General features: G+C 38.0%; 1 protein-coding gene and 1 long non-coding RNA gene across 2 annotated transcripts; one reads left to right on the plus strand and one right to left on the minus strand.

Annotated features, from left to right (window-relative positions):
* Positions 1-7,544: 7,544 nt before the first annotated feature.
* LOC124123794 (polyunsaturated fatty acid 5-lipoxygenase-like) lies at positions 7,545-35,971 on the minus strand. Its single transcript, XM_046486974.2, has 16 exons — positions 35,901-35,971; positions 24,951-25,586; positions 23,216-23,260; positions 22,767-22,895; positions 22,359-22,456; positions 21,999-22,134; positions 21,694-21,789; positions 20,056-20,152; positions 19,797-19,914; positions 19,307-19,399; positions 18,916-18,976; positions 14,989-15,094; positions 14,531-14,622; positions 12,405-12,578; positions 11,535-11,698; positions 7,545-8,041 (listed from the first exon to the last, which is right to left on the minus strand). Exons 2-16 carry the CDS (start codon positions 25,422-25,424, stop codon positions 7,927-7,929), a joined length of 1,998 nt encoding a protein of 665 aa, XP_046342930.1. The 5' UTR covers positions 25,425-25,586; positions 35,901-35,971; the 3' UTR covers positions 7,545-7,926.
* Positions 35,972-56,951: 20,980 nt separating this feature from the next.
* Positions 56,952-58,505, plus strand: LOC124123800. The gene is made up of 3 exons (XR_006859360.2): positions 56,952-57,089; positions 57,580-57,685; positions 58,221-58,505. It is a non-coding gene; the product is annotated as an uncharacterized LOC124123800 (long non-coding RNA).
* The last annotated feature ends 9,829 nt before the right edge of the window (positions 58,506-68,334 follow it).

Genomic DNA, 68,334 nt, shown 5'->3' on the forward strand with positions numbered 1-68,334 from the left:
TATTCCCGGGAGTGTAACATACATATTAAATATACAATGATACTATATCATAACTTAAATATGAAATCGAGACAGATTACTAATCTTTCGATTATGGTAAATTCCTATGGTACTGATTTCTTCGTTAAATTCCCTGATATCTTTGAAAAGAACACGGTCACGGCAACTAGCGATAAAATGATCCACGATTGGTTTCACAATCCGATGCAATTTTGGCAGAATCAGTTAAACTTTGCCGTATGGTGTGCCACAACGGGATGTGGCGTATCTGTTAATGCCCCAGGATATATGCTAAATAAGTCTGTTTTATTATTTCACGTGTATTATCAGATTAGACGTATACTTAAAGAAATTAGTGCTCCATTACCGCAGGATCGAGTGTGGAATTCCACAAATAATAATTATGATAGGTCCGCGTATGAGCGTATTTGTCAGGAATTTAATGTTTCTACGAGTAAAGATTGGCGTATTCAAGGAGCAAACCATGGTCTAGGAGTTCCTTACACAGAGGAAAATATATCCATCAAAGAAGAAAGCGATTATGTATATAGAGAACTTAATAAACCTCATGTTCATTTTGGTAAGTTGCGGAAGGACAGCAAATTTTACTCAAGAATGTATGATAATCGGTATAAAACCGGTCATTGGTATATAGGCTGGGAACTTTATAGTAACGATTGGAGAGGGGATATTATGAGTTTTAAGAGTGGTTTAATTTATATTGTTAAAAAATTTGTACAACTGAACGATGACGCTTGGAATGAATTTCTTAATGATAAAACGGAAAATAATTTTACTAACCCAGGATTTGTAAGATTTAATGAATCAATAAGAACTTATGTATGGGCAATTCTCGGAGCACAATCGCAAACACGAACGGGAATCATCGGTACTGGGACGGCGTTCGATGCGCAAAAACAGTTTGTCGCAAACGTGGAGGACGCCATTAATTCACCAGTTGACATACAATCGTCTATAAAGCGTTTTCAAGATGTATTACAGTACGCTCAATCTAAAGTGGACTACGTTTATGCGCCGGGACTATACATGTCTCCGAGTAATATGGAACTTAAGATCGGTCAAGTGATAGGTTATAATAATAAAATTGTTATCGCTACCGATCAACAAAAACCAGGTATAAATTCAGATATTAACGTCGAATTAATAACGCAAACAATCATGGGCGAAAAGGGAATTGTCAAGCCACAAACACCACATGTTTCACAACCATCTACTAATGCACAAACACAAGTGCCACCGCATATTGCGGCTAAAAATCAACAACATATTGATGAAAAAACAGCGCTTGTATTAGGTGGAGTCGCGGCTGGTTTACTCATGATTTGGTTAGCGAACTGATTTGGTTAAAATAGTTCTTAGCGGATACATACAACAGCCCTGCAATTGCTACGATCAACCCCCACAAGTTTTGACTAAGCCAAGTGGTGGTCTTAGCTAATAAATTCAATAGCCAGGAAACAACACTCCCTATTATACCAGGAAGTGCAGCCGCGGCTTTCTCAGCGAGCTTTCCCAGTGCTGAACCTAATGCTTTTAAATGCTTTTTTATCCACTCTTTTATACCGTTTTTATCACTAGGCGGTGTGGGCGGTGATCCACCTGTACCGCCACCTGTGCCACCGGTTAACGAGAGAGTCAAAGTCGATATAATAAATCCCAACGTGGTTAAAATACTGGCAATTGTTATTCCCTGTTCTCTGAACAATGTTTTAATTTTATTGGCCGGTGTAGTGTCATCGTTGAGGACTTGATCGATAGTTTCTCGAATTCGACTGATTTGCGAACGAAGTGCCTTTCTGTTACTGGAAGCTGCTTCGAGGCGGGCCGATCTTTCGTCTTCTAAGTTACGCAATCTTTCCGCTACGCGGCGTCTACTGAACTCATCCCCCGCCTGTTCAAGTTTTGTTTTCTCATAAGCTATATGCTTGTCGATTTCGGATATCTTGGCCGTATTATTCATGAGTTCTCCCCGCATTGTTCGCATTGCCTTGTCAAGACCTCATAATTCCCTAATACTGAACTCCGAATATGGTACCTGTACCGTGGAATTATCGTAGTAGGTACCTAAGATTTCTTCGAGTCCGTCCGAGGCCACCTTAGAGGAAGCTTCCAAATTATCTGTGTTACTGAGTTCTTCCCGCACAGTCCTAAGAACCTTAGTAGTCTTCGCGGAAAGTCGTGAGTAGTTGCGAATAATGTTGATACCACCACCACGACTGACTATCGTAGACAAGGCTAGGGGCTTACGAGTACGAGAATGCATAAGATCAATATCCGGAGTGCCACACAGTCGCAATATTCGTTTACTATCTATCTCAAACTTTGAATAGTCACAACCTATTGGGGTAACATAATTTTTATCATCTTTTAAGGCATCGTAATAATCATTGACGGACGATTGTAAAAGTTCATCGTTAAGATTCGTAAAGCTGGTTTCATCAGTACCCTCTTCGTTTGGATTATCAAAGTCATCAAAGGTACTTAGATCTAAGTCATTATGTTCAAAATTAGCCATTTTTATATTAAAAATAGGGTACATGTTTTCAGCTAATTGGTTGTTTTCATATATCTAAATACGTATTCTCCCCAACCTATTCCTCTCATTGATGTAATCTCTCTTCCTAGCATAAATAATCTGGTTCCTGACCCTATCAGCACCTTACATAAACAATAACGACCTTTGACCCCTATCCTGCATACAGAACACGTATAGTTTATGTTTCCGCGCCTGATGTAATAATTGTGTATACCGCAGTAAATTTCAACACAGCGTCGATTACATAGAGTCGTTTTACCCATGAGTGTAAATATGCAATTATTCATGGTTATAAATCTATCATATCATTTGTCTAAATGCAAATCACATCTACACTGGTGAGATATTGATTAGGCAGTCAGCCAACGCTATTTATAGATCGCTCTAAACTAGGTCATGGTTTATGCATAGCCACAGCTGTCACTCTGACTTATGCATAATTGTATAGCTGAAAATCAATACAGAAGTGAATCCCATAATCACAAATGTGACCTCGCGATTTTTCTGAGCCTCTGACGGTGTATAAAACTGACTCATTGTTGGTCTCGGTATTGGGTCGAGTTTTTTCCCATAAACGAGGTAGTATTCGTGCATGGCAGATTCGACATCCTTAAACGTTTGAGTAGAATGTCCTTCCTTAAGCAGTTTTTCATGAATAAAGTCTAATCTCTTCATTCTCTGCCGCGTATATTGTGACTGGGCTGCTTGGAGTTGTTCCATTTCTTCGTTATGTCGTTTACGTTCCTCTTCAACTTCTTTAGCGTTTGATTCCCTCATACTAGAAAATAAAAAATTACTCCCCGAAAAAGCTAGAGCATTAACAATAGCTCCACCGACCATCATCGCAATTGTTGCGATGTTTATATGAATATAATATATTCAAATGTTTAATTACTTCATTATGTCTTCCGGGATAAGCCCTTGTTTGATGAGCATATCCTTCGTTGCCATTGCTAATCCAATATCAAGAATGGCCATACCAATATCATAACTATTAAAATCTAGCTTGGGAGGTGTGGCTTTAGTAATCATTTTAGCCATACGGGCATAGCCAATGGCCAAGCCGGTGACCACCACTGAATGATACGTCGCGTTTACCAACATTTTACCGTCTGTAACTGGAGTAGTCATGCTTATTATAGCATTATATGGGGGCTAACCTCTAATTGAACTTGTTGTTGCGGCAGGGGTTACGTTTTCTCTTCTCCGGTCTTATAAAAGAACCATACAGCCGCTATACCAGCAACTCCTACTAGTGCCCATGTTTTAATCGGATTAATATTTGAATTATTTATTAATTTCGCTTTGCGCGCCAGTCATCCCTTTCTTCCTGCAGCTATTTTTTGGGGGTTCTTAGTAACTCTGGGTTGTTTTTGTGTTTGTGGTTACTCATTCACTCGTTGTTCCTCATTCACTTGTTATTGCGTTTCCACAATCTGTTGTTCCTCGTTCACAATCTGTGGTGTTGACTGTTGAGTCTCCATTATTATTAAGTGGGAACGTATGTTTAAATTGACAATACCTAGCCGTTATTAAAGCTGTGGTGAATGGAGCTAAGAACATTCCGAATCTATGATAAAACTCACAGCTCACTGAGCTTATAGCGTGTTCGATGAATGGGTCTTTCTCGAGAGATTCGCATAAATACATGCGATGTTCTGCCGGGATAGGGAGAAACGTACTAGCTACGACTGTGTATAGTTGTAATATAGACAACCCTATCGTTTTAGTCATGGTAGCTCCCAGTCTAGACTTGTAACGCGCGTACAGTTTTTTAATCTCTTCGTCGGTCATGTTATCAATTTTTTCGATGGTATAATTTTCGCCCAAATATTGGGAACATTTTCCACCAGCTATCAAAGCCGCGAGTCTTTCTCTATGTTTATCTAAAGATTTATCTAAAGATTTTTCTACATGTTGATCAGGCTCAGATTCTTTGAGCATTTGTTCAATGAGTTCATTGCATTCCATAATGTAATACCTAAGGAGATATTTAAGTCTAACATAATATAATATGGCATTTCCAAAACAACCCATAATAATGAACTGTTGCGAAAGAATGATGATTTCGAACCACATTTTATGTCATATTAACCGTTAATGTTCAATTTGCTACATTTTGCTATAATTTTGCTATAATTTTGCTATAATTTTGCTATAATTTTGCTATATTTGCTATAATTTTGCTACATTTTGCTAAGCAATTGCATAAGCAGCTGGTTGATCGGGTTTTAATACGAGTTTACAGTGCTTCGTTGCTGCTAACAGTTTTCTAACTTTATCTCGTTCGGGCTTGGTATAAATGACATCATTTTCACGTAGACATTCCTCGAATGAATCTCTGTCTTTGCAATGAAACAGGGCTACCCATTTGGTCTGCTCTCTGAGATCTCTCAGGACAGAGTTGTATTTTTGAGTAAGTACCCAAACGCTATGTTGAGTATGCCTACCGGAGAATGCTAAATATGAAAGCATATCTTTCTTTTTTGTTAGTTCTTAACTCGCGCTGCAGTCGTCTATTACAAAAAGGGTTGATTCTCCTCGGTATTTTTCGTGACATACTCGGAGGCAGTCTTGTAAACGATCGCCCGGATCGATTCTGTGTACCCCATTGTCATTCATGACCCAATCTCTCGATAAGTATGTTTTATTAACGCTTATAGTCGGGCACAGAATAATAATATGATCGAAAACGTCCCGGTAATGACTTTCTAAAATATCTAGAATAAAAGCTGATTTTCCGCAGCCCGTTTGCCCGCATATGATAGCGCAGTGCGGATCTTTAGGTAAAATATTATTAATAGATTGCTTGCACGAATCGTCCATTCTGTATATTAAGTTGCGCATCCATAATCACGTACAAATATATGTTTAATTTACCAGCCGTTTCCCGGAGCTTCCTTATCTGTATGGTGACACCCTCGCTAGCATTTTCTATTCTCCTCCCACTGCCGTGTAGTTGGTCAACGTCCGTTGTTCGCATGTCGAGCCATAGCGCGTACTTCGTGGTGAGGTATTCACCCATCAATACACTCCCGAGAGACAGATCTTTCACGACCGCGATAACTTCCGGGGATCATTTTATATATAGAAGGAAGTTTTTTTAATCTCATCCCACTGGTGATACGCTAGCATTCCTTGGCTATATAGTTGATTAGGAACGCCTTCGATAGTCAATTCTACTTTTGAAATCTTGGGATTGTAGAACTTCTCGGTATTTCTTTTAAACGCATCGGAGGGGTCCTCGAACAACATTAAAATACGCTTTAACGACCTCGTGGGGACGTTTAGATTAATATTCCACATCTTATCTTTTTTGTCCCTCGTGATCTTTCGATGTCGCATCACGCGATCGTACAAAATGGCTAAACTTCCGGTATAATGGTTATGAATTTGTCTGGCTAATTCGGGATCCGTTATCATATCGTACTCCAGCGAGATATTGTCAATGAAATATCTAGCATCTTCATTAGCAGATCTGATTTCTCTGCCGTAGTCATTAAAAGTGAGTTCGTATTCTAACCTATCGCCTAGGGATGTGGGAATCTAGTAATTCAAAGTCTAGGGGAATATAGAATCGGTTACCTAATGCGTCGGCAACGGCCTTATCTTTTTCGTTGGTATCAACACCATTTTCAGCACCTACGCGCAGTCTCAATGTGTTCTTATTACAAATACCTTGGTACTGTAAGTTTTCCCGCTCTTTATCCGTTCTCCAGAGATCCATGTAGCAATAGTATACATCACTATCGTCGATACTCAAAACCTCATTACCGCTAATTTTAATCGCGATTTTCTTAACGATAGCACGACCTATGTTCTGAAAGGGCTCCCTGTTAACGTCGGTAGAAGTCAAACCAAACGTAAATGCTCATCTAAAGCAATGATTGGCCCCAGGTATTGGTGAGCTAGAGCCAATTTAACTTAATCTTATGACTATCATTGAATCGCATAATCATTTACGCATAAAAAATGCCACCTGTAGTAGCAGTATAGGTATATGAATCCGGCTCCAGTGGAGTTGCGGCAGAACCCCTATTACCTATACTACTTCTGTATATTGTGTAGGTATGGACTTGATAATCCTTGTCCTTCCTTTAGTCTTCTGTATATCGTGTAGGTATGGACTTGATAATCCTTGTCCTTCCTTCAGTCTTCTGTACATTGTGTAGGTCTTCTGTACATTGTGTAGGTATGGACTTGATAAACCTTGTCCTTCCTTCAGTCTTCTGTACATTGTGTAGGTCTTCTGTACATTGTGTTGGTATGGACTTGATAATCCTTGTCCTTCCTTCAGTCTTCTGTACATTGTGTAGGTCTTCTGTACATTGTGTAGGTATGGACTTGATAATCCTTATCCTTCCTTTAGTCTTCTGTATATTGTGTAGGTATGGACTTCATAATCCTTGTCCTTCCTTTAGTCTTCTGTACATTGTGTAGGTATGGACTTGATAATCCCCATCCTTTCTTCAGTCTTCTGTACATTGTGTAGGAATGGACTTGATAATCCCCATCCTTCCTTCAGTCTCCTATACATTGTGTAGGTATGGACTTGATAATCCTTGTCCTTCTTTCAGTCTCCTGTACATTGTGTTTGTATGGACTTGATAATCTTTGTCATTCCTTCAGTTTTCTGTACATTGTGTAGGTATGGACTTGATAATCCTCGTCCTTCCTTCAGTCTTCTGTACATTGTGTAGGAATGGACTTGATAATCCTTGTTCTACCTCCAGTCCTAGTCTTCTGTACATTGTGTAGGAATACGTATAATGTACACTGTCTTATTATTTTATGTTTCTCATATTATATGAAACAAACAATTAGACTTATTTTAAAAATTTGACAATCATTTGAAGGTGTGGTGTTATCTTATTTTAGCTATGGATGTGGTGTGTGTAACACATATTGACCCGGGGAGTATGCGTACACTTAGGCTCGGGGTTAGAGAGGAAGACAGTGCGGTCAGTTGATGATTAAAAGTCTTACGCTATTTGAAAGAAGTTTATTCAAGAAAAACATGAAACATTCAGAATAAAACAAAACCCATAACCCACAAAGTGCACATTAACAGATGAATAAAGCATGACATTTACAAAATAAATCATATATACAAAATATGAGAGTTTGCCACAAGAAGCATTTTTATCTACTATCAGGGTAAACCACCACACAGATTTACCCTTGTGCTTGCTTTGTGCTGTAAGGTTAACTACAATACTTCTTCAGGTTTAATGGTTATAGTTCAAACTAGTCATACGTATGTCTTTGATTAATGCTGAGGCGTCCATATGAATAACATTTCACATAATATATTTCTGTTGTGGATCTACCCTTCATCAACAAAATAGTGAACAGGAACACCCAGGCATCTAGATACTGATAGAATTGGGGATGGCGTCGGGATGAAGATAATCATAGGGAGGATTCCTTGTTTCATTTCTCTTCTCAATCTCCCTACCGACCTCTTTCAGATCTCTCCGGAATCTGTAACAGAATCATCAATAAGCTGACACAGACCTGACATGACTCAGTGATACGTGAAATCTGTAAGTAAAGGATGAATTATTGGACTGGGGTAACACATCAGTGAATTGTGGTTTGCATGTAGAACAGAACATTGTTTAAAACCATGAGCATAAATAGAATCAGGACTTTTCTAGCATGCACCCGAATACATTACATACAACTACACATTTCCAGAGTTATACCATTACCTTCAGTTTGCCCTCTATATGACATAATGAGAAATATAGATGCATTTGCACTTCTAGGGTATTACTTTAAATCTAATTACATGCTTGAATATTTCTGGTTGAAAACATGGACGATAGATCTTGCAAGAATGTCATACACACATAAAATTGTTGGTTTAGTCTACAAAGAAGTCTTCACGAATGAGGATTGCGCAAAACCTTAACAATGTCCCACCTTCAGGAAACTGACATGAAGGGTTCTTGAGGTTATAAGAACATTTGAAATTTGAAATTATCACCTTGAAAACGAATGTACTTCAGGAACATTCCAAACAAATATTCAGTTTCCAGCATATATATATATATATATATATATATATATATATATATATATATATATATATATTAAAGTTGTCATTTAAATATCTGGGTAATTTTTGTAAAAGTTTCTAAAATTTAACATTAAAAATTAAAAATGAAATTTGATGATAAAAAAACAAAGCAGATGACAATAAAACCGATCGCCAAAACGTCAACGGCCATGGTAACCCGATGCACGTGAGTTCCGTGCAAATTGAAATGCACATGCGTTCCCCCATTTCTTGCCCAATAAAATACCCCCAGATCGGATAACATTCATTCGTTATTGAATTGCTACCACATGCCAAGATTGACAAGAAATCAGAGACACCAAGCCCTTGGACGATTGCAAGCTGGACAAACCGCCCGGTTACTAGCCAATGCATTTTAAGTCCACGTAAGGACCATATACAGGCTCCAACAACGGTACCAGACCACCAACACTACAGAAGACCGACCACGTGGTGGAAGACCAATGGTCATCACCCGACGTCAGGATCGTCAGATTGTTCGACATCATCTTCAAGTTCGCTTTGTTACTGCTGCGGAAACTGTTCGACAGACCATGGGGACACACCAGCGACACATAAGTGCGGACACCGTGCGTCGACGATTGGCGAGCAGACACCTCCACTGTCACAGGCCACACCGATGACCCATTCTGACATCACGCCATCGCCAGGACCGTCTTCAGTGGGCAACACAGAACCAGCATATGCGCCGCCAGCAGTGGAGAAGAGTCCTCTTCTCAGACGAGAGTCGTTACTGTATCTCAACAGCAGATGACAGAGAGAGAGTCTGGCGACGCCGTGGGAAACGTTATTCGGACGCTTGTGTTGTTGAGAGAGACTCGTGGGGTGGTCCGAGCATCATGGTGTGGTGTGGAATTGGTCTTGCACAGAGGGTCGGCCCTGTGGTCTTCCAGAACATCGGTCCAGGGAGAGGCAATGATGTCACAGCAGCTCGGTACATTGATCAAGTCTTGAGACCTCACGCCATACCTCATTTGGCACGTCTCCGCAACCACGAGTTTCAGCATGATAACGCCCGTGCCCACACTGCGAGAGCAACAAGAGACTTCCTCCAGCAGAACGGCATCAGAACCATGCAGTGACCTGCCCTCAGTCCCGATTTAAATCCCACTGAGCACCTGTGGGACGAGATTCAAAGACGGCTGAATGATGTCCGACCAAGGCAGACAACTGCAGCTGAACTGCGTCAGGCGTTCCTCAGAGTGTGGTCTCATGTGCCTATGGCCTTCATCAACCGCCTCATCCATTCCATGTATCGACGTTGCACGGCAGTCATCAATGCACATGGCGGACACACGAGATATTGACTTGTGATGCCATTTTCTCAGAGACTACTAGTGTTGTGTTTCACTTTAAGAATATTTGACATATTAATTCCAACATTGATGATCAGTTTTCCCAATTTCATCTCTTTAATATATCTCAAAGTATGTTTACAGTGTTTGGAGAAATAAGGTTTCTCATATATCTGTTCATGGTGACGTTTCTTTTGCGGTTCAGTATATATCAAGCATGATGTCCCTATGTGACATTCAACGTAACAATAGAAATAGAAATGTTAAAAATCGATGGTCACAGTGACCTTCAAATGATATCATGACATTGTTATTATTAAAATATATCTGCAGATGCATTAACCATATGAAATGTTTCAACAATCAATCTGGATTTCAGACTCACTGCATACGGTCAACCGCGTGCTGTAGTGATTAGATCATACAATATCCAGTAAATATGTCTTGTTCCTTACATTGAGAAACTTCAAGCAGCCTATATCTTATTTTCGAACTAAACTGGTTCCCCATAACACCGCAAGTGACAGAGTCCCCCGTCAATATCCCGTTTCATAGGTATTTCAAGAACAAACCCAAATGGCTATCCAACATATAAACCAAATATGAGGTAATTAGGTGAAATTCAACGTAACAATTTTAGAAATAGGATATGCTACTGGTGGAAAGAAGGTTAAAGTGACCTAACACTGTTGGTCATTGTTGAGACATATGCTTAGGGGGAAAAGAAAATATTTTACAAATGACCTTAACTGTGGTCCTGACCTTATTTGTAACTAACCATTATTCGTGATCTGGGCCCCGCCTAAAGGATGACATGTACTACGTTTATTCGACCTACAGTAAATCCTTCTCGAATGATAGCAAGCATAACACAACTGTGACCTTTTGACCTGTGAAATTTGACCTTTAAAAACACTGAAAAGTCTTTCAAGTTATTCCCTTGGTAGAAAACAACGTGACAACAAATTAGCATACTGCTAATCACTGAAATTTATCACATTGGTCTGTTAATGACATCATAAAAATGGCATCACTTATGATTAAACGTAATCAAATGATAATGTAACTTAATCAAATCATATAACCAGTACATGCAGAATATATGAAGAAAAGGACAGTCTTGCGAAAGAACTACAGAGTGACCTTGATCTTCTAAATATGCCATTAACTCACATGTACCAACCTCGCGAGCCAACGCGAAGTGGGAACTTCAAAGGAAAATGAAACAAGACACGCACTGTTTTGTTCGAAACCGCACATACCTATAACGCCGCACATTGTAACGCAGAAAATGTGACGTTTCTGTAAATGTACACATAGTCATTCAAAAATACCTGGCAATAACCACCAATAACTAATAACTACTTTTCTTTAAATAATAGCTTCCACGGTGATGTGGTTGGCAATTCGACTGTTTCTATTATATAACCTATATCAGGTACCACGTAGTGATTGGTGGAATATGTAACAATATGATGTTGAAACGGGCACAGGTATTACTTCACCGATGGGTGGAATGTGATGGGCACTTTCAGGAGCACGTGCTTGAGTTACCTTGAAGAACAATGACATTCGTCTCATGATCAACCATACTTACTCCTCTTGAACAACAGTTGCCTTAGGGTCAAACACATATTGAACCTCGTAGTCCCCCAAACTCTTGACTCCTTTGCTGCTGAGCATTTTGGTGACAACCATAATATCAAAGGTCACATTTCTGTCTGGCAGAGTGTGCAGAATATCAACCATCTTCAGAGGGGACTGAAAGAAAAATTTGAATCTTTAACTGTAGCCCAAACAGTAAATTTACACATGAGCAAAAGTTAATCAACAAACGAATTCAAGATATGAATATACGGATTTATTCATATATGTGATCATGATATTCGTTGTCGTACCACCATGTCAATTGGTGTATATTCGAAAGAGAAAATAAGTGTAGTCAAGTGACCAAGCAGTGACGTCCTATGTTAGTAACGTCAAAGTCCATGATCCTCAGATGTGTGCATTGCCACGAACAGACCTGTCCGAAGAGGAGGGTGGCATGCAATACGTAATTACACGTCCTGCAAATAACTGTTTTTGTGATTAATCATGTTTACATATTGTAAATGTCAAAATGCGTCAAAGTTATATGAGCCTAACGTTTCGCAATCCGCACAGCAAGGCATTTGGTCTTAGGTATGAAAAGACACGTTGGTTTTAAGAATTTGAGAATTCTGTGTTTGTGTTTGTGTTAGCGTCGGACAGATGTGGGCGAAAACTGTACAGTAGCGTGAAGCGTGGTGTAACAACCTCATGGTTGCCTGGAGTCGCCAATACAATAAAACGAGTGAAAACGAGTTAAACGGTATCTAACGGAGACTCATTTACTATTCCATATGTATACTTTAGGTAGTTAAACCACTGCAACAGCAGGGTATCCATCACAATATACGATGGAGTATCAGAGGGACAGTAAACCTACCTTATCAGATGGTGGTGAACCATTCAGAGTTGCTGGGTAGGCTGGTGGGAAGCCGTAGTAGTCGTACTGGGGGAAGTTGACGGCGGCGTGCTGGACGCTGCACGTGAAGATGAACGACGTCAGTGTCTGGATGAAGTCTTTTAGGTAACGAAACTCACCATTGCCCGGAACACCCTGTGCCGAAAGACGTCTCTGTACAGGTACATTGTGAAGAAGGTGTATTGAACTGTGTTTGTTGTTTGACGCCACACTCAGCAATATTCCAGCTATGTGACGGCGGTCTCTAAATAATCGAATCTGGACCAGACAAAAAAGTGATTGACGTAATAGTGAGTGAGTGAGTATGGTTTTACGCCGCTTTTAGCAATATTCCAGCAATATCACGGCGGGGGACACCAGAAATGGGCTTCACACATTGTACCCATGTCGGGAATCGAACCCGGGTCTTCGGCGTGACGAGCGAACGCTTTAACCACTTGGCTCCCCGACCGCCCCGATTGACGTAATAAGCACCGATCTACGCAATTGGGATACGATGAGATGGATCCCGCTTGTCGCTTCTTATGACAAGCATGGTCGCCTTTTACGGCAAGACGGATTGCTGAAGATGTATTCTAACCCGGATCTTCACGGGTTCCTTAAACTGTAAAATAAAAATGCCAAAGACTATACGATACAATTGTTTGAACTTTTTGTCATATTTCGCGCACGTTTGACAATACTTGCACAATTAGCGTGTATTTGTTTTTATTAGTTACGGCACCTACTTGATTGTTATTAAGCCGGCAAACAGTCTGTCATTCTAGCTATAGTAGGGGCGTGTCTTAATTAAAATAATATAATAATCATATATCATTTATGGTGATACTTCACTTACAAACAGTTGCATGTGCAGTATAATTGTTATGTGATACTTCACTTAGAAACAGTTGCATGTGCAGTATAATTGTTATGTGATACTTCACTAAGAAACAGTTGCATATATACATTATGTTTGTTATGGTGATACTTCATTTACCAACAGTTGTATATACATTATGTTTGTTATGGTGATACTTCACTTACAAACAGTTGTTTATGCATTATGTTTGTTACGTGATACTTCACTTACAAACAATTTATTATGCATTATGTTTGTTATGGTGATACTTCACTTACAAACAGTTTATTATGCATTTTGTTTGTTATGGTGATTCTTCACTTCCAAACAATTTTTTTATGCATTATGTTTGTTATGGTGATTTTTAACTTACAAACACTTGTATATTAGTTGTTTCGAATGGTGATCCTTGGCTTACAAACACTTGTACATTAGTTGTTTCGAATGGTGATCCTTGGCTTACAAACACTTGTACATTAGTTGTTTCGAATGGTGATCCTTGGCTTACAAACACTTGTACATTGGTTGTTTCGAATGGTGATCCTTGGCTTACAAACACTTGTACATTGGTTGTTTCGAATGGTAATCCTTGGCTTACAAACACTTGTACATTACTTGTTTCGAATGGTGATCCTTGGCTTACAGACAGTTGTATATGTAGTAAAACAAATAACCACAATGTCCTCGTTTACGCAGATGTTACTCATCATGTTTTTCGTGCGTTAGTCAAGCGTTCGGCATCCATTAATTGCCGTTAGACAATCATGATGTGTCACATCTTTACTCATGCATAAAATATACAATTAATATGTCGGTACCTAATTCTATCGCAATTTGCTTGCAGATTTGCCCCATCCACTCAGATATTTCCGCACAAAATTCTTCTAAGGTACAATCGATAACCAAGGACACACACCCCTACCCTGCGAGTTCCCACCCGACACACACCATGAAGGTTAAAATCCACCATGTGACATCCTCCCCTCCACAACCCATACACTGACCAAGCATTACATGCTGCTGGTCTACTTGAATAAGACCTTCGCATTTTCGCGTATAGTAACTGTGCGCGGTAATATAATAAGCAATAATATGACAGTCATGTTTAACTACGTAGACATGTACACTTAATTCATATTGCTTGTTTAAAAGTGTGGAAGTCAAATATGTATGATAACAAAGGGACCCGGAAGTATCGCTAGGCTGGTACGACCGCGACGCTATTGCCACGCCCAGTTCCACTCACCCTCATCCCAATGCCCCCATCTTCCCTCAGTGCTACCAGCTCCTTGGCAAAGGCCTGGACTTCCCAGTCAGCAAGCAGAACAGCGTTCGACTCTGAAGTATACGTTGTACATGTTGTCACAAAGTAGATGCCAAATGAAAGTTCTTTGTGCTTCCCACATATTCTGGATTCAGAACATGTTGAGTTTGGCATGAGGGGTTTAACGTTTATCGGTTCGCATTGACAGGTATATTTTCGTAATTGATGACGTTGACGTGATTGGAAGCCGAAGGAGGCAGTGTGGTGTTTAAAATTAATCAAAACGAGGATGACATTGAACACTAGTTAAGCTAATTAGAGATTAAAAAAAACCCAGAAGGTATCTGACTGCACAATCAGAAGCGAAATAAAATATTCTCCAACTTAATAGTATAACTAGTACGTATGTTTGTAACAATTACACTTTCAGTATGACTTACCGTAATACAAGTTGACATACTTGGTGACGTACGTGTTGATGGCGTTATATAAGAGTAACCCGTCATCACGGTAGTGGAAGTTAGGCAATACCTCCTTGTCGTACACCTGCAATAACAGAGTTCCTGGAGCTACACAAACGAACTTCCAATCAGAGGCTTAATAACAAAGATTACATGTGTTTGTAAATTATCCATAACGAGAGTATGAAGAGTTGTTGGATATAAAAACGTTCAAGGATAATTCGTATGCCTTTCTTGTAATCATCTCATAGTAGAGTGTTGTATCCAGGAATCAGCTTAATCTTTACTCGTCTGATCAGTCACCGTCCTGTAAATACCCGTAAGTCAGCTACCTGGTCTCTATGGACAGAGATCGCAGGCGGCTGCAAGTGTCTGAAAACTGCGGCAGACAAGATCGACAATGGCGTCAAAATTCTTTAATCTTTAACTTTAATCATGAATAAGGTAGTAGCCTAACTAATCCAAATGTCAGGTTTCAAAAATAGATCAAGTACAGAAATCCCAGAAATTGCGGAAGGCTTGAATGATAACCAATTATTTGGTGTTGAAGTCGGGAAAATGACACCTTGCCACAATCACTGAGAGATACAATCTAGAATTTAAATTACATCTATTTCGTAAATATTCTGAGGACAATGCAATTAGGATAATTATGTTGAATCACAATATATTGGAATGGTCATAATATATTGTAGGGGCGATATCGGGGTTATCAAACACTCTTCAGCAAAAGGTAGCACAGTAGAGAAAATGTCTTCCTTATTTACACGAGTGTTTATTTGCAAAGGTTCCCTGAAAATCACCAAAATTCGATTAGGTATATACATTCTATTCAGTGGGCAGCACAGAAATACAATGGAAGGGGTTGGAGATCATACGATCAGTATTTGTAAATAGACAGGCACGCAATCCAAGAAATTCATAGGTTATTGGTCCAGGCAGATCCAATCCAACTCAAACAAGCCAACACTTTTCAAGTATCACCCGATAATACCACTGTATTGAAAAGTTTAGTTGAAGTATTTACACAGGGTTATAAGTTTGAGTTATGTTGGTCCTCATAAAGGTTAAAATCTCCTCACCAAAAATCGGCAGGAAAAAAAGAGCGGGAAGAATGTTGGGTCCATTTTCGATATCTACCTACACCTAATCTCAGGATATCACCGATCGGCATTGTACCTAAAAACAGGTCAATTTCGATTACAATATACTAATTTTGACATTACAGTGAAGGTGGTTCTAACTTAGGTACAGACTGCCGTTTAGCAAAGTCGTATAGAAGAGGCGCTATTTGACTTTGTTCTGTTAATCATTCAGGATTTAACGTGAAAGGAATAACATTAAAGTAAGAGTATAATGTGGACATGTGCCCATCCAAGGGGAGCAATGTAAGTTGTGCTCTCGTTGAAACGTTTGCAACATGTCATCAATGGGGTGTACAACAATCAGTTCAAGCTGGAGAACATTACCTGGATAACGTACTTTTTGGAGGTGAGGTGAAAACAAATATATGCAGCATATCACCAGTAAAGTTTATGAATTTTTGTGAAGAGTTGAGGATCAAATATTAACAATTCAACCATGCACAAAGTCTCAGCTTTTTGGATGTTAATCTAATAGTAAACTCAACACAATAGCAGATTCATTATCTCTTTCCGAATTTTAGAGGTTTCTTCAGTTGCCACTGACGCGGAACGGAGACGACACAAATACCAACTTCGATAAGGAATCGCTGGTGGCTGAAGCTGAAAGGCTATCAGAGCATTTGATCGCAGAGAAAACACCGGAAGCATACAATCTCCAGCCGATCAATTCGAGATGTTCAGATTACTAGTAGATCACGTGATCAGCTCACTTGTAGCATTTAGTTGGGTATTTGGGTTACCAGTCGGTGCGACGGGCGTCGCCAGACAAGCGGCACAACATGTGCCATGATTCTGCAGAAAACATACATTACGTATAGGGGAATGTCCGAGTAACTCTCCATTCCTTAAAAAAATATAGGAGCAGAGGCCCCGCAGGGGCCGAGGCCCATTATTTTTAAGGAATGGAGAGTTACTTTTACACTTTGACAAAATATTCTGTAGTTGAAAATATTTGAAAATTTCAAATGCTGCTTCAAGATAATGTACAGTTGACAAGCAACTCACCATTCCTGAAAAATAATGGAGCGTTCAAACAATAGAATGAAGTCACAGATGTGTTTTAATTGGCCTTCCTGATCCAACTGTGTCTTTCTATTACGAATAATTCTGAAATGGATGATCAATGGACCCCATTTACCCTTTGTTTGCTTGATTAACTGATGCAGCGTATCTGATCATCATGCCATAAGCGACTTTGTTGAAGGCCATGATCTCATTTATAAGAGAGGTGACACCAGCTGGATCAAAACATGAAGGCAGATTGCTGTTTGGAGGTGTCAAGATCCAAGAAAATGATGTTACTGATCTGAATGGTCATAGCTCAACAATGCAAATATCCAAATGTATTTGACATCCTCAGCTCTTCACTACATAGCCAGTAACACAGTTTCAAATCAGGGATGTGCTATATGGCAGTGTAATTTATTGAGTAGAAGTTCATGGCATTGTGTTGAGTTTTGACAGTGGTTAGTTGTCAAGAATATAGTACTATATAATGTAGGCAGTGGTGTAGAAGTTACTATGATTAAATGCTTTTGGGGGAAGTGTAATCTTGAATCTTTCAGAACATTTAGATTGATCTAGCATGTTACCAAGCATGATAGAAGGGATTTAGACTATGTTTAGGGACAATATCATGCCTCTCTCATCTCACATTACATCAAGACCAGCGGTTGTGTGAAGATCATATTTTCACCCTGGAATTCCAGCCAAGGCCAGGATTTGAAGTTTGACAACTGTTGCTACTTGATGAATACTCTTATCACTGTCTTTATTGCTATCACAACTGCTACTGTATTTTATACTGCCATTGTATTTGTACTGCCGTTGGAGTTTGTATTACTACTTTATTGTATACTGGAATTGTAATTACTTTGCAGTAATTTGTATTGATTTGTAAACCTAGTTTATTTCACAATTCAATTGTTAATTGCATGATATGTCTTTGTTGTTAGTTGGTTTCACACTGAATTTAAAGTTTGGAAGTGGACACGTAGCAGCTGTACTTGTAATTGCTAAAACTCTTAGATTTATTGGCTGCAGTACATCATCAGACGAATCACATTCCTATCACATTGGTACAGCAGCGAAAGCAGCGAGTCAAAACGTCCCGGTTAAAACAATCAAGAAATGAGGCCTGTGGCCGTGAAATCCTTTACGTTGTATATAATAATCCACTTGGCTAAAATCAGAACTTTGTATAGTCGGCTCGTCGATTGTACCCTGGGGTCGCAGAAGAGCATCTGTGGTTGAAGGAACTTGGAGGAGGGGTAACTTGGCTTGCGAAAAGAGGGTTGATGTGGTTCCGACTAATCTCATATCTACGACTAAAGTTCCAGAGGTCACCACCACACAAGACACTAGTTGCCATGTAGTTGGGGTCCAATCAGGTATTATAGGATATTGAAGCAAATGGCAAATGCTTTTTTGCTGGGGGTTATTACAATGAGCTGGTTTCGCCAGACTTATAGCAGGCTACGAGATACTCTCCCTGTAACTACTCTCAGTATCGCCAGTCAACTTGATTCTCCTGTTGATAATTCTTTTGATTTGCATTGGAATACACTGCTTATGTACTAGGTTTTTCCTGCTTTGGGGGTCCTAAGGATGTGAATTTTGATATTCTCGTTGGTGTGTGGCGACTCTGCTTAGCTTGGATTGCCCAGGTACCTTCGAGTAGGCACCCACTATAGGTCTTGGGTCCCAAGGCTCCCAACTACTATACAACTTGTAACAAAATGACGTTCAACCGTTCACTTACCCCTCTCCTCTTGAGGTCTTCCGGGAGTGTTCCGTCCACATCGAGGCGCCACTGTGATACGCTGAACCAGAGAGATCAGATGTAAGTCATGATGGCATACAACTTGAAAATAGAGAAACCTGGGTTCATTCCGTGTCAATATAAAGGCACACAGTCAAGGGGAGGGGTGGGGAGGTGAACATTGGTCCACGATCAGCGTATTTCCGTATAATTCAGTTTGCTTGGTATGATTGCAATTCAAGTAATCATCACGAGTAATACGAAAGTCATTATGTCATAACAAATAACAGATACCATGAATTATGTTTACTGCTCTGTTCAGTTTACTGGTGTTATCTTTCAACACCCACACCAAATTTTTTGTTGTATATGAAACCATACAGATTGTTACCCGAGCTTCACAAGGTTGATAACTCCATTTCTGCCAACAGTCATAGTATTTTGAATCCACCCGTCCTGAGCCAACAACTTCTCCACAGCACGACTGGAAGAAAGCAATGAAATGATTTCAGATACAGTTTGCTGAGTGAAATGCAGGAGGTGATTTAATGGACCGGGTGGTTTGATTCAGTGTCATCGTACCCGACGGCCTGGGTCATTGCTCAAGATACCAATCTCTGGATTGTCTGGTCAACAATCAATTACTTACATATAGTCGTTACATATTTGGAATATTGCTGAGTGCAGCGTTGAACAGGAAATCGAGAAGAGATAATCCTGTATTACAAATTGTATTCCATTTAATGTTGTATTTAAAATTACCATAAACAAGTAAGATACATCCACATTTTATGTATTCGTACATCTTCAGTTGTGAGGTTAAATGTATGTGCAATGATTATTATTTTAAAATGGAAAAATTCTTTGCATCACTGAATTACCTGTTAATTGCAATGATGTAGAGCAGGTGCGGCGACAGGAGTTTGTAGATTGGGTGGGAGATGGCCAGATTCCTGTTGACACCCAGACTCACCCCCTCCATCAACAGGTGCGTGAACCCTGTCATAATGACAGCGGCTTTGTTCATATATTTGAGAATCAATTAATACTGATTTGATACAATAGTACAACATGCGTTGTAGGGTGCAACGTGTGAAAATGATGTATGGATGTGAAACATTGTTTGTGGTATGAACCTACCAAGGTGAGCTAAGGACTGGTGGTATGACGTCTCTGCGTGGTTGTACCACATTTTAGCCATCAGCCACACGTACTGGTCATCTGACGGCAGGAACACCTGGTGACAAGAAACAACTGTAACGTAAATTGTATTTCACGGTAAATATAAATAAACAATAGAAGAAAATAACCAATCCAAATTTTCCACCCAAACAGATTACATCTGGCGCACTTGGCAAAATAGCTCTAAAAACAATACAACGAACCATGCAACATCAGTGATAGCAGTGATCAGGTATTTGCGCAAAGGGTAAGCATCTCCTGTCCGACTGGTAGCATCCGCCATTTACACAAAATTTGCATTAAAAAAGTAAATATTTATTGCCTGACGCCGCACAGCAGAAAGTCGTTGTGGACGTGGTGCGACCTTACATATGTGTCCTTGTGATCGTGGTGCGCCCTTAGATATGGTATGTTTTCTTGTGGTCGTGGAGCGCCCTTAGATATGGTATGTTTTCTTGTGATCGTGGTGCGCCCTTAGATATGGTATGTTTTCTTGTGGTCGTGGAGCGCCCTTAGATATGTGGCCTTGTGGTGGTGCGCCTTAAGATGTGTCCTTGTGGTCGTGGTGCGCTATAGATACGTGTCCTTGTGGTGGTGCGCCCTTAGATATGTGGCCTTGTGGTCGGGTGCGCCCTTATCAGATATATGTCCCTGTGGTCGTGGTGCGACCTTAGATATGGTGTGTCCTCAAACATATACAACTGACATTTCATAATCGTTTACTGAAAGTCAATGAACAAATATGTGGCTCTTGATGTAATTATCCTCAAGATAATAATATTAACATTCTCGTAGGAACCGGTGAGGTAGATGTTTTACAAACGTTGAGTAACAAATTTACAAACCTAGTAGGGTTTTTAATGTGAACGTTTTTGGACGCCTTCCAGTGCCTTCCTAAGTGTTAGGTGTTTAGGTTTTTGGTCATTACAATCTTATTATAACACAGTAGACGACCTTTCCAAAATACCACGTGGAAAGTTAGACGTAACTGCTGTGGAAATGCCATGAAGGTTCACTTCTGATTACCGCTCGCGAGACTTCCACGTACCACTCATACATGATGGCCCTGCATGCGAAACATAGCCACGTCCTACACATTACACTGCTCCAGGTTAGACAGTAATTCATCTTAATGATGCTCAACAGTCATTACACACCACTGATAAAATAAGTCGAAGTCGGAAACAGTGTATTAATATGTATGAATTTATTAATATTTAAAAAAACGCCGTGTTTATCAGCTCCACCCGTGCCACCAAACCCACACACAATTGACCTGATAGTTTCAAGTTAATCGTGGTGCAATTTAGACACACTTATTTACTGATTCTTTGTCTTTCTAAACTGTGCTAATATTAGACAAAACGACAGTAATTACTAACATTGGCATGCAATATATACGTCGACTGCTTGACTAATTGTTGGCGAATTCAGAAATAGTAGGAAATGATTGTATTAAAGCGCCTACGTTCCTTTGAGCTTGTACATATTCTGTTACACTACTGCGTCAAGTTGTAATTGCATAATCATGTAGATTTCTATAAATAATACATTCGTCCGTGTGTGGTGACATCTGGATGACAGTGATCACATTACCGGGTTGTCTGGTCCTGGTTCCTGGAACAGCTGGATGGCGACTGGAAGCAGCTGACCGCTGTTGGTTCTGTACAGCAACAAGATCGGGGCGCATATCTGCAAGAAAAGTGTAAAATGATGACACTATATATCGTACTAGATTGTCTAGATTAAAGGCATATTGTCATTCATCTGAATATCGTTAAATGTGTCATGAATAGGATAAGCAAGCCACTCCCCTTCATTGACAAACTTACTTCCCTACACGTCCTGTAAAACGAGCCATGATATCATGCAAACCATGCATTGGTAACCTAGTTACAAACCACGTGTTCTTTGTCTTTTGGGGGGAATTGGTGTAAAATGTTAAGGTCACAGCAGAACAGCCTTTTGTTGGTAAGAACGTCTCCAATAGTCTGTCCCTCGAGAAAAGGCAGCAGGTCTCCGTCACCAATACCTAATCTGACAATAACAAGAATTACAAATCTGTGGCAAACGATTGTTACTTTTATAGTCGACATTATGACTTAATGAGATGCAACAGACGGCGTGTCTACACTGCTTTTATTGCCTCATCGGACATACTGTGGTCTGTAATATTGATAAATTCAACAATAATAGTCTTTCTTTTGCAAGATGAGCGAGTTGGGGAGAGCAATCTTACGTTTCTGGTTCGTGGAACTTACTTTTCCGGTAAGCGTGTACAGAGACGAATCAGGGCTGGGCAAAGTCCAGCAGTCCTCTGTTGGCCGAAGAAAGAGTCATCTTGCCAAACCTTACTGCTCTATAGATGATATGCAAGAATAATGCATTTTATTTATTTGTTATAAATGTGTTGCTTTAGACTAGGACTCACATGGAATCGAAGTTACGTATCGGTGTTACCCAGTCCATTCAGTATGTACGCTGGAGTAATATAGTATTGTGGATTACTATTAATCTTGCATTTTGGTAAAATAGTATATTACAGTGGAATTACCGAATCAGCGGAGAGGTAGTATATATAGTATCATAGCTGTAGATGTTGAAGCGGGAAAAAAACTGAACTGTAGAAGTAATTAGGCTATGACTTTGACTCGACCACTTCACGTTACCTTTGGTTCGTTGAAGATGTGCATTACGTAAACGTTTCTTATGTCATCCAGAGTTTTCCATTTTCCTGCTGTAACCATGGTTATTTTGCTCTGAATTATCAGGCTCAGTTTAAGTTTCTGCAAGTCCCACTAGAACAGTAGAGCATGATTGAAGGCGTGCATGGGACAGGATGACGCGTCATCAGTCGACGATTTGTACATGTTCTATACGCAATAGTTTATATAAATGAATCAATAATCAACACAATCTTTACAAGTTGTATGTGAACACCCAATCCACTGTGCAATATCCTTCACATATACTTTAGTCACTGGAAGAATCTCAGTTCATGAATAGTCCGCAACATCACCAAATCATGCCTATAATCAATAAGTTACCGCTATTAACATGATATTATTACGAAATGCAGTACTAAGGGTACATTCACAAAATGTTTTGACACACATACACGATACTGGCCTGAAAACATTTCATCCACAGGCAGGGTCTCAGTCTGAAATAAAACGGGACAGAGTAGCTTAATCAAGACATATCTTAAAATAATACACAATTGACACGCTAGCCAATCGTGGTTGATCGAGTAGGTCGTTTATTTATTTAATTTATATACACTAATATCCTACTCTCTGGGACCACGTTGGTAATCTTGAATCTGGCCGCGCCTATGTGGGGGCTTTGGCAATGAGCTGGGGTCGAAACATCTGGCATTCGTTTTACCTTATATTACAAATACGTTTACCCTCAACTAACTAAAATAGGGGCGGTCGGGTAGCCTAGTGGTCACGCCGAAGACCCGGGTTCGATTCCCGACATGGGTACAATGTGTGAAGCCCATTTCTGGTGTCCCCCGCCGTGATATTGCTGGAATATTGCTTAAAGCGGCGTAAAAGCCATACTCACTCACTCAACTAACTGACAGATGTTACTTAGGCTAAAATTGTGCACTTTGGGTTAAAAGCACCAAACCTGGCACACTTATGCATTGAACCATTCTGAACATTTTTGGAAATGGATCCACCTCAGCAGAGCCCCCTGGTGGTAGAAAATCCAAGATGGCCGCTAGCATGGCTGAACTCTTTATTAATATCAATATATACTCAATATATCATACTTGTCTGATCCATTTATATATATATATATATATATCCATAGTAATGCATGTAGAATAAATTGCAGCAGAGCACGTTTATACACACTACATTTGCTGCCTAAATCTGCTGAATGTATACGTTTATTGACATACGTGTTTGTATTAATTCACATTTCTTTGCCTTCACATAAGACTCGTTACACTCAACCATTTAGGTTCATATATGTCCTCCATATTACTATACAGATGAGCCTACCCTACATAAGAGTGTTAACGAGTGACGAAAAAGACAGTTGGGTATTGTGTTGACGTCTTAAGCGAGTGCCAAAACGAGGGCTACAAGGAAAGTGAGGGAGTGAAAGCTGTTTTACGTCGCAGTCAGCAATGCACCAACAATATCCTGGAGGTCTGCTGATAACTGCGTCGGGGTCAGACAATCCATAAGCAACGACCCAAGCCGTCGAGGCACGATGATCCTCCAGGTCACAAATCATTACATCCTGATCTAGTCGACTCATATGTTTACAACTTCTGAGTCATGGAGACCTATTCTAACCCTGAATAACCATGGTGGACGGATTAATGTGGATCAGAGATATAACGATGCTGACTTCTATAGATTTACACATATACTGCCTAGGGAGGAACATCGACAATGGAAGTGCGTCCGCTCGGCATGCTCTCGGCTGTCACTTGACAAAGTTTATTTTCCCTGCCACAATGCATTGACTTCATCCCTGACATAAATCTCCAGTAGTCGAGGTGCCTATTGTGACAACACAAGAGTAGGCTTCTATTTGCAACACTGCGTTAATGTACATCAGTCTGTCATCCGGAAGAAAATAGATAAAGGCATGGCCAGTTATATTCAAAACACTTTCTTATAGGGAATGCTTGGCTGTCCTTGAGGCTGACATCATAAAGTTTGCTGTCATGTGTGTGTGTGTGTGTGTGTGCGTGCGTGCGTGCGTGCGTGCGTGCGTGCGTGCGTATGTGCGATGCGAAAACTGTGAAACATCAGATATTTTATTCATGTTTTATATATGCACCTACATACAAGTTTTTGTTTGCAGCATATGATTATAGTACATACCGATGCTGGCAGCTTCAAGTCGACGGTTTTAATCTTGTACAGTTTGCGTTTGTCCTCCAAGTCCAGCCTCCTCTGCTCCTGTTGGGCATCATCCTGTGGAAGGAAGGTGTCATTTTCCCGGAACACGTAGTGGTAGTGAGGTCGCAGCCACCTGAACACGGGAAAGGTGTACACGTCTCCGTTAGACTTGTTCTCCACTGTGATCCTTTCAACGTACCAGGAACTTCCAAAGCCAGAGTCGTCACGGAATATTTCAAGCTTGTCAAGCTTGCAAAGCCTTTCTGTTTGCGTCCGCTGTAGCTCGAATTTGTCGGTATTTCCCCTCTCAAAATCATCCCTGAAGAAGTGGTTGAGATTGATTTTGGGAGAAGTCGTGCCATGATTATCATGGAGAATTATAGAAACATTGGCGTTGGTCCCAGCACCCTGTAAATCTCCTGTACGGACAGAGACAACTAGCGGGCCGTCAGTCATGTTGAATTGCTGTATGTGAACTGACTGCCTCACCGATCAGCAACACTCACGTGACCTCGTTTTACTTATGTGCCTCGACTCGCTTGACCTGCCACACATTATCCGACATTGTGCATGGAGTCAGGGATACGTCAAGTCGTGGGCCTGATGTGGGATCTGAAACTATTTCAAGGGAGTTTACAAGATTTTGCTAGAATATTACCAAAAGGACATATATGTTATAATGTACTATTTGAAGATATGCTAACATAGTTAAAGGCTCAATAATGACCTCGTGAGTGTGTTCCCCATTTCAAATTACCCTCCTTATACCCTTGAGCGTTGCGATGTTTTATGTTCCCGTCAACACAGACACTGGATTATCACATTTTATTTTGTTGATATATTGATGGTCGTAAGATGCGACCAAAAAGATCGGTCGGTCAGACTCGGTTATTTGCTTGATACAGATATCCACTCCTCATTTCAGTTTCATTACTGAATTAACTTACGAATGTTGAATTAACTCCGATAATAGTTCGATAGTCTAACAGCACTTTTTATATCACATCATATCAATCTTTTATTTTGTAAAATTCGTGTTTTTAAAATGCATTAGCATGGTGGGTTTTGTGTATGTGCCATGTTATAAAATTAAGTGAAACGTTAATGTTGAAATTTGTGCAGAAGTTGTCCCTTCAAAAGTTGTGACAAGAAACGCTTTTTACCCACTTAATATACCCTGTAATGTTTCTTCTCTTGCAGCATGTGGACTAGTCATTATGTCTGGTGCATGGTACATAATGTTTGTGTGTTGCAGTATGTGGACTAGTCATTATGTCTGGTGCATGGTACATAATGTTTGTGTATGGCAGTATGTGGACTAGTCATTATGTCTGGTGCATGGTACATAATGTTTGTGTGTTGCAGTATGTATGCTGATCGTTATGTCTGGTGCATGGTACATAATGTTTGTGTGTTGCAGTATGTGGACTAGTCATTATGTCTGGTGCATGGTACATAATGTTTGTGTGTTGCAGTATGTATGCCGATCATTATGTCTGGTGCATGGTACATAATGTTTGTGTGTTGCAGTATGTGGACTAGTCATTATGTCTGGTGCATGGTACATAATGTTTGTGTGTTGCAGTATGTATGCTGATCATTATGTCTGGTGCATGGTACATAATGTTTGTGTGTTGCAGTATGTGGACTAGTCATTATGTCTGGTGCATGGTACATAATGTTTGTGTGTTGCAGTATGTATGCTGATCATTATGTCTGGTGCATGGTACATAATGTTTGTGTGTTGCAGTATGTGGACTAGTCATTATGTCTGGTGCATGGTACATAATGTTTGTGTGTTGCAGTATGTATGCTGATCGTTATGTCTGATGCATGGTACATAATGTTTGTGTGTTGCAGTATGTATGCTGATCGTTATGTCTGATGCATGGTACATAATGTTTGTGTGTTGCAGTATGTATGCTGATCGTTATGTCTGGTGCATGGTACATAATGTTTGTGTGTTGCAGTATGTATGCTGATCGTTATGTCTGATGCATGGTACATAATGTTTGTGTGTTGCAGTATGTATGCTGATCATTATGTCTGGTGCATGGTACATAATGTTTGTGTGTTGCAGTATGTATGCTGATCATTATGTCTGGTGCATGGTACATAATGTTTGTGTATGGCAGTATGTATGCTGATCGTTATGTCTGATGCATGGTACATAATGTTTCTGTATGGCAGTATGTGGACTAGTCATTATGTCTGGTGCATGGTACATAATGTTTGTGTGTTGCAGTATGTATGCTGATCATTATGTCTGGTGCATGGTACATAATGTTTGTGTGTTGCAGTATGTGGACTAGTCATTATGTCTGGTGCATGGTACATAATGTTTGTGTGTTGCAGTATGTATGCTGATCATTATGTCTGATGCATGGTACATAATGTTTGTGTGTTGCAGTATGTGGACTAGTCATTATGTCTGGTGCATGGTACATAATGTTTGTGTGTTGCAGTATGTATGCTGATCATTATGTCTGGTGCATGGTACATAATGTTTGTGTGTTGCAGTATGTGGACTAGTCATTATGTCTGGTGCATGGTACATAATGTTTGTGTGTTGCAGTATGTATGCTGATCATTATGTCTGGTGCATGGTACATAATGTTTGTGTGTTGCAGTATGTATGCTGATCATTATGTCTGGTGCATGGTACATAATGTTTGTGTGTTGCAGTATGTATGCTGATCATTATGTCTGGTGCATGGTACATAATGTTTGTGTGTTGCAGTATGTATGCTGATCGTTATGTCTGATGCATGGTACATAATGTTTGTGTGTTGCAGTATGTATGCTGATCGTTATGTCTGATGCATGGTACATAATGTTTGTGTGTTGCAGTATGTATGCTGATCGTTATGTCTGGTGCATGGTACATAATGTTTGTGTGTTGCAGTATGTATGCTGATCGTTATGTCTGATGCATGGTACATAATGTTTGTGTGTTGCAGTATGTATGCTGATCATTATGTCTGGTGCATGGTACATAATGTTTGTGTGTTGCAGTATGTATGCTGATCATTATGTCTGGTGCATGGTACATAATGTTTGTGTATGGCAGTATGTATGCTGATCGTTATGTCTGATGCATGGTACATAATGTTTCTGTATGGCAGTATGTATGCTGATCGTTATGTCTGATGCATGGTACATAATGTTTGTGTGTTGCAGTATGTATGCTGATCGTTATGTCTGATGCATGGTACATAATGTTTGTGTATGGCAGTATGTATGCTGATCGTTATGTCTGATGCATGGTACATAATATTTATTAATGTTTGTGTGTTGCAGTATGTATGCTTATTTTTCGTTATGTCTGATGCATGGTACATAATGTTTCTGTATGGCAGTATGTAAGCTGATCGTTATGTCTGATGCATGGTACATAATGTTTGTGTGTTGCAGTATGTATGCTGATCGTTATGTCTGATGCATGGTACATAATGTTTGTGTGTTGCAGTATGTATGCTGATCGTTATGTCTGATGCATGGTACATAATGTTTGTGTATGCCAGTATGTATGCTGATCGTTATGTCTGATGCATGGTACATAATATTTATTAATGTTTGTGTGTTGCAGTATGTATGCTTATTTTTCGTTATGTCTGGTGCATGGTACATAATGTTTGTGTGTTGCAGTATGTATGCTTATCTTTCGTTATGTCTGATGCATGGTACATAATGTTTGTGTGTTGCAGTATGTATGCTTATTTTTCGTTATGTCTGATGCATGGTACATAATGTTTGTGTGTTGCAGTATGTATGCTTATTTTTCGTTATGTCCGGTGCATGGTACATAATGTTTATGTATGGCAGTATGTGGACAGACAGAAGATCTGGGCTAAACTGCTTGAAGTGCACATAAAAGGTAAAATGTTTAACTCTATTACATCACTGTACAAGAACGTGCAATGTTCTGTCAGGCTCAACGGAAGATCAACACCATGGTTTGGAGTAAAATGTAGACTAAAGCAGGTATGCATGTTATCACCCCTATGTTTTAACCTTTTCATAAATGACCTTATCGCTACCATAAACCAAACGTCCATAGGAGTTGTTATCGATGAGATGACTGTTGGTATACTTGCATACGCCGATGATATTGTGCTACTTGCGGAGTCGGAATCCGAGTTAAATCTACTATTGGACTGCTTGAGTATATGGTGTCAGACCAACTCGATGGCTGTGAATATTGACAAGTCCAAAGTCGTACACTACAGGAGCTCCTCAACTACGAAGACTAATTGTATTTTCAAGTGCGGGGTCAGATCTTGGAGATCGTCGACTGCTATAACTATCTGGGCATTCTCTTGACAGAACATCTCGACTATAATCGTATGGCCAGAGCAGCAGCCAGTTCAGCCAGTAGATCCCTGGGTCTCCTCATATCTAAATATAAAGCTCTTGGAGGTATGCAGTACAAGACTTTTACTAAGTTATTTGACTCCATGGTATGGTCAGTAATAGAGTACGGTGCAGGAATATGGGGGACGTACAACATGTCACGCATTGAAGCCGTCGGTGGAGACATGGGGTGGACTACCCCAGTCGTGCGGCAGTGGGGATCTGTATCACCCTTTACATGAGATTACGCACCATGTATCCTGGACGTCTAGCACATCAAGTTCTCAATTGGACCAATCGGTTGGCGGCGCGACGTAAACGGAATCAAGTTTTTAGAATACACCTGAAGTTTGATGCACTTGGACCATCTCATTTTAACAACTTTAATTACACGTATGACAAATGTTACGTCACAGAAAATTGGATGAAGCTGATCAATCAAAAGAATAGCGTACATGGAACAGGTGGAAATACGCTGAGAACCTTCGCCACTTTTAAAGTCGAATATAGAGTCGAGTCTATGTGTTGGGTGAGCTTCAGCGGTCACACAGAGGCGCCCTTTCAAGATTCCGGTGCGGAGTTGCGCCGCTTCACATATAAACTGGACGTTACAACAGTACCCCTATTGAAGAAAGAACTTGTTATGTATGCAGAGATACAATTGAGGATGAAAAATATGTTTGATAACACTGCCCACAGTACCAGTCTTACAGATGCCACCTCCTTTCAAAGTGCAATTCAATCTGTCCTGATTCTAACGATTTTAGTGATAACCAGAAGCTTTTATACTTTCCAGCCCAGAAATGATTTTTACATCTGCCAAAACCTGCAACAGAATTTTATTAGAAAGAACACGGGCTTTATACAACTGATTTTTACGATGAGTTTTATTACGGTTTTTAGGATCTTTTTTATGTATTTATATGTCATACGCTTTTACCCAATAATTTTAGTCTCTCATAACTCTGCTTAGAGTGGCTCGTGCTACACCTTCATATTGTTATACCTTGTAAATATTTTAGTATTTGTAGCAAACGAGGTGAGACTTTAATAAATTATCTGTCTGTCTGTTAATCCAGCTTATCTTTACTTGGTTCATCCTTCACTCTCATGGATTAATTAGTCTTTGGGACTGTCCCATTATAAGTAGGTGAAATCCCTTTGTTGTTTTGACCAAGTGTAGGGGTACTGGGCTGTAGGTGTTTAGGGAGATAACCTGTTATATCATGGAAGATACCAGAGAGGGAGAGGGTTCTACTTAATACCATACCACAGGAAGAGACCTGTAGACGTGAGCGCGGGGTTGTATATAAGATGGCCGTTGCATAATGGCCGACAGGAGAGGTAAACATTGAGTTATATCAGTGTTGTTTTCACGGGTTTGTTGAATAAATTCCCAGCGCTACTGTCAATATATCTTCTACTTGATCCAAGATACATCATTTTGCCATTTACAATATATATTTTTTCAACGTACATTAATTGCTTACTAGTCATATGTTTTACAGTATTTGTCAATTGTGTTGAGCTTACAAGAATAATTGTAATTTGTGGTGACATGTAAATATAACACGTCTCATGTACAACATGAAGTAAGTACGACAGTAAATATAAATAGCATTAAAATAGAAAAATAACAAGATACATATGTAATCCTAAAGCCTGTGTTCCACATTCAGAGCCAAGGGAAAACTGATTAAAGAAAGGGAAGAAGCATGCCCTTACATATATGTAGAGACAACATTTGAATATGACTATACATGTAAATGTTACGTTACTGTAGCTATCTACACGAACTATTAAAAATGAGCACAAGGTTCACGGAGACGAAGGCTATAGACACTATACCATATATTAGAATTTTTAGATGATAAAGTACATTAACTAATATAATAAATTCAATAATTTATATCTAAAAATCGGTTTGCGATATCAATAAATAGTTCATGATACAATCAAATCAAATTGATGATGTAAATCCATTCTTTGGTTATTGAATTATTGATATCAAATAAATGTAGCAGGGCAGTGAATGAGTGATAGGCAAACACACGCTACGGGTGAGAGACGTTTATTCCGCCAATGGATTTGTCATATATTTATCTATCTAGTATCTACACCCTGAAACATATTAAAGGAATGATAAGTAATATTAACAATATACATAATGCAGTCATCGACATCACAGTATAACAAACCGTTTTACATTACAAACACATCTTATTCATATATTAGTTGTTAAACTGTACAATAATCTGCTAACTGATGTAAGAAGCAAATAGAATAATTATCCATAAATTATCTAAGTGTAAAGCGATTACAAATGTCTTTCGAAATACACATGTTGTGAAAGCCTAGTGATGTGGAAAAGGGTGCTTTCCTTACAGCGTAAGTGTGATGATGGGGAGATCGAGATCGTGTTAGCTTCGGTTGGTTTCGTCCGTTGTCTTTGCTGTCCAGTCTCAATCTGTCACTTGTCACCTGTCATATTTGGCTGGTAAGTCGATCACGTGCCTCGATCACACCCGGAAACATACGAGCAGCATCGGGTGGCCAAACCGATGTAACCTAATGTACGAGTGTGGAAGCACCCATCACTACATTCCTCCCTCTTTTCTGGACCTGCCCCCACCCCCACTGTGGTATCAGTGAGTGTAGCTGAGGGAGGATCTAACAGGTGACCTCACCAAAACATATAAAAATCCCTGCAGGGTTGGGCAGCAGTGTTGTGCTATCAACCGAAACAGTTCGCGTGGTTAATATTATTCATGCGTCTTAAATTAGAAAATCCCCAACCAAATTGTTTGGTGGCAACCGAGTTGGTTCACGTAACTTAAAAAGACGACAAAGCTGCTATGAGAATCCTAGAATAAAGACCAGATCGGTGGACTCCGTTCCAGTCAGATTAAGTAATCCCATATCGCCCCCCGGAGGACCGACTACTCAGCTGCTAAGCATTAACTACCCTTACCTAACGCTACCAGACTTACAGATGAACACACAACACTGCAGGCAAGAAAACCGAACTGTACCAGCAGTGAACAAAGCAGATGGCATACCCTAAAATAATCTGTACGGTCAGCGGGTGTCTCAAACTGAAATGAAACCTGGCCATACTAGGGTGAAATACTTGCACCATCTAACGTTTGACCTATGCTAATATAACACAATCACATTTCATGCATGGCATAAACATGACCATAAAAATGACAAATAAATAAATATACTTAACAATTGCAAAAGCTACCACAATACTTACTTACTTATATTGGAGATTTAACGTGCGCTTTCTGCAAGCGTATGTCGCACACGGGTCCGGCCAGGCCATTTAGCGTGTTTGCGAAAAGGGGAAAAGTGAGTTTGTGCAACCCAGGAGGGGGCTTTAGGGGATGCTTATATAGTAATTTTGAAATTTTGAGATTTGGAATGAATGCCACGAGTGGGTGGAGGACAAACTAAGGGAGCTGTGTGTGTTGGGTGGTTGTTAGATTAGGTAGTTTTGGTTTTAATATTTTATTTGGGGTTTAAATGCGACTAATTAGTCCTGTTTTGATTAGGTATATGCCTAAGGCTTTGAATTTGTTCTAATTTATTTTGTGGATTTAGGATTGATTCTAGTGTAAGTGCGGTTTTAAGATTGAGGGTGGTCTGTAGTGTTGTTCGGTGTGTTTGGTAGTGTGTGCAGTGAATGAGTACGTGTTCTGGTGTTTCTTGTTGTTTGCAATGTGGGCAGTTTCCTGTTGTGTGTAGATTAGCTATTTTACGGTGATTATTTAGTTTGGTGTGGCCTGTTTGTAGTTTAGTAATTATTCTGTCGATTTTTTTGGATGGGTGTAGTATTTTTGGTTTAGTTATGTTTTTTTTAGTACTTTCCTGATTTGGCTATTTGAGTTTTGGTATATATTTTGCCATTTTTTGTTGATTTTTTGTTAAGGGACACTTTTGATTTCTGATTTTGAGCTGGGTAAGTTGAAGCTTATTTCTGGGAGTTTAAGGGATAATTTTGCTGCTTTATCTGCGTTTTCATTTCCAAAGATTCCTACGTGGGCGGGGATCCAAATGAACTCTATTTGTTTACCTTCCTTAGTTAAGTTGTTTGAGCTTTTGAGTATTTGATTTATAAGTTTGGGGCGGTTTCAGTGTTTTTATTTTTGAGGGCTTGTAGTCCACTGAGGGAGTCGGTTAGGATGAGGATTTTTTGGTTTCGGTAAGATTGGGTGTTTTTGGATGGTTGTGCGATGTGGACTCCGAAACCTGTGTGTTTTGAGATCGGATCTGAGGATCCGTCTGTGTATATGGGACACCAATTTGGCCAATTTCCGTGTATGTATGCTAGTGTGGTGGTTTTAGCGATGTTAGGATCGGTCTGTTTATTTAGTGTATCGGCTAGTGTTGTGTCTTTTTTTAGTATTTTAAGTTTTGGAGTGAAGATATTGGATGATTTATTGTTTTGTTTAAGATTATTTATTTTGTGTTCATTTAGGTAATTGGTTATTCTTTGGGAAATTGGAATAAGTAGTGGATTTTTCCGGGCTAGGGCTTGGTTTCTAGGGCTAATATTGTTTTTTATTAAGTTTTCGATTAGAGAGTTTGATTGGGACGCGGCCCAGAAGTTTAGGGTAAGTTTTTCCCTACGTAGTTTAAGTGGCATTTCTCCTGTTAAGGCCTGGAGTGAGGTGGAGGAGGTGCCATGTTGAGTTCGTGTGATTAGTTTTAGGGCCTGATACTGGAATGAGTCTAGTTTTTTAATGAGAGAGTTGTTTAGGGTGTCGTAAATGGCACTGCCATAGTCTAGTTTGGATCTAATTAGTTATATACATGTATAGAGTGAGAGGAGGGTGTTTTTTAAGCCCAGTGAGCGCAGAAGTGTCAACCTAACACATTGTATACATAATTGAAAAACCTAATATACATAAATATAACCCCAGGCTTAGGTGACATTGACCGCTGTCAGTCATGCGAATGACTGAGTGCAGAAGTGTCAGCCGAAAACCTTGTATAAACAATAATGAACAGTGAATACATACCTGCAAACCCCTGCATTAATGAAAAGACCTGCAGAATACTTACCCACTATTTAATGTGCATTAATGTGAATACATAATATATCTACATATAATAATAATAGTATAACTGGATAAATGATGGTAACACTACACATATATAAATATGCTGACAGAATTTATATTAAAAACATAACACGCAAAGCCATGGGAGTTGTTACAGCGTTACCATGCACCAAGTGACAGTGATTGACAGCTAGGTACATGCAACACTGCAATCAACACCATGAATTTAACACGTAATACGCCGGGTGAAAAGCATGCAGCGTCCAGCGGTTGACATGATCAAAACACATGGATAGATACATCAACACCCTTTGATATTACTGTGCATTTAACATTACGAGTATGTTTTTACGGCCGAAAAGTGATAAATATAAAAACTAAAGAGCATTGGGGTATTACTCTAATAGCCACAGAAAAAAGCTCAAACCGCTGCATACTACGAGTTTTGCTCTATATAAGGACATCACGTGACCCATTCATTAGTCCTTTCCCATTGTCGTGTGACATATTGACTTTTGTCACAAATATCACAAATACTGAAATAGTCTAAATCCTGTTCACAGCGCCATTGTTGTGAGAGCCTAGTGATGTGGGAAAAGGTGCTTTCCTTACAGCGTAAGTGTGATGATGGGGAGATCGAGATCGTGTTAGCTTCGGTTGGTTTCGTCCGTTGTCTTTGCTGTCCAGTCTCAATCTGTCACTTGTCACCTGTCATATTTGGCTGGTAAGTCGATCACGTGCCTCGATCACACCCGGAAACATACGAGCAGCATCGGGTGGCCAATCCGATGTAACCTAATGTACGAGTGTGGATGCACCAATCACTACACATACCTATACATGAATTTACGAGTGTAACACACTTTTGTGTTTCACAAATATAGAAACTGACTATACAAGTTAGCATGTGCTCACCCCTACTGGATTGCCAAACAACTTTTTCCCCTTTTCGGAAACACATTAAATGGCTTGGCCGGGCCCGTGTGCGAAATACGCTGCAGTCGGAAAGCGCACGTAAAATCTCCAATATAAGTAAGTAAGTACAAGTTAGCATGTGCCCACCCTGTGGGTGAGACTGGGATGTCTTCCCGACCACAGTGCCGCAACGTATTCCGGATATCTAAATAAAACATATACTTTTATAACAATGATTAATACAGCTATGTTATTTACATACAACTTCAAAATATTAATCCGGATCCCGTATAATACAGACTGTATATTATACAGAACTGATCACAAAAGCATTTAAAACATAGCCTATTCCATAAAAACAACACATACACTCTTCCTCATACAAACAAGAATAAGGGACAGGAAAGTGATATATTAGTAATTACCAAACTTACAATTTATGTCTTGTTTACCACATTTACTTAAATAGATTGTAACTGAGTATATGATAATATTAATCACGTTTAGTTAAATTTAGTATTATAGGTTTAATATACTGCATTATTTAACTGCAATAACATACAATACAAATATGCACAAAACATATTAAACCAACCTGATTTTAGAGGATTCACTTGTCAACTTGTCTGTGTAAGAAATGTGTGCAGACTGAGAACATGCAGTGATACAAAGGGTCAACTTTGGGGGTTAGCTTGGCCAATCAGTTGAGCACGTCATGGCTTGGGTTTGTTAAGGCTTACAACATGAAGGACACGTTAACTGGATTCAATCTATCTGAACTAATGATTAAACATAAAAGTTGAACACTTAAAAGCAGATACTGAAGGTGAATAAAATAAATATGTACATGTACAATGTTGTATCTGTCAATTAGTAAAAAGGCGCCCTATATATTGTTATTTGTGGATTGTATTGAGTAACACGGTTACGGTGTTAATTGCTAGTCTTTTTTCTTCACCATCATTTCTTTCACCTTATGAAAAACTGTTTAAAAAACGGCAACTTATAATTAACCAAGGAAATAATAATTACCCGACCTGTCACTTTTAAGTGTCGGTTCCTCGAATGGTACTATGATAATGACAGTCATTTGATACTGTTTACTGGAATGGTGCTAAGATAATATGCAGTGTAACATTATACCATAATCATTTTGATCTGAAATCACAAGAGTGAGTGAGTTGGGTTTAACGCCGCTTTTAACATTATTCCAGTTATATCACGGCGTGCCAGCTTAATGTGGGAGGAAAGCCCTAAGTGATGCAGGTCTCAGACGTTTACGACTTCGGTGAAACCCACGAGCACGGGTATGGTGCTGACAAACCTAGAAACATAATTGGGGCGAACCGTGAAATCACAAGACAATCCACAAAGCTTATTTGCTCAGCACTAAATGAAGTTGTTGATGATTTCTTTACTTAAATAGTTATCAATAAAGATATATTTGAAAATAGAAAAGGAATATTTCTCCTTTCTAGCAAGTTTTGAGACATACAGACAACAAATACATATCTAAAGTATAGTTCCAAACTGGAAATGGTGTTTGGGAAAATCTGGAACTCAAGATTTCTGTAAATATTTTAGATAATTATTCTATCTCCAAACATAAAAATCTATTTTGTTGAATATGTATGAACTTTCGAAACGTTAGCATGTACTTGTGACTTGAGAATGCATCTATACACGTTCGTACCAAATACAGTGAATATGGAATAACATCTAGTTAAAATACAAGCATTACAAATTTCAAATCGCTTTAACTTGAAAGTTATATTTTTGGAGTTGGAATAACTTGGTTTTCAAGACACGACTAGGCACATTCATAAAAAAAAATCTCATGACATATGAGTTGGTGCTTTAAATTGCAAGAAGAAATAATCCTGTTTATGTCTGGGCCATCCTGATCATCGTTTCCTTCTGCCACATGCATGGTTGGAGTTGTCTTATCGGTTCGCAAATAAGCGTGTCCAGTCTACGACAGTGTCAGTGTCGAATGATGTTGTGATAGATGCGGAAAATGTCGTTGTATAACAGTCCTATTATTTGCTGATATTACCGACTGTAAGTCACCGACAGCTACATACCTTATATTGGCCGGTCGTGTTTGTGGGTTTGTAGGTAACCTCCCGTTGTTGTTTGCAATATTTTGCAATGTGTCCCAAAACCTTGACAATCATAGCACGGGTTTGACTCTGGGATCCAAATTTTGTTCTGAATTAAAGGACTTTGACTCCAAAGTCAGTCTGTTTTAGTTGTTGCGTAACTGTCACCTGTAATGACTGAGAAGAAGAATCCACAACCGCTAAATCACTCCTTACACCCTCTCTGTGATCATGTTTTTCTATGATTTCCCATTCTGATGCGATCCTCAAAGCTTCATCCACACTATCGGGTATGCTATGGCTAACAATCATTCTCAGTTCACGTGGTTCTAATCCCATCGTGAATTGGTTAGTAGCAATCTCATCTTATTCTTCGATACTCATTTTAGGATAAGCTTATATAGATAGTTTCCTAACATCAGTTCCATACACCACCAACGATTCAGTTTCTTTTACTATGTCGTGAACTGAATTGCAAAACTGTAGTTTCTCTTTTTCTCTTCGCTATGTGAGATCTGCTTTTTGTTCTCATGGACAGCTTGCATACACTGATTTCGCAACGTCTCTGAGATTCCTTTCAAGTCACTTGTCCATCCATTAAATTCTCCGCTTAAGTTAAAATATCCAAGCCAATCAGTAAAACTCCCCTCACCTGTGTAAGAATCCGGCAAAGCAATTGGTCTTGAAATCCTTGTAATTCCACCTCGTTGTTCTTCATTGTCCACATTCGCATTGCCAGAGGCTTTTTCAAACTTGAATAGTTCACGTTTCCGCTGCCACCATTGCAGGAATTACACCGGGAACACAGGATGAAACAGGCTGTACATTTATTCGACGTATATAATGGACACAACTGACTTTAGGACACACAGAGGGCCACAATCCGTTCAGCCCTCCGCCATACCTCTCAACCGTTACCCCCAAAACTAACCGCCCCTGGTATAAAGAGAATGGACTTTGCAAAGCAAGGCTCCTGGTATAAAGAGGATGGACTAGGTGAAGCATGGCTCCTGGTTTAAAGAGGATGTAAAGTGCTAAGCATGGATCCTGGAATAAATAGGGTCGACTGTGCTAAGCATGGATCCTGGAATAAAAAGGGTGGACTGGGTTAAGCAACAATCCTGGCATAAAGAGGATGAACTGGGTTAAGCAGGGATCTTGGAATAAAGAGGATGGACTGAGCTAAGCAGGGATCCTGGAATAAAGAGGATGGACTGTGCTGAGCATGGATCCTGGACTAAATAGGATGAACTAAGTTAAGAAGGGCTCAGGGTATAAAGATGATGTACTGTGCTAAGCAGGGATCCTGGCATAAAGAGAATGAATATTGCTGAGCATGTCTAATGGTATAAAGAGGATGGATTTGGGTTACCAGGGCTTGTAGAATAAAGACGATGGATTTGGCTAAGCAAGTATATTGAACAAAAGAGAGTTTACTGGGCTAAGTAGGTCTCCTTGTATAGTAATCTATCTGTTTTCAAGCTCTAAAGCTCCTAAATTACATATCACAGAGGTGTTGCACACAATCTTAACTTGTGTTCACAAACTTGGTTCTATACAGCAGTGCTTGTTATTTCTATATGGACATGTTTTGTGTTGATAATTTGTCTAGGCTGTTTAACAGATGTCGGCATTTCACAATATTTGAACCGTTTTCAACATTCTATGATATAAAACGGTGTTTATTGTGGATAATGACCATGATTACAGATATTAAATCTTCAGAAAAGAAATGATAAATAATCTTTTCAGATCATACAGATTATTCCTACCAAATATTTCACCGAATACTATTGCCAAACAATTATTTCCCATCAGTTACCCAGTTGTTTTTCCCATTGGTATCATATAACATCATCCTATTGTAACATTTCTCAGGGTACCTCGATGAATTCATTTTAAGGAGTTTCAGCCAGTACCTTTTAACTTTTAGCTCTGACTATGAATGGGGGAAATCTACCACATTCGACATAAACCATTGCTCTAGATGTGTTGATCTTTACACCAAGACATCTTTCAAATATCATGCCAGTTTTCGATAACAATGAATTGTTTAACCCCTAATACTTCAGAACCGTAAAGTGAAGAATGACCAAGATCTTTTTTGTCATTAATCTAAATATAATTCTCTTGACCTGGACTGATGTTTCTCTTGCATGTAAAGATTATACATATGCAAATAATAAAAGAAAGAGTTGAAACACACATAGGTGTTATTGAATACCGTTTGGACAATTGTTACGGTTACCGATGCTAATTCATTTATGAAAAAGGAAAACACTAACTGACACAATATACATTTTGGGCGCACGCATGCAAACATATCAGAAATTACATCCTTGTCTCGTACACACGTTTAAACATTTTCATATTTCTGTGTAATAATTTCAACATGTTGGAACAAAGCCCACGTGCATTAAATAATCGCCATTATTTACACCTATGTACAAAATCGAATGCTTTCGAGAAGACAACAAATAACTTGTAAACCTTCCACATTTCTTGTTGATATAGCGCTGTATTAGAGATTAAAAATATGCAGACATTATCAACTGTTGAATATCATTCCCTAGATACACCTTAACATTGAGAGTATCCATGGCATGGCCTAAGACACAAGTTTCTTATCAATAACAAAAGTAAAACATATTTTAATGAAGATACACAACAGAGTTATCCCTCTGTAGTTGTCACCCTTGTTAGAAACACCTGAATTGAAACACCAATAGATGTATCCCTTACCACACATCACATTAAATAACAAGTCTTAATATTTGATAAGTAGATCCGCCGAGTGTATAAATAATTCAGAAATGTTTCATCTATTCCAGGAGATTTGTTACATTTTTTACAAATGCTGTTCGATATTTCATCGTTTGTGATAGGCATACTGAATATATCCTCTGTTGCATCTTCAGTGAAATCATCAATGTTGAACAAGATGTTAAATAATTGATATTTTTGCAATTCAAACTGTTAATCACAACTATAAAATAAAGTCTTTGAATTGTTTATGTTTCAATCCATCTATTATGTTCAATATATGCATTCCTTAAGTCTACACGCAGAATTATATTTGTTTCGTATGTAGCTGTAATTCCCCGATGAGTGGCCATCCTTATGTTTTACATAATCCATTCAGTGCTCTACATCTTTCACGTTTCAACTGTTCACATTCAGTATCAAACCATACATTGTTGCATTTACTTCTTTCAGATGGTTTCTTCGTGTCATTTTATGCAGGTTACACCCTGATAGGTCGAATTCCTAGAATGACGTTGAACTGATCGGTTGAAAAACGCCTGAATGTTTGACTTCCTAATTGGCCGAGTCTGTGTATCCAGCCATGCAGTTTAACCACTTTGGATCTACTTATATACTCAACAACAAAAGTTCCTGTGACACCAATATTTTCGTGTATTTTTCAAACAAGTAAAGTTTGGTTTTCAATATTGTAGTACATGTATGGAATCAAGTCACAAACTACAGAAAAGCATGCATTCCATGCAAAAGTTGACTTTTATGCAAGCCCCATGCATTTCACTACCCAAGAATGGGGATAAAAACATGTGCGTTAACGGGAATCTATGTGCATTGTTAGCATCGTGCTGACAACAACCACTCAGAAAAACAACCAAAATACGCAATTATTCAACGCCTGTCCGAAAATGAGCGTCTGCGAGCCATTGGTATGCTTGAAGCAGGATCGAGTCAACGTGATGTTGCAAGACAATTTAACGTCCACAGAAACACCATTTGGTGTTTATGGCAACGTTGGCAACAGACGAATGCAGTCAGAGACCATCCTCGGAGTGGCAGGCCACGCGTAACCAATAATCGACAAGACAACTGGATTCGAACAACACACCTACGAAATCGATTCCAGCCAGAAACAGTGACTGCAAGAAGCATCCCTGGCCTTCGACGAATATCTTCACAAACCGTACGTCGCCGCCTCACATGTGCAGGGATTGTCGCCAGAAGACCCACCAGATGTCCCATTTTGACAGGAAACCACCGTCAAGCACGTCTACAGTGGTCCAGACAGCGTCTACGCTGGACGGCCACGCCGTGGGGACACGTTCTATTCACTGACGAGTCTCGTTTTCACCTCAGCCACAGCGATGGACGGATTCGAGTGTACCGATGTCGAGGTGAACGTTACGTCAATCATTGTGTCATGGAAGAAGATCGGTTCGGGGGCGGCAGCGTTATGGTATGGGGTGGGATTACAGCAAGACAGAGGACCCGTTTGATAGTGGTAAAGGGAAATCTCAATGGACAGCGCTACCGCGACGAGATCATCGTCCCTGTTGTTCTACCGTTTTTGCGTCGTCATGGCCCAGGCATTACCTTTCAACATGACAACGCCCGGCCTAATATTGCTCGACTTGTTCAGGAATCTCTTCAACAAAACAACGTGAATGTCATCCCCTGGCCGGCTCGCTCCCCTGATCTCTCAACAATCGAGCACATGTGGGATGAGATGGATCGGCGCCTTCGACGTCAACCACGTGTTCCACAGACACTCCAGGAACTTCGAAACATGCTCCAGCAGATATGGACAGATATCCCACAGGACTTTGTGCCTGGTCCATTCCATGAGACGAAGATGTGTTGCTTGCATCGCAAACAGAGGTGGACACACACGCTATTGATCTGTAAATTGACATTTTGGCATGTTCATGTTTTTTTTTATGAAATCACGTATTTTCCGAAGTCAGTATGGCAAATTAAGCCATTTGAATACTTACAAGAGTCTTTTATCTGTTGCAAACAGAAATTGTTTCAGATTTGGTAAAAAACATAATTTTGCATTAAATCTTATTCAATGTCACAGGAACTTTTGTTGTTCAGTATATATTTCGTAAGGAGTGTAAGACAATGTAGTGAATGTAGTAGTAGTAGTAAATTGTTTATTTCAGTCTTACACGCACAACATGTACAATGTACAATTGATTCACACCAGCCAAAATAATTTATGAATGTGGGTGTGGTGATTGGCGACCCATCTTTGAATGTATTGTGAAAACATATGTAACAATCTATATTCATAATATAATAATTACAACAGATTGGCGACCTTGCCTAAGTCGGATTTTATGAAACTGGGTTTAAGTTCCGTTTGTGTGTTTGTTGCTTAACGCCGCACTCAGCAATATTCCAACTATATGACGGCGGTCTGTAAATAATCGAGTCTGGACCAGACAATCCAGTGACTGACATCATGAGCATCGATCCACGCAATTCGGATACGATGACATGCTTCAACCAAGTCAGCGAGTCTGACCACTCAATCATGTTAGTCGCATATTCGCCTTTAAACGGCAAGCATGGGTTGCTGAAGACCTATTCTGACCCGGATCTTCACGGGTATTGGTGTGTCGGCCCGAAATGTCGAAAATGTAAAATGGTGGTAGTTTTGAAATGGTGTCGGTTCAGGATCATTGCACCAGGTACTTTCGACAGTTCGGTGCTGTGTTAAGAAAACAAGACATTTATTGTCAGCGTTTCATAGCATTAATGAAATAAATGTACGCGTACTTCTTCTCCCTCGGCGGAACACGACAGCGACCGAACACCTTAGCCATCCTGGCTTCAACTGCGGACTGCTCTCTCTTGATAACCGACACATGTTAGGGTGCCACTTTCCGGAAATTTTGTTTAGTCTCACTACGATCTTAAAAATCAGTGTATTTTCACCATTTTAAAACTATGATCATTTTGACGTTTTTAATCTAGTAGGAATAAGAGAGATGCTGACGAAGCCATAAGTTATTTCGCTACCGCTAAATGGTTTTATTAATCTCTTCTAATCCCTTCACACTGTCCTCAGTTTGGGCTTTCTTAATCTTATTGTAGGGAGAAGTGAAATGCCGGCGATGCCATGAGTTGATTTGGTAGCACTAATTGCATTGCCAATCTTTTCTAATATTAATCCCTTCACATTCTCGACATTTGTGCCCTGGTTCAGTTTGGTATTGAACATTACAACATTATAATTTTGCCATTCCATAGTTACGTCCTGCTATATAAAAGATTTTCGACACTTTGGCCATGAACCGCTTCAGTATACATTTTTATGGCTTGTGCCCCGTGTGGAACCTTATATGGCTTTAATCTTTCAAATATCAGTTATCTTTAGTACAATTATCCCAAAGTGTACTTCAGTAATCAAATATCGGTAAGATAAATGATTTATACATAATTTCGAAGCTTTTCATTTTATCATCGGACTGACGTTTAATACAATGCTATCTATATGAGAATGCCAGTGCGCACCATGTTTGAGCACTACGCATTTTTAACATATTTAACGTTTTTAACAACGATTTACAAGGACGTACCGTCAGAAAAAAGCCTAATATTACTATCTATATTATCATCTAAATTATTGATGTAAATCAAGAACAGAAGCGGGCCAAGTGCAGACCCTTGTGGTACTCCAGTAAGTACAAAGTTTAATTTGGCTTGACATTCGTTCACACTGTCTGTTTTCTACATCCATCAAATAACTTTCAAACCATTTTAATAATGTTCCTTTAATACCATAACGCTTTAAATGTTTTTTTCTAATACATGATGCAAAACCTTATCAAAAGCTTCACTTATATCACAGAAGACTGCCCTAATTTCCATACCATCATCAATGGCTTTTAGAGTCATACAAGAAGAAGAAGAAGAAGAAATGTTTATTAAAGTGTCACATATTGTATAAAAACACATTTTAAACAAAAGCAAGTTGCCATTAAAAGTACAATAGCCAGCCTCTAGGGCTGATGAGACAATCTAAAAGCATTTAAGACATATAACATTATTAAATATAAAACACAAAATAAAAATATTATATACAATGTTAAGACTAGAAGAGATGCACTCTCCTTCTATACATGCTGTATAATGTGCTTGCTAAAAGCGGCTGTAAAATCACTTCTTGCATCAAATAAGATAATTGCTGAATGCTATTAAAATAATAAAAGTCTTGGTTTAATTCAGCTGCCTTGTGTAGTAGTTGATATCTCAGGTCACTGTATACAAAACAATCTATTAAAAAGTGTGATTCATCATCAATAACATATTTATTTTTTTCTGCACAAAATTTACATTATTATTATTCTATCATTTAAAGGAATAGGTGGCTTGGAATAGCGGCCTGTTTCGACTAATAGAGGGGAGTTACCACACCTAAACTTAGATAAAACACTTCGATAATCCCTTCGCTTCACACATTTCACATAGTGGCTCACATTCATATCAAATTTGAAAAGTCTGAAAGTCCTTAGCTTGTTACCATTTGGTTTGTTCTCATCATCCCACACTTGTTAACACCATGATTCACTATCTTTCTCTTTCAAGATATCCTTCAGTAAGTTCACTTTTTTCTTGTTATTGTCACTGTCACTGATAATCCCATCCACATTTAAGTCTCGTATCAGCATTTCAGTTCTTTTATCAAGATATTTACTTTGATACATTGCCCACTTATGAATAATATTTGGAATTCTGCTATCTGGCATTGATTCACATCTGAAGAATTGTCTAAATAATTCTATCTTTTGATCCACATCACTTGATGAACATCCCATATCGCTGCGAATCGCCAAGTTAGATGCATTTTGACCGGTTCCTAGAAAAAATCTACAAGCTTTGTTTTGGATGACTTGCACCTCCCTGTATTTGTTAATCCCCCATATACCAGCTCCATACAACAAAACAGGCTTGATAAGGGTATTGTACAACTTGGTATACACTTCATAGGACATCCCACCACAACTTCTAAATTTAGTGTACAATGCAGATAGTGCTCTACTGGCAGATTTACAAAGTTCTTTTACAGTCTTATGCATGTCCATATGTTGATTCAACCAGATGCCCAGGTATCTATAGCTCTCTGTATATGGTACAACATTTTAGCCACATTTAAACTGGTAATCTGAAATGATTGTAGACTTGGGTCTGAAATGCACAACTTGTGTTTTCTCACAGTTTATTTCTAACCTCCACTTTCTGCACCATTCACTGAGTATACATAGCATTTTCTGTAGAGATTCTTCATCCGGGGCGATTAATGCTAGGTCATCTGCATATAGGAGAACAGATAACATATAGTTCTCTATTTTTCAATTCCACATTGTAAACCTTTCAATTCCTCAGCAAGATCATTGATGTAAATAGAAAATAAAGTTGGGGATAATTTACAGCCTTGTTTAACACCATAATTCACATCAAATGGATCTGTATACAAGTCATTTAATTCAACTGTGCATTGCACATTGTTGTAGAGTGACTGTATGCATTGAAGAATTTTTCCTTTTATACCACACTTCATAAGCTTGAACCATAAGCATTGCCTGTCAACAGAGTCAAATGCCTTCTTTATGTCAACAAAACACACAAATGTTGACTTTTAAGTGGACTTTCTCACATTGATGATGTTGTAAAGTGCATAATTATAAACATGATCTATGCAACTGCGATTCTGTCTGAATCCATTCTGCTCTTCTACTAATGTATTATTATCTTCTAACCAGGATTGAATCCTCCTATTTAGGATGTCTGTGTATACCTTACATGGAATAGATAACAGAGTTATTTCTCTATAGCTAAATGGGTCAAGTGGATCACTATTTGACTTTGGAATAGGATTTATGATTCCTTTACTCCATTCATTAGGTGCAACTGAATTCTCAAAACAAAAGTGTATTAATTTGTGGAGTAGCTTAATACAGTAATTATTTTGTAGGACTTCAGCAGGAATATTATCCTAACCAGCAGCTTTACCTTTCTTGAGATGATTAAAAGCTATCTCAACCTCACTGAATGAAATAGGTTCATTTAAACTTGAGATATCTCTGTCTTCTTCTGTTTTCTTCAATTGAGCTAATTCTTCTATTATATTTTGATAAAATTCACCATCAAACAGTTTACTGCTCTTTTCTTCATTAGCAGAAAACAATGAATGATATGAGTCTCTCCAGTGTTGTGATACAGTGTCTGCATCGGATGTGATTTCTTCATTGTCTAACTTCATCTTCATGGGAATTTGTTTCTTCCTATCATTTGATAACCCAAGTTTACCAATTTCTCTCCAGAACTCATTACTTTTGTTTTCTTCACACATAGATAACAGTTCATCTCTTTGTTGATTTTGATACAGTCTCTTTGTTTTCCTTAGAAACTTGTCAAATAGTTTTCTTTTACCAACATTATCTCTTCTTAAAGCTCTTTTATTGTGCTGTGAACCTGAACAAGATAACCACAGTCTTTTTTTTTCACACATACAGTCCCATTTTCCCTGAAGATCTTCATTCCAATATGGTTTGAACCTTGATTTAAATCTTCTTTTGATATTATTTCTTCTACTACCCATTTTCTTTAATTTTTCATCCATTTCCTCATATATTAGGTCTGTAAAAGATTGATAGGCTTCGGATACACTTCTTTCTTCACTTAGTTGCTTCTCAATTTTAGAAATTGTCTCATTCACTTTCTTGGTAATGTTTTCATCATTAAAAAAGTTAATGGGAGATTGTTTGTATTAAACTTGTCACATTTACTAGTCTTTGTCTCTTCTGTTCAATGGATGATATCATTATCACTTGCAGCAAACAGATCCAATGATATTTCTATGTAAGAATGATCTGGTGTGTTGTTGTTATGTTAAAAAGTTTATTTAGGGGTTTTGATATACTTTTAGCTGGCTGTTTTATTGCTACTTATGCCATCAGGTCCACCGTCTTAGTGGTATCCACTGAGAGCAAGATGCCCTGTACTTCTTCATGATTAAGGGCAATGCTATCCAATATGTTGTTACACTTGGAACTTGAATTTGTAATTAATTTATTAGGATCATTTTCGGTATATTGCTGCGATAAAAAATCATTAAAAAGTTCACAATACTTTTATTATAATTGAATGTTTTACGTCGGTACAGAGTTACAGGAACGTTAAACAAGTATTTTTACTTTTTTCTTTGAGATGACATTTTAACAAGTTGCAATCACAATTTCGTCCCCGGAGTTGCATCTATTTTTCTCAATCAGTTTTACATCTTTATCTAAATACTGGAATCCTTTGTTTTAAGATTGTTAATCTCCTGGTACTGATGCGTTGAATACGCTTGTACACACAGTGCAGATCGGTCATACACTATTTCTTATTTTTAACTTTTATTTTCACCTGAAGGGATCTGTTATACACTCAGCACTTCAATCAATGTCATGAAATACCATATCACGCCGTCGTGTTGCTGGAATATTGCTGCGTGTTGCGTTAAACAACAAACAAACGAACCAAATAAATATCATATCAAAAGTTGTATTTAGAAATTCTTGTATATTACCGGATTGCATGTTTTCGCTAAATAATTCTAACTTGTTACAGTCCCATGTGTATCTGAATGAGTTATGAATATTGCCAGTGTTATTTACATTTCCCAGGCTCCACACGCTTTCAGCTTCAGGGTGATCGGCAGATGAGGTGACGCGATACGTTAGAAAATCTGTTACGCTTGCCTCATTCGACCCATTGAATATACAATCCCCAGTTTCACTGTCAGTTCCTGGACTTTCCGTTCATGACTTGGATGTTGCACAGTGAACACAACTCTGAACGAAATTTACCAAAGTTGTTTACAATTTTATCACTTGAGAAACGACTAAAACAATCGCACATAAAATCCGAGCTTGAGTGACTTTACACCCAACCTTTCGATATATTGAGTAATGTCATCTTCCACAAAACCCTACTTATTTCCTGTTTTGGTCTTATAGTTTCCACTACAAATAACAATAGCATCCCTTAACAATTCAATTCATTTATTCATATATATAATAGTTAGGCCACAGGCCCATAGTACAGAATACACAATGTGGAAGTGGTTAAAAATGTTACAAGGATTAATTTCTTAATAACAAGCCATCATATATAAATAGAGATAGATTTCGTTTAGCTGTTTTGCTCACATGTGATACTAAAAAGGTAAACTTGTATTTATTTGGATGTACATGGGAGGACCCCCTGACGACAGATGTACATAACACATTAATTACAAACTAATTATACAAGAAATTAATTTGCTGCTGTTTTACTGACCGTCTGTCAGATTGCGATACCATGTACAGTAAGTGTAAAACGTGTTTGAATGCACAAGTTCTACTCTTATATAACAATGGCACTTAGCATATGTTACACAAAGCAAGATCCATATTTTATAGTTGGTTTTAGTTTAAATAACATGGGAATTGAAGTATATGACAACATGGCATGACATATAAATAGAGACAGATTTCGTTTAGCCATTTTGCTCAAATGTGATATTAAAGAGATAAACTTGTATTCATTTGGATGTCGTCAGGGGGTCCGCCCAGTTGTCAGACAGTGGAATATTGTTTACCTGCCACACACCCCTTTACCCATAATGTTATGGCCCAGATACTGGCAATCTCCTGTTTGTAGCCAGGGTTTTTAATGTAGCGCCCAGCACAATCACAAGGCTATGGGATACAGAATAGCGCTTGGGTCAACACGTGATCGGCCAACGTTGGGACGACCAAGAGTAACCGCCCCCGCCCAAGATCGCGACTGCGCCACGTACGTGAAAGGAGATGACTTGGATGGACGGCTACGCCGACGTCAACAACAACCCCAGACGTTGCAGCAGTTGGCTTTTGCGTTGCAGGCCGCGTGGGCTACCATTCCTCAGGATGTGATTCGCATACTCGTGTCTTCCATGGGCAGGAGATGTCAGGCCCCTATCGATTCCAGAGGGTGACATACACGTTCTTGATGATAGCTGACCTTCACCTTGGTCTTTTCCTATGTACCGATAACTGAGATGACTACAATTACCAAGTGTTCTCTCCAAACATTTTGGCCCAATACCTTGTACGGTTCCTCGTTTAAATGTTAATTTTATATTTTTGTTTGTGCAGTGATCAACATATCCTTTCACCTATTATTAATATTGAGGTGAGGTGAGGTGAAATTGGGTTTAACGTCGCGTCCAAGATTATTGCACTTATATAGCGACGTGCATGCGCGTGTGTGTGGCTGCTTGTACTAGTCCGAACTGATGCCGATTTATAGGGCTAGCCCACTGAGATACCATGCCGCAGTTTAACATGAATACCCCACTCAGACACAGTATACTGACTCCGAGCCGACCAGTCCTTGTTTTAGCCCCTAAATGTCGAGCGCCAGACAGGGTAACAACAAGTACCATCTTTTAACGTCTTTTGGTATGACGCGGCCGGGGACTACTAGACCACGGAGGCGGTCTTATTAACATTGATGTCTACACAACAGATGTATATATTTGTCACCTACGTAAGGTTTTTCCATTTATTTCCAGTTGTCATTTATCATTCAGAATCGTCTGTGACCGATCACATTTCTTCTCTGTATCAAGTTACTATTTTCTATCTCAGAATGCAATATATTTTTCTCCGGGCATGCGCAGTACTACGAATGTGACGTCATTTTGTTTTTCTATATTAACAACAAGAGCCTCAATGTCGTTCAGCTTGTTTCCATTGTTCTCTCAGCTATCCAACATTTTGGCTCAATAGCTTGTACGGTTCCTCGTTTAAGTGTATTTTCCTACCTCAAACAAATCTGGCTTTGCGTTTCTTTTTTTTTGGAAGAGTATATATTATGTATATGTTATATATTATTCTTCATGTGTACAATTTTAAATCCTTCAATTGAGCAATATATTCCAGAGTTTAAAGCAATAATAAATCAAGAATAAACACTGATTTGTTTAAATGCTGTACCAGTTGACGACAGGACTATTCTATTCGGATTGAAGGGAATATATCACACACCTGATGTGCCCTCAACCATAAAAGTTGTTGTTTTAAGCTGTGTGACAAATGGGAGATGATCGTCGTCAGTAATTTCCTACACCTTGACATACCCTTTTCACTGTATGTTTGGTCACGTGTGCCAACAAAAGGTATTTCTTATAACTGATGACTTAGCTATCTGTATCATGTATGCAAATACATCTTTCAAAATTTTCCATATTTTGCCATGTGTGGTATGATACAAGGGTCAGGTTATTTTACTCAGTCGCTCATATCCCGTGACATATTTCACTTATTTTCTTTTCAGCTGTATACAAGGGTCAGATAAATAATCTTTGTGTTTTTCTCTAGATATTAAACAGAGCATTTCAGGTAATGCTTTCGTAATGCGCGGGGTGGTAGTTCAAGCATTACTTTGTCACGCTAAAATTTTGTTTGATGTCTCATAAGTATACAATATGAACCTGTAATCTGGTGCATCTACATGTATACGTATCCTGACGATATATTGCTGGACTATTAATAACCGGTGTGTATCAAAACTATGTTTAGAATGATCAGTTCAGTGTGGCAAATGTGGCAGTGTGGCAACACAATGTACAAGAATATAACTATATTATGATTAAAGTTAGTTGTGTGTGTGTAAATATTGTTAGTTTATAATAATATATAACCAGGTTTGATTGTTCTGACGTCAGGTATTTACGTATTGTGTATACAAGATAAACCTGAAGTTAATACACTCTCGTGCAAAATCTAAACTTTCGCAATCCCCCCCCCCCCCCCTCCACACACACACACACATTTATATTAAGAATTGTGATAAGCCATTGAACTTGTTTTGTGATTCAATCACCTTTCGTCACCTTCAGTCAACATTTGATTCCCATCCATGTTCATTGTGCTCAAGTCACAGACACGGCAGGTGGTAACCAACTCCAACAAATGGGGTTTTGAGTTTTCTAATGTAGAATGATACATTAAATATATGTGCCATGTACATCGGCAATATTTGAGTGCTGGGATGCTTCAAAATTGGTGATATGATATTGCCCGATTGATGAAAACTTGAGTGTATATTGGGACACGAATGCAACTTTTAAATGCATTGCCTCTTGTGATTTGACATTGGGAACAGTTCAGAAAATACAGCCTTCCTATGATTATTCCCATATTCTCATTTATACGTTGTATAATGTCTAATCCATAAGTGAGATCCTTAACAGTAGACATTGTATATAGTTTTTTAAACTCGTGAACGATTTTTTCTTTTGCTCTCGAATACACGTTAAGAAGAAGAAGAAGAAGAAGAAGAAATGTATGGCCAAGAGTATGATACATGAGATAAATCTTTGCACATGGACAAGTGGGACAACTGTTTTACTATCTCAATACAATATTTATGATACATTATACAGGCAGATTTATTTTCAAATTTATAGCAATATTTTTAATTAGCTTAACATTTTTTGTTGCTACTAGTTGATTAAATTTTGCTCGTGATGGATACTGGTAATAGTAGCTTGGGATGTAGAGCTTTCTGTTTTCCATATAAAATGGACAAACTAAAAGGAAATGGTATTCATCTTCAGTTATATTATGATTACATTTCTTGCACTTAAGTAAATCAGTATTGACTTTGTCGTTGTAACGAAAGTGTTGAATACCCAACTTATGGCTCAAACATCGGAATTTATATAATATGCGGATAAGATCCATAATATATTTCTCTGGTTCGAGTACAGACTTATATGTAGAATAATGGTTTAGAAATGATGAAGAAAAAAATTTAACATGCCAATTCTGAATCTCTATGCCTTTACATCTTTGCTTAAAACATTGCATAAAATTTGATATGCTGCCACACTCCTGTGCGATCCAAACATACGTAAATCTGGTTTCTAATAGCAGCAAAAGAACACGAACATGCGTTACCCATTGTGTCTGCCGTTTTCATCCCGTGATTTCAACATGTCATAACATGCTTTTGGGTATCGACAACTATCCATATACAAACGCCTGCACCAATACTTTATACAACGACTAAAATAATTACCTACTTCGCCTAGTACAGCATTGGTTGATACTTTTTTTTATCAACACATAAATATCATTTAAAGTAAAACCTCTGAATTTTTTTCAATATCTGCACGAGAAGTGTAACCCCAAATTTCCGAACCATATAACAATATTTTACTCTCAAATATTGTAGATGCTACCTTTAGAGAAATGTTTGGATAATCCTTTAATAAGGTAATAATAGGAAACGAACCTTTCTGGCTTGTAGTGCTAATGTTTCACACGCTTTTGACCAAATTAATCTGGATGTGAAGACAATACCTAGATATTTATAGTGGGATACTACTTTCATATGTTTACCATCACAAGTCCATTTTTCTGTATTTCTTAGGTATCCGCCATTTCTGAAAACAACAAAACATGATTTCTCCGGGTAAACTTCTAGGCCCCATTTGTTACAATAACCTTTTAACACATCAAGTTTTCTTTGTAGGCCTATTACAGTGTCATCAATCAATGTTATGTCATCTGCAAATAATAGCAGTGTGATATCGTTTAGTCTATCTCTAACAAAAACACCTCTCAATTCGCATTTCTTCATTCATCTACAAGCTCATTTATAAAAAAATATAAATAAAACATACATCCCTGGCGTACTCCACATGTTGTTGTAAATATTTCAGTCTTCGAATGTCCGATTCAAACACAAACTGAGACTTTGTCATACATATCTTTTAGATTTCTAAACATTTTCCCACGTACACCTTTCATGAGAAGTACAAACAATAGCTTATTTCTGTCAACAAAGTCAATGCTTTACGAAAATCTATGAACGCTGCATAGAATCTGTGTTTTGGTTTTCTCAAATACTTTTGACATAAAGATTGTAGAACAAATACATTATCAATTGTAGAATAGTCGTGTCTAAAACCTGCTTGACATTCAATAAAATACTTCATGAACCTGTAGCCATCTTCTCATTCTGGATTCAAGGATAGATGTGAATATTTTACCCATTACATTTAGCAAAGAAATACCATGGTAATTATTTGGATCATTAACATCCACTTTGGGATAATCATGCCGACATTCCAACTATCAGGAAAAACACCGCTATCCAATATAGCATTGAAATAATATTTCTAAATATGGTAAAATTGAATTAGCGTGTTTAAAAAATTCGGGTGGTATGCCATCAACACCCGGGGATTTGCCCATTTGAAATGACTTGATTGATTTCTCAATCTCCTCTCTGGTAACAAATTCTGACAGGTTATCCATACTGTTACAATAACTACATTTATCATCGTGATGTGTCATATAATCATTAACAGTTGCGTCAAATGATGTTATTAGTAATCGCAATTCATTGAATATCTCAATGATACATGTATTACATATGGTCGTTAATTGTGGATACTATTATATTAGGCACAAAGACACAAGACGTTGTATCACAACTGACGTTTCACTGTCTTTTTAACTTTTTTTAAATACTTCGTTGTCACACTGACGTATGCCGTCCCCATATTTGATACAAAAACAGTAAGCAAGATAACTGGAAAATCAACTGGATGTTACATTCCTTATATCAGCTAACGGTCCTGTTTGTGAAAATATGCACCAGACATAAAATTTAAAGACTAATAAAATCAATTTTAAGACCGCACAGACAATAAAACCAAATAAAATATGTCTTTGCATCATCTGTTGTGTATTAGATGAAGGTTATGATTTGAAAATGTTATAACATTAGATTAGGGAGGAGAAACCATATATAGTTTTATGATACACGAGATGACATGAGTAATAAGATTAAGCAGCATAAACATGTATAAAAGGGTATAGACAGAAAGGTGGAAACAAACTGAAATAGACAATATATAAAGCAACTGGTCAAGGGTTTGTAAAACTTTTGCGTAGCTACACGGGAACTACGCAGAAAACTTACAAACATCCTGCGTAGTTCCCGCGTAGATACGCAATTTTTTTACAAGCATACAGCATAGTCCCCGCGGAAATTTTGCGAAATAGAGTAAAATACTTTTGCTTGGTAGCCTACACATGGACCCCACTTTGGGATTAGAGTGGGCCAGGTGAAGCAACTGGTCAAGGGTTTTGCCAACTGGTTTCTTAATGGGTCCCAACAATAAAGTATTACCACTAAGGTATACAAGTTATCACACGAGTGTTTTCGGATCATGTATTTTAAATAAACATTGTAATCAGCGATCCTTGGTGTGCTAAATTCAGACATTGAGTTTATTCCTCATACAGGATATTTAATACACCAAACTCACAAGCGTTATATCATCTTTATCGTGTAATGTTATACTTAAATTCTATGGTCACAAACGGTTCCCAAATATTGCGGGTTTTCCTGGAATTTGTTATTGATATGCTGCCTCAAAAGGTGAGTGCTTAGTCAGTGAGCCAGTGACAGCAGACAATATAGTTCCAATTGAAACCTGTATTTATATAATTAGGTAGTGGCCTAACTACCATGTGGGCAAATAGACAGCTGACCTACATAAAGTGTCAATGATCACCCTTCTCGGCAATCAATCGGACCGCCTCCTTTATCAAGCAGAAACTACTTCAGTTTGTGAGGTATACTATACTGGTTCCTATAGTCGCTCGTCCAGGTGTCAAAATGTGCTTGCGCCAGAACCCCGTGAATGAGAACTCGCGTTTGTTTAGAGTCTACCTGGTCATTACGTATATTGTTATTTCGTTACGAAATATAGTCAAATGTCCCACACCGACACATTGGTACAAAGCAATGTATGAATGCAGTTTACCAACACCTCCCTCCATTTTTAACTCATTTTGGTAAGGGATATGCACGAACTTCTTCCTTACTAACGGTTTTTAAGTTTTTTTTCAGCCCCCACTAAATAGAGTAAACTGTCTTATGTTCAGGAAAAGACCGCATGTTGCAGAGTACTACAAGCACAGTTATGGTAACTGGTACTCATACCGTCTTTCTACACTTCAAAGGGAGGGGCGTAATTTAACAGCATGGACTGTACGTTTATGTGTGTGATTGTCAGTGGCAGTACATAAGGGAAGTGCGTGTATAATATTGATTGCTGTAGTGACCAGCCGCAGATTTTAACAGGATGTGGGCTTTACAATTAATTTCCTTGGTTGTTGACAGGATGGATGGCAGTAGTGTTGCACACATACCCGGACTCGTGGGATTCACGAAAATGGTAAACGTCATTAAAACGTCACTTCATGAAATAACTGGAATACTGTTCAAAGCGGTGTAAAACCCAACTCACTCTCTCACTCACTCTTCCCGCCTCACGCATCGTTGTCGTTCCATGTTCAAGGACGCTTATGCCCTTGTGCATGTGGTGCAACTGTCAACATTCTCGCGACTGATTACAACTTCTATCGTAAATGTCAACTTTAAACAAGATCGCTATTAATTATGGTTGACGGATTAGACGAAATTGGCCAATTATGCTATATATCACGTATCGTGTGTCGGGACTCTGTTATCTGTCTTCATCTGCCAGGTGTAATGGGACCGATGTATCTACTCGACGGGGGTCTATCACAAGACGTCATCCAGCAGGATCAGATAGCAGGTGGAACACCCCTTGGTAACGCACGCCAGGGTCCGTGTAGCATAGAATATGTATTCTTTATGTCTGGCAATAGCTTGTTCAGTATTGATGGAGATGTGAACATAGATATTATTGTGGTTAAGGTAGTATTTGTTTCATGTGTCCCTCCCTCTTTCACCTACACACTTACCTTCGTTCTCTCCAGTTATACCATGATTCAATCTACTGTCATGCGCATGACATTTCCCGTAAAATCTTGAATAAGCGCCTTGAGTAATTTATTTCGGAAGGTCACGAGACCTGGTGTTTATTCAAAGCAGGCGTAGTTTTTTAAAGCCTTGTTGGATATTTCTCACGTTATGTATTTTACTGATACGGTATCCAGTATGGAACCTTACAGGCATTACTTGGTAGAATTCAAGGAAAATAACTCTTCAAAATGTCTGTGAATACCAGGTATTTGTTCAAGGATTTACGGTATTCTGTATATTCCAACACTTTATATGCAGAAAACAGACACATATATAGAGGCTACTTCATGCTTTTTGTCGAATACGATTTATATTTGAGGCTTCACTCGACGAAATATAAATCGTATTCGACAAAAAAAGCATGAAGTAGTCTATTTATTATATACATCTCCCATTTTTACATATTTTAAATTGAAATTTAGTCAGATCTTTCAACTACGAGAACAACTATGATATTTCTCGCGTCGTGACCTGCTCACATACGACCTGTCGCGTTTACTACGATGAAGTAAATAGTTCACTAAATTTATACCCATTTCAAATTGTCAAAGAAAACAAAATACAAATGTGAATCAAAAACATTTATTCAAATTGGCATTTTATCAATTTCTTAATTTATTATTGTATACAACTCATTGTCCAAACAATGTTTCGCACTAACATATTTTGTTGTCAATATTTTACTGCGAACATTATTTATGCCATATTTCAAGATGATCTTGTCATTCTATTGCAAGCATGGTCTTTTCAATGGTGGTAACTCGTCTTCACATGTGTTTGATGTTGTCGCATTTGCAGTGTGTTTTTCGGAGGACATTGATACATTGAACATGTCAGGTGATAGACATATGTTAACAAGCTAAATGTTGATTCTGAAGGCGGTTGGACACAGATTGCATCGCAAATCCACCCTGCATTGGTGCCGAGTCCGGATTTCGATCAGCTGTTGTGACTGTGCTGCTGGCGGTGTTACTGTTTGACAGAATGCGAGATATTCCCTTCTGCTTTTCAGTATTCATACTTGAGTAATTATTTATCGAATTCACGTTTTTGTGGCCTGAAATTTGGCAAACAAAATAATTCAAAATAACATCTTATCCATATTTTGAAAGATGAATGAATGATATTTGTATTTCTCTTAAGAGTATTTTATTATTTATTTGGTATTTCATTACTTTAATGTCTTAAAACAACACGTTTATAGGATGAGGCCAATAGAATTTCCAAATGTTCTTTATTTTACCGATATATGTTCTCATAATATTCAAAATACCAACAAAATGAATTTAACTAACTTATACAAACACATTTTAACCATTGATATTAAAAAAGGAAAATAAATTAGTTATTGTCCCCAGACTTATTAAATAAATATAGATAAAATTAATGTATATTTTCACTTCAGTGGAATACCAACCTTCAAAATTTATTTCTAAATATGTTTTTTCCATATAATTTTATTGTTTTAATATATGTAGTATAAAAATTTCATAAATTCATTTTTTTTGTTTACAGCTGTCATCTCACCAGATATCTGAATGATGTCATTGGGAGAAACCCCGCTGTCTGTTAACTTCTGGACCAGGTGTTTCCTTATACGGAAAAAACCCAAATGATTCTGGTATATTCAATATCATGCCATTTATTTGATATTTATTACCTATTTATTTGTTTTGACTTACTTTATGGCTGATTGTCATTGTAATTCCCAATATTATACTAAAGTGTTTATCCAAAACTAATATAGATATTGAATATTTACCTGTATGATGTCAATCTTTTGTCATCAGCTGTGTCAGCACCTTCTGTCATAGCCTTCATAATTCCATATAGCTTGTTGACACCCAGTGGAGCATTTTTGTACCAGTACGACTGTTCCTTCCTGTTGTTATTGAATGCTAAAAAAAATGGACTGTCTGGTGTACAAGAGGCTGGTGGTCGTCTCTGTCTGTACAATTTATATGCATTGACAGGGCATCTTTCCAGGTCTTCTGTTGTTGCATAGGCTCTTGGATTTATTTGCCGTATATTTTTAGGATTTTCACCAGGTCTTGTTTGTGTTTGTCGCTCACTTATAAAGATAAGATACTCGGATCCATCATCATCATTTCTAATGTCAATGTCTCCCCATTGTAAATTTCTGGTTTCCTTTCCAGTTCTCATGCCGAAGTTCAGACAACGAATCATCCACATGGTGTGAAGGAGGCTGTGGGGGTTATCACTTCCGAGGGTCTTGGCATCTTACATGGCATCAATATCCATATCTGACAGCTCTTCAGAAGCCTTGGGTTTGTTGCCTTTACCCATTGATTTAAGTTCTTTTTGTTTGCATTTGAGTGTTTCTCTAGATCTTGCAAATGTGATATCGGAAATTATGTTAAATGTAGAATCCATTTGTTTCAAGTATCTTTGTAGGGAAGATTGGTAGCTTTTTAGACTGACTGGTTTATATTCTGATCCATCATTCTTTTTTACTGACAGAAAAAATCTTGACAAATAGGAATCTAAAGATACTGCATCGTTTTCTTCAATTTTTCTAGTTTCCCCCTCAACCATCACTAGGTACACACTGATAATTCTAATGTCTCTATCTTTCTTCTTTCTTGTGTTTTCATTTTCCAGATCTCGAAGAAACCTTGAAACATCATCATCACTGATAGATTGATACTTTTTATCACCAAGTATGCTGTAATCTATTGCAGATAATAAATTATCCACTTCATCTCTCTCTCTATGTTGTCGCTCATTTTGGCTAGCAGACGATCCAAGGGAGGTAATCATGAAATTACACACCCTTAAATATATTATTATATACACCATTAAATACACCATAAAAACACTATTATATACATCATAACATACACAATTAATTATAGCATTACATACACCATTAAATACACCATAATATACACCATTTGATATATATCACTATATACACCATTACATACACCATTAGATATATCATTATATACACCATCATATACACCCTTAAATATATCATAACATACTGGTACATCATTAAATAGACCATTAAATATATCATAATATATTTGTACACCATAACACAACATTAAATATATCATAACATACTAGTACATCACTACATACACCCTAAATATACCATTATATACACCATTACATACACCATTGAATATAACAGTTGATACATCATTAAATACACAATTAAATATACCATTATATACACCCTTAAAGATATTATTATATACACGATTACATACACCTTTAAATGTATCATTATATACTCGTACATAATTACATACACCCTTAAATATATCATTATATACTAGTACGCCATGAATACACAATCAAATATATCATTATATACACCACAATATACACCATTAAATATATCAGTATATACACTATTAAATATATCATTATATACACCATTTCATACACCATTAAATATACCATTAGATACATCATTACACACACCATTAAATATATCATTATATAAACCATAATATACACCATTAAAAATGTCATTATATACACCATTTCAAACACCATTAAATATACCATTGTATACACCATTATATACACCCTAAATATATCATTATAACCACCATTATATACACCATTAAATATATCATTATAACCACCATTTTATACACCATTAAATATATCATTATATACACCATAAAACACCCTCAAATATATCATTATATACACAATCAGCTACTCCATTAGAACACAGCCATCAGGGACCGGGCACTCCTGAAGCCCATTGCACGGTACACACACCTGCGGCTATTTGTCTGGACATGATTATGATGCGTCCAATTATTTTCTACTTAACGCTGTATCACGACCACCAATAATGTATTTAAAGTCGGCAATGAATCATCTCAACGTTATTTATGTTGTTGGGGATTATATTCTGCCTATTGATCTTATATAATTACTTTCACAAAGCTCTCCTAAGAGGTTATGCGTTGTCCTAAAACAAAAGATAATATTGCAGAGGGCGTTACACACGTGCACATTTCAATCAACTTTATTCATTCAGTATTGCAGGCCATAAGCCCATGATACAATGGCAATATAGTTTGTTTCTGATACATATTACTTTGTATATGTACATAGATTGTTTTTTGACGTAGTATTCGTTAGTGGACGTCATTCAAGTTGTGTCTTGTAGATTAAGTATAATATGTTAGTGCTGAATGAATGTTATCAATTGTCCTCTAAGATAATCATATGTTTTACACTTCACAATAAAATAATATTCGTCTTTTATATAGTTCTCAAATCTTCACAAATTCCATCTACTCTCTTTAGTCAAACTTCCTGTTTCAATTCTAAGGTGATTGCAACTGCATCTAAACTGTGCCATTGCGTTTCTACATTTATAACTTATAACAGCTGAGATATAGTATTCAGTATTAAAGTTTCATTTATACAAACAGTTATTATATGTGCTATCAGTTAATGCCCCGCGTCAATCCTCATTGTACGATAGTTTCAATCTTAGAAATACATCTGACAAAAATACTTTAATAACTTGATACGTTTGGAACTGACTGTTGTTCCTACAAATAACCCAAACCTGAACATATTAATAACTGTCTAACTTTAGAGATCCAGTTTTTTACCATTATGCGCTGCACTAAGTAACATTTGGTGCATTTGGATTTTCTGACAAATCTTGAGCCAGGCTTACATAAAAGTTTACACCAATAATTTACAACGCGTTGACAAGCATAAATATATATACTGGATATCACCCATATTGCCCTGAAACGACACGACTGCAGTTGTAGATTTTACAGTCAGGAAGCGCTTACATGCCAACATATGTTTAGTTTCAATTTCTTTACACCCCATATTTCTGCCCCATAAAGTAAGGTTAAACTTAGTTTTGTTTCAAATATTTTGAAAAAATATAACATAGTAATGATTTAAGTATTGACAAACATTTCGAAAATCCATATACTATTTTCTAAGCTTTTAAAGAAGCTTATTTTACATTGTTGGACCATGTGTAGTAAACGTAAATTCTCAGTACATATATATCTATATGAAGGTACACAAACAAGCGGTTGTTCATGTCCTTGGAGAGTCTACATATAATTAAAGACTGTATACATCAGTTTCGCTGTCAAAGACACCATTGCCGTCATTCTCATTCAAATCTTGTTCAGGAGTGTCAAATAAATGTTTAAAATATTCAAACCTCTTTTCAGTGTGTATTGTCGGTGTACGTAAATCTGAAACCTGGAGTTGTCTTAGTGTCCCCGCAAATCTTTGGCTTCATGCATGCTAGACAATAATTTTCATATTTTCAGACTACTAACGTTTCTTATTACGTAAAAAACTGATATACATATTGTGATGTACAATTGTAATTCCATCCTGTAAAATTAACATTCTTTATCTTACCAATGTTGTTGATATTTAAGGCCAAAAGATAACGTCTATTTCATGGATTCCTTTGCGTTCCATGCAGTGCTGGTACATAAATCTTTACATCTATCAATATCATCCACAACAAAAACAGAGTGTCTGATAAGTCTGTCTCTAAATTCGTCACCCTTTGTCACTGTCTAACGTGTATCTGAACCAGCAACTATCACTTGCAAGTGCAGGTCCGTGGTCGGGTTCACAGTAGAGATAATAAAGCGCCTGTAGCGTGAACGAAATTGTCAGATTAACGGATGCCGCTCGAGAAACGGAGCTAAAGTTCTCATATTTCAAAATACAATAATGTAATGAATACGACTTTTTCCTGGAGAACTAATTATGTAAATTTGGAAACACCTGTCATCTGAACCCGATCTACCATTCAATATATTCCAGTTTAAGGTGGCACATAATTCTAAAAGTCAAAACAAAAAATTGACAGGCAAAAGAAGCTATATCTCTCAGTTGATTTTATCGTTTGTTTGACTTTCTATTGAAAATATCATACGCTATGGCATTTTATGTCCGTAAAATGAACTGTACTGGTACTTTATAAACACCCAAAGAATACTTTTACATGGTTTTATTTTGTAACATATAACTTAATTTAAAACTGTTGTTTCAGCACAAATATACAACATTTCAAACATGGTTGGGGCTATGCGGTTGCAAAGTCATTTCTTATCCAAGTATTCATTGAACCAAATTATTTTTAACAGACTTAATCTGCCACGAATTACCTTTTACAAACTGTTGAAGTGTGATAGTGAAAAGGACATAAAAACAACAGTTCTTTCAAGTTTAAATGACACAACAACAAAAAACTCGATATATTTTGCCACTCAGTTTATTTATCTTATCACATGAATATCTGGTTTAGTTTAAGGAATCAGCTCAAATTCAAAGTTATCTATGCCTATTTGCTCAGCAATATTGTCACTGACATAGTCTACATGTACTCCATTTTGGGCGTTGAAATCTCGAAGAGAACTTCGACATTCCCAACATCTAGCAGGACATTCAGCAAACACTCTTGGAGAAATGTAGTTCCACACTTGGTTTCACAGTGGTTTCCATGTGGTCATACCTATTAAACCCTTCTGAATGAACATAAACTGGGACAATTAGTATTCAGAAGCCGATAAACTCTTTCAAAGTACAATTTGAAACCGGGACTGCTTCATGACATGAAGGCCAGAAACAGAAATGTTATAACCGATAATAGATAAACTTACATTAAATCAACACTTAATTAATCCTATATCATAAACATACTTAACTCGCATATATACTTATATATGCATATCATATAAATGGAGTATCATAAATGTGACATGTTACATAACTAACATGTATGCATACAATATACAATGTATGAAAAAGGTACCAAGTGTGTGGACATGGGTTCATCAGTCCAGCTCTATCTACACGACAAATAAATGAATATATATACTGTGCTTCCAATCGCAGCAACATTACTACAAATCTCATTAAAATCAATTGTTAGTTCTCGCTATTGCTTTGTTTAGCGGCAGCGAGAACTTAGATCTTATTTTAATGAGACTGTATTACTACCAACAGATACATTGTGTTATTGCAGAATAACTTAAAACATTTCTTAAATATAATAGTAAAACTCTGATTCATATGTAACCTAGCAACACATATGTTTCACATTCTTACTTTCATACTTCACACGATCATACAGTAGGCTTCACATTACTTAAAGATTTAGTTTCATAATGGTATTTTAGGCCTGAACTTATTGAACTATTTACCTTGCGTAAATAATAACACTTCTAATGCATACAGAAACACAGCTAGTTACTATAAACTATCTAATTTTTACAACATGCCAAAACAGCCAAATTACCCACAGTATAAACACAATATACCTACAAATCCTAGGAATACGTACAAACTATAAAATATCAACAAAAGACTAACCTTTAGAAATGAACCCAAAAGTCCATGAATGAATCAGAAGACTTATCCAATATTATTGTGAATACCATGATGTCCACCACTGTCAAATGCTATACTTGTGAACATCTGATAGTACCATCAAAATGTGATATCTAAACTGTAGTAAAACTAAATCCTTTAAACTGAAGACAGTATTACTAATCTACAAAGTTAAACCCAAAGTGGCAGTAAGTTGCGCGCTTGGGCAGGCCTTTGTGTGCAATAGGTGATTGAGGCTGTGGCAAATTACTCATGCAGTAAGCTGAAACGGAGAATGAGGAATGCTGAATTGTAAAGTATATGATGTTTAAAACATACTTTACTGAATATTTAATTTAGTTAAAAGCTAAGGAAAAAAACCCTCCCAAAATATATACTATCTATACTATACTCTAACTATCTGATCCTGTCACAAATACATATTGCATTCCTACCAACATGTACATACTTACAATGGTCATTAAATGAATTTCGGTTGAAAACATTTATCCCTTCAGATCACCACAAGTGGTTGTTCTTGTTGCATTTATAGAAAAAGTAAAGAAATCACTGAACGTAGACTCGATGTCTTACTCCTGAGTCCAAACATTACAAAGGCCGACGAAAGCAAAGTTTTTAACATATTAATTGAAGACATTTTCAGTTAATTTGGTAGGCAAATCATTCACATTCAAAATTAAAAACGTGATGTGAGATTTATTTCCGGACTATCATAGTCTCGGCCACACTGGTATGTCTTTGTTGAGACACTTCGTGAACCAGAACCTGTATTGTTGTAGCCCACCCATCATAGAGTATTGCTCCTGCTGCGACTCGCGGTTGTGGGTATGTGGTGGATAATGGAATACATTGTATTACTGTGTAGATAATTGATTCCCCGTGCCACTGTAGATTGTACTACCGGCTTGCTGAGTCACAATATAGTTGTGCCGTACCCCCATTATCTTGATATATCGTCTAAGGCGATGCGACATGTACCGCTTGTCCGCTGTCAGGATCCGGCTATCAACATCCATCTCTCAACATGCCTATGATCTTGAGGTAAACGTTTACCTCCCTCTTTGAGCTTTCAGGCCAGGATATAAGTAAAATGATGTTAAAATATGTGTGAATTCCAACTCATTAACTAAGTCATAAAGACTGGCCAATCCTTGTAGTATAACATGTCTTTGTGATATAAACCTTTGCATCTGGGATAATCAGTTGAGAAGGATTACTTTCATATAGTACGCAACAAAACGACCACAACACTACACTAAAAAAAAAGATTCTGGAAATTATTCGGAAACAAGGGAAGTGTGTTCATATACTAGTGCATGACTAAATAAAAATGCATTGAGAGCGTATCGTGTATAGTTCCTGGTTTACTGAACACCAAATAACACATAACGCGTGCTTGTCATCTGGAAACAACAGGAGCACTCAGGGTACATTACAGACTTCGCTACATTGTCAATAACTTTGTTGAGTTCCAATATACCGGGGAGATAGTGTGTGACTCATATCATTATTCTTATGTCTTCTGTGTTGCTGACCAGAATTGTGCTATAGCTGGGAATACTAAAACCTTGTGACACACATAATATAGCCCGATCTTCATGCATATCAACGTCAGCATTAGAGCTAACACACCAACACTAATACCTTGTGATACACATAATACAGCTTGGTCTCCATGTATATCAACGTCAACATTAGAAGTAACACACCAACACTAATACCTGGTGATACACATAATACAGCCTGATCTTCATGCATATCAACGTCAACATTAGTGCTAACACACCAACACTAATACCTTGTGATACACATAATACAGCTCGGTCTTCATGTATATCAACGTCAACATTAGAAGTAACACACCAACACTAATACCTGGTGATACACATAATACAGCCCGATCTTCATGCATATCAACGTTAACATTAGTGCTTACACACCAACACTAATACCTTGTGACGCACATAATACAGCTCTGTCTTCATGTATATCAACGTCAACATTAGTGCTAACACACCAACACTAATACCTGGTGATACACATGATACAGCCTGATCTTCATGCATAACAACGTCAACATTAGTGCTAACACACCAACACTAATACCTGGTGATACACATGATACAGCCGGATCTGCATGCATAACAACGTCAACATTAGTGCTAACACACCAACACTAATACCTGGTGATACACATGATACAGCCGGATCTGCATGCATAACAACGTCAACATTAGTGCTAACACACCAACACTAATACCTGGTGATACACATAAAACAGCCCGATCTTCATGCATATCAACGTCAGCATTAGTGCTAACACATCGACACTAATACCTGGTGATACACATAATACAGCCGGATCCTCATGCATATCAACGTCAACATTAGTTCTGACACACCAACACTAATACCTTGTGATACACATAATACATCTCGGTCTTCATGTATATCAACGTCAACATTAGAAGTAACACGCCAACACTAATACCTGGTGATACACATAATACAGCCCGATCTTCATGCATATCAACGTCAACATTAGTGCTAACACACCAACACTAATACCTGGTGATACACATAATACAGCTCGGTCTTCATGTATATCAACGTCAACATTAGTGCTGACACATCGACACTAATACCTGGTGATACACATAATACAGCTCGGTCTTCATGCATATGAACATCAACATAAGAAGTAACACACCAACACTAATCCCTGGTGATACACATAATACAGCCCGATCTTCATGCATATCAACGTCAACATTAGTGCTAACACATCGACACTAATACCTGGTGATACACATAATACAGCTCGGTCTTCATGTATATGAACATCAACATAAGAAGTAACACACCAACACTAGTCCCTGGTGATACACATAATACAGCCGGATCTTCATGCATATCAACGTCAACATTAGTGCTGACACACAAACACTAATACCCGGTGATACAAATGATACAGCCGGATCTGCAGGCATATCAACGTCAAAATTAGTGCTAACACACAAACACTAATACCTTGTGACACACATGATACAGCTCGGTCTTCATGTATATCAACGTCAACATTAGTGCTGACACACCAACACTAATACCTGTTGAAACACATGATACACCCGGATCTGCATGCATATAAACGTCAAAATTAGTGCTAACACACCAACAATAATACCTTGTGACACACATGATACAGCTCGGTCTTCATGTATATCAACGTCAACATTAGTGCTGACACACCAACACTAATACCTGTTGAAACACATGATACACCCGGATCTGCATGCATATAAACGTCAAAATTAGTGCTAACACACCAACAATAATACCTGGTGATACACATAATACAGCTCGGTCTTCATGTATATGAACATCGACATAAGAAGTAACACACCAACACTAATAGCTTCTGATACACATAATACAGCTCGGTCTTCATGTATATGAACATCGACATAAGAAGTAACACACCAACACTAATCCCTGGTGATACACATAATACAGCCGGATATTCATGCATATCAACGTCAACATTAGTGCTGACACACCAACACTAATAGCTTCTGATACACATAATACAGCTCGGTCTTCATGTATATGAACATCAACATACGAAGTAACACACCAACACTAATCACTGGTGATACACATAATACAGACCGATCTTCATGCATATCAACGTCAACATTAGTGCTGACACACAAACACCAATACCTGTTGATACACATGATACAGCCGGATCTGCAGGCATATCAACGTCAACATTAGTGCTAAGACAAAAACTCTAATACCTTGTGACACACATAATACATCTCGGTCTTCATACATATCAACGTCAACATTAGTGCTGACACACCAACACTAATAGCTTCTGATACACATAATACAGCTCGGTCTTCATGTATATGAACATCAACATAAGAAGTAACACACCAACACTAATCCCTGGTGATACACATAATATAGCCGGATATTTATTCCTATCAACGTAAACATTAGTGCTGACACACCAACACTAATAGCTTCTGATACACATAATACAGCTCGGTCTTCATGTATATGAACATCAACATACGAAGTAACACACCAACACTAATCCCTGGTGATATACATAATACAGCCCGATCTTCATGCATATCAACGTCAACATTAGTGCTAACACACCAACACTAATACCTGGTGATACACATGATACAGCCGGATCTGCATGCATATAAACGTCAAAATCAGTGCTAACACACCAACACTAATACCTGGTGATACACATAATACAGCTCGGTCTTCATGTATATCAACGTCAACATTAGTGCTAACACATCGACACTAAAACCTGGTGATACACATAATACAGACGGATCTTCATGCATATCAACGTCTACATTAGTACTAACACACCAACACTAATACCTTGTGATACACATATTACAGCTCGGTCTTCATGTATATGAACATCAACATAAGAAGTAACACACCAACACTAATCACTGGTGATACACATAATACAGCCGGATCTTCATGCATATCAACGTCAACATTAATTCCAACACACAAACACTAATACCTTGTGACACACAAAATACAGACGGATCTTCATGCATATCAACGTCAACATTAGTGCTAACACACCAACACTAATACTTGTGACACACATAATACAGCTCTATCTACATATATATCAACGTCAACATTAGTGCTAACACACCAACACTAATACCTGGTGATACACATGATACAGCCGGATCTGCATGCATATCAACGTCAAAATTAGTGCTAACACACCAACACTCATACCTTATGATACACATAATACAGCTCGGTCTTCATGTATATCAACGTCAACATTAGTGCTAACACACCAACACTAATACCTGG

Source organism: Haliotis rufescens, unplaced genomic scaffold (genome assembly GCF_023055435.1).
Source record: "Haliotis rufescens isolate VD_foot unplaced genomic scaffold, xgHalRufe1.0.p SCAF_7, whole genome shotgun sequence".
Taxonomy (NCBI): Eukaryota; Metazoa; Mollusca; class Gastropoda; order Lepetellida; family Haliotidae; genus Haliotis; species Haliotis rufescens.

Coding starts and splice junctions, on each gene's coding strand:
- LOC124123794 (XM_046486974.2), bottom strand. CDS start 25,424: ATGACTGACGGCCCGCTAGTTGTCTCTGTCCGTACAGGAGATTTACAG. Junction 23,261..24,950: donor ACTTGAAGCTGCCAGCATCG/GTATGTACTATA, acceptor GTTTTATTTCAG/ACTGAGACCCTGCCTGTGGA. Junction 22,135..22,358: donor TGTACACGCTTACCGGAAAA/GTAAGTTCCACG, acceptor TGTTATTGTCAG/ATTAGGTATTGGTGACGGAG.